The following is a 72,089-nucleotide window of genomic DNA, read 5'->3' as shown; positions in this document are numbered from 1 at the left end:
TCACATGGTTAAATATGGCCATTGCTAGTGACACTAAATCTGTACTGAACACTGCAAACAAATTTTCAGTGATTTTCAGGAATAGTTTTGAGTATTTTTCTCTAAGAGACCCGCGGTCACCAGTGTTTCGTTGAAGAGCAGTTGGATTTCACTTGATTTCATACCTCTATTTATCTTCACATCCCTATTATATCGAAGATACGGGCAGAACAGTGCAATGTCGAGAGCATGAATCATGTGTATTGTCCGGAAACACACTTATTTCATTCGCTCATTTCGACAGTCGTAATGCCAACACTTATCTTCCCTCTCAAACTTGTGACTTGTGTTTATGACTGCTCGGTTTCGTCTCGTCTCTATTTTCCCTACATGTCAGTTGTACTTTAGCAACGATACACAGCAAAACGGGTAGGTTTACTAAGAAGCGTTGGCCGATACGGACGATACGGGTTCACTCAATCCAGTGACAGACCAGGGCAACGACGGCATGGTGAACTGTTCCCGCAGCGATCACAAACAGATCGCTCTACTTGTGTATCTGAGAGTTGTTACACTGAGTGTCCTACGTTTTTGTGATTGCATATAAAGTCCCGTTTTACTGTTGAGAAAGTTTTTTCACAGATACGGAAATAACTGTGGCAGCAAAACTATTACATCGTAATTAGATTATTGCACTGTAACGACCACAACACATTGCGGTCCCCTTGTACTAGGATATTCGAAGACTATTCCGCAACAATCTCAGAGTCTGTAACCTTGTGAGGCTGCTCGGCGAGACAGGTGTGAGTAGTCTGTTGGCACCCTTGGAAAGCATTTACAAAGTTGAGAAATACCTGCAGGTGATCAGGGAAGAAAGACTACCAGCCGATCCTAAACATAAACAAATGTAGTGCCTGCAAGTAGGTGATGAGATGTGGTACCGTTTCACTACACGAATGAGTAAAAGGCTTCATGTACGAGATTCTGCCCAGAGTAATTTAACATGGAAACGAATGCGCAAACCCACTCGCAGAGAACGCAGATTTCAGAGTCAAATTTACCAGAATTACAAACTTTTCGCGGTAGGCCTCGCCCGCGTACGCATATCTCACTTATACATATTCGACGTGTGTTTAAAATATTTCACACATATTTGTTCATGTATGTCATTAGAATATTTATCTAATTTTATCCTCCACTTACGAGAAAAATGACTGCAGAGATGATTTTTAAATAAGTCTTTGATATTCTGCCATCTATCGTTAACTGTCGTCCTAAAAGATATTGACAGAATTATTGGATTCCGACAGTGGTTATTATCGCGACGTTGTTGGCACGCTGAAGTACACAAATAAGAAATACATTAAGATTCAAGTCCACAAAATACAGGAAAGCTACACTAATAGGGCGATTACAAATATTTTTATAAGTCACCGTTCTCATACCCACCCTAGGTACAACTGGAGTGCCTTAGTTGCACAGCATTCTTATCCAAAATGAGTCACGTATGCCGCGCGGGATTAGCCGAGCGGTCTCAATACAAAAGAGACTTCGGGGAAAGCGATGCTGAAATGTTAATAATCCAAAAGTAACTCGTGCGTACAAATGAAGGGCCAAGCTCCCAATCTTGGGGGAAAAAATATCATACACATATCAAAAAAAGTTTTGCATCACCTCAGTTCCCAGAACTCCTAAAGATAAAAGTTGACTGTGGACATTGTATCACAGACGTAGTCCCTTTGGCTGTTCAGAAATGTCACTAAACCCGCCCTAAGATATAAACAACCATGCATGAGCAGCACCTATTAGACGGAGGGGTTCCCACAGCCTTTCAGTTCCAGTCGTTCCACCAGGAAGGAGGTACACAGCTCGTAATGTCTGTAGTTCAACTATGTCTAGACGGTCAATAGAGCCATTCGATCGCGTCCGCATTGCTACATTTTGGCAGGACGGGTTCTCAACAAGGCAAGTGTCCAGGCGTCTTGGAGTGAACGAAAGCGATGTGGTTCGGACATGGAGGACAGAGACAGGAACTGTCGATGACATCCCTCTCTCAGACCGCCCAAGGGCTACTACTACTGCAGTGGATGAGCGCTACCTGCGGATTATGGCTCGGAGGAAGCCTGACAGCAACTCCACAGTGATGAATAATGCTTTTCGTGCAGACACAGGACATCATGTTACCACTCAGACTGTGCGCAATAGGCTGCATGGTGCGCAACTTCAGTCCCGGCGTCCATGGCGAGGTCTGTCTATGCAACCACGACACCATGCAGCGTCATACAGAAAGGTCCCACAACATGCCGAATGGACCACTCAGGATTGGAATCACGTTGTCTTCACCGATGAGTGTCGAATATGCCTTCAACCAGAAAATCGTCGGAGACGTGTTTGAAGGGAACCCAGTTAGGCTAAACGCCTTAGACACACTGTGCAACGAGTACAGCAGGGTGGAGGTTCCCAGCTGTTTTGGGGTGGCATTATGTGGGGCCGACGTACGCCGCTGGTGGTAATGGAAGGCGTTACGTGAATGCCATCCTCCCACCGTTAGTGCAAGCATATCGGCAGTATGGACGACAATTCGCGCCCCCAAGGTGCACATCTTGTGAATGACTTCCTTCAGGATGTTTTTCAGACATGAACCCTATCGAACATGCCTGGCATAGATTGAAAAGTGATGTTCATGGACAACGTGACCAACCAACCACTCTGAGGGATCTACGCCCAATCGCCATTGAGGAGTGGAACAATCTGGACCAACAGTGCCTTGATGAACATTTGGATAGTGTGCTACTACGAATACAGGTATGCATCAAAGCAGGAGGAAGTGCTACTGGGTGTTAGTAGTACTTGTATGTAAAGCAATCTGGACCACCAGCTCTGAAGGTCTCGCTGTATGGTGGTACAACATTGACTGTGTGGTTTTCATGAGCAATGAAAAGGTCGTAAATGATGTTCATGTTAATCTTTATTCCAATTTTCGGTACAGTTTCCGGAACTCTCGGCGACGAGCTGATGCAAAACTTTTTTTATGTGTATATAATCCTATGGAGTTTTGGTCATACATAAAGTGAGTAAATTAGTAAAATTCTCTACAATATTTCGTGTATTCGTCTGATATTCTAGTTGAAGACAAAAGACACAAAGGAAAATTAATTAACTTCACGTTAAATGAGAGATATCTAAGTCATAAACCTCGCATTGAAAAAAAAGTGCTCAGAGTGAACAAGACGTAGTCCCTGACAAAGGTTCAGTTATATTTCAGAATGAATACGCTACGTAATTGTCTCCTTTCCTAGCTCATATCTGTAGAGAATCTCTTGTGCATCGAGTAGTCTCCTATGGATGCGAAAGAACAGAGTAACTCATATTTACGAAAAAGGGTATAAAGTCGGATAAACAAAATTACAGTGCAATATCGTTACGTCCTTCCCAGAACAAACTGTACCATTCCGGAGGATAGCAAGTTTCTCTCATACAGTTAACACGGATTGAGAATAATCCACTTGCGTGAAGCACAGCACGGTTTATTGATATACTGTCTCTCTCTCTCTCTCTGTGTGTCTCTCTCTCTCTCTCACGCACATACATACACACACACACACACACACACACACACACACACACACACACACACACACACACAAACACACACACACACACATACACACACACAATGCACACAGCATTTGTTGCAGGTGACCTGGTACTATATGTCTTTTCTGAAATTGTTGCGTTGTATCAAAGGGGATAATTACGTACGTGATCGTTTTCTAAAGTTTGTTGGTTTCGTATGAGTCTAGGAAGGGATAGAACCTTGTCGTGTTACCCTGTTACTGTTCTGTTAATTTTTTATAACTTGATTCAAGTGGAGGCAAGATTTTGATTGGTGAAGTGAATAATTACCATTAACAAAATCTGGTTAGCATCTGGCTATAAAAATGTTTAATTAACCGCTTGATTAATACTGTGAGCATTGTGACGGTGATGTTCTCCCTTATACGTTCGAGTAGTACCTTTTCACTTACGATTCATGATTTTATTATTGAGTTGATATACTGCGTGTCTCATGCACTATTTTTTATGAATCCCACGACGAATTTTGTTAATAAAAATAACATCTCCTTTGTTTTACTTTATGTAAATTAAGGTATGTAATATTGATGTATAGAAGTCGTGTGACGTAATAGCTTACAAATTAAATAAATATGGTCAAGAAGGCAGGCGCTTGATTGTCGGTGTGGGAAGCAGAGTGATGGATTGTGTCGCGGAAGCTCGACTTCAGCAGTAGATGGACTGTAAAATGTCGGGAATACTGCTAAAGAACATTTGTTAGGAGAGATGGTTGAAATGAAGCTTTTCTTTGACCTAAACAAGAACAGAATACCAGACGAAGACGGAAGAAAGAAGCACCAACTACAGTCGAGACGGCGTTAAGGGGATACCTGACACCTATCAATGCTGCAACCAGCAACTGTGAAATGCAAAAGGCTGCAGACGAAGAAATGTGTCTAATAATATAACAATATGTACAGATGTGTGACATCACTGAAGGTTTTCTATACAGACGTTTACAAAAAGGGTTATTGTGGCTATTTGAGGTAGGCACGCGAAGCTGCCACACCCAGACCACTGCTATTGTCAAGGTCCTTTTTATGCCAAGTCGACTTTGTTATTTATCGACGGAGAAGATTATCAAGAAATAAGATATCAAAACATTGGTGTAACAGAAGAGACAACAGAGACAGAAGTTAATAGTTATTTATTCGACAGATTAGAATAGAACCGTAGATGGAGCTTGGTTGGCGAGTGACCTTGTTTATAGAAGTCACTGTTGGTACATTGCGTACTTGGAGCAACGGCTGCTCAAATATTTTACAAAGAAATTCGTCAAACAGGCGTGAAAATTGAGAAGTGGTTTTACGTTATTACATTTAACTGTATTTTCGCTACCACTTGCGGCAATTCAGTATGGCATCTTCATGTCCCAAATTATCGATATTGGTATACTAGGACCGTCTGTTTCCGGATGTCGTGAATTCTCAAGTACCTTTCTTCGAAGACTTCACTGAAACTCAGTCTGTTAATAGTAAGTCACTGTTATGACTAGCATCATGCCAGGAGAGACGTATTTGCACTATGGAGTTAGATCATAATCAATATTGTGTGGGCATAGCCCGCGTTAATTTGAAGTGTAAGTTCTGTGTAAATTAACACTATATCAGATTAATTAATCATTGTGTGGGTGCCCATTGTGTCTACAATACCGAATTTAAAGCAATTTTCGTCACTGGACACTGTAACAAAGCAGTATTTTGAGTTATATGAATTTTTAACAAATTTAGTTTTAGAGATGACACATTGTCATTTTCTCAGCACATGGCTGCAGTGAAGCCATGTGCTGCACCAAAGATCCAGCGGTCATTCACCACTTAAACAGTCAAGATCATCTCAGGTAGGAAGATCATATTCACATCTCTGGAGCTGTCGCATTGAAAATAATAACAAAAGTAAATGTGCGCATGAAATAATACTTCAGTGAAGTTAAGTATTTACTAGAAGTAAGTATTTACTATTTACTATTACTGTTTACCATTTACTATTTAAGTATTTACTAGAACAGTGCTGAGTACTCATAAATTACGTAATATAAATGGAAATCTCTTAAATTTCTAAACTATAGCAGTGAACTCGTGTTATTAGCCATGGAACCAAACGGTGCTTGTAGCCACAACACCATTTCCAATCGCTGATCGCTGCAGTCAACTACCCATGTTGACACAACATCCACAGCGGCAGTGAAACACTTCCAAGCTTCAGCCTACTTCCATAAAGTCATGACCGATATTTCGGGTACTGACCAACCTTCGATTTACAACCGCAAGACACAAGAATGCTGCGTTGCCACTACATCTATATTGTCAGCCTCCCGACAGCAGTATTTACTTCCTGCGGGTCCATCTAGTCATCGTCCGACTCCTCTATGTTGTGACGTTGCCTTGAGGGAAACGACGGACCTATGACGTAGTTGCCACTACTGTCACCAGATCTCCAACTTACCCCTGTTCCTTAACCATCCAGCAGCCTTTTGGCAGCCCTGTACCGTCACCACTTCACTGTATCAACAGCAGATGCGACAGCTGGGCCTATTGTGGGCTCGATCACACAAGACATCGACGGGAATCTGTCGCAGCATCAGTGAGCGCTCGGTATGCGTCACCTCTCACAAGAACGATGCTACAAGAACAATGTTTCAGGAGATTCCGTACTCGGCGAAGTCGGAGAGAGCCACGCCATGACCAAGAAGACTGTAGGTAATAAAGGGTATTTATATCCATGGGCTGCCTCCATCTGCTGCAACCAAAATCATCCTGGATAGAGGATCACTCATCCCCTCCATACCAGCCTGGCACCGCATCGCATTTGAAAATAATAAATATCGTAGTAGAAGAAGAGAGGGTACACAGGAAACAGCGAAAGAAGAAGAGGGCTGCAGGAAGATGCAAATCGAAATTGTGCTGAAGAATCTAACAACATGGAGATGCGGTCTGGGCCTTCTATTGCTTTCGCCCTTCGCTGACAATCTTTGTCTGGCTTACATTGGATGTACGCTGATGGCGCCATCGGTGGGGACAACAGCTGTGACGCAGGAAGATTTTAAGGGGTGAGGGTGTGATGTGCGGAGCGAGTCGGCCGGGGGCGCGAGAGGTCTGGACTTCTGGATGGTACACGAGAGAATTAATCGGCTCCTGTGAGGGCGCCAAGCCTAGTTTTGACTGTCGGTTATCGCCTGCCCTACGAAGAGTTCTCTTGACTCTGCAAGAGATTTTGGAAAACTCACCAGCGACTCACCAGTTCGACGCTAGTGAATGCGGTCCGGTCTCTTGCAGACTCAAGAAGTGGAAGGACGGTGGTCGTCCTGTCCAAGTTAAGTTTTTTCTGTGTATCTCCTTACCTCTCGCTCTTTCCTCCCCCCGCCTCTCGTCCCCCTCCCCACACCAGCAGGGTTTACGCAACCATAACTAACAATTAATAGCAGATGTTTAAATACCACTCCTTAAAATCTGATGTAAATGTCGATTAACTATTGCTGCCAATTCAGTTACAGTTAACTGTGTTTATATCTCTGTACTTTTGTGTATTGAATCTCAGCGGATTCGTAATTCATAGCAGCTGTCTGTAAGTCATTTGCTCAAAATATGGTCAGTGAATTTTTACTAAGTGTAGCTGTTTAACCAGTGACTGTTAATTGTTTGTAAAATTCTGTGTTTTGCTGTCTACTGAATGACAGTGGGTTCATAATTAATTGCACACGTTTAAAAATCATTTGCTTAAAATCTGATCAGTGAAGTGCAGCTACCTATTCAATGACTGTTAATTATTTATAAAATTTTGTGCCTTTGTTGTCTACTGAAGATTTATAATTAATGGCAGATATTTAAAGGCCATTTAATTAAAAAACTGATTAACCAGTTTCGCTAAATGTAATTGGTTGTTTTCAAATTCTATTCTTTTTGTGTACACTTAATAGGTGGTGGCTCATAATTAGTGGCAGCTGTTCAGAAGTTTAAAGGAATCTTTTTTTTAAATCTTCGTTGATTGTTTTTAATACTTTTTTGTTTTTAATAAAAGCAAGTTATGTATTAAAAGTGTTTAACGCTGATGCGGTTATGAGGGGGCACCAGTCCTTCCATTAGGCCGACCCGATTCCATATCTTATTACCTGAATTCCTAGTAGTCAACTGATAACCCAAAGCGTGGCTATTTTCCTTTTTCTGGAAAAAACCCAGCGTTGGGGAAGTGGCCATCATTTCCCTTCTTGCAACATCGTTCCCAGTAACTACCTTACTCGTGTTAACAACAAACTGCATTATTTGAATTACGTCTTGATTTACGTATTGTTTCCCAGATAGCAACTATCAGAATGGAAGCCAGGCTATGCCCAGGGGATAGGGTACCTGAAGAAAGACCACCTTTCGTAAAAGTTACGAATTCGGCAGCAGTCGGACGAGGGTGCAATGCTTGAATTGGCTGCTTGTAGGCACGCGCCGTGGGAAAAGAATTGGACCTTAGCCTCGGCTCCATTGGTGCTGTCCCGAGTGATGGTTCGGTGACGTTGGCAGGACTGCCAGAAAACGTGAACTTCCTATGGGAGGGTCAGCCTATGCAAAACATGCCCTCTTTGATAGCTTAATTAATTAATTTTTTATGGAGCTACAGGTAGAGTTGAGTCTTTTCACTTTAGGTAACTACTGTAATTCAAAAGGTCGGTGCAGGTGATAATCCGCGCCGCCACGAAAGTGGGCCGGACATCGAAGTTCCAGTAAGTGTGGTATCCTCTGATGCTTTCACTTGGTCGTCGGGACCCATTTTGCGTCTGCTATAACGAACAGGTTGAACAGGTCTGGATATCATGCTGATGCTTTGTGCATTTCTCATGCCATTGTTCTTCAGATTTTTTATCCGTTAACCTGCGGTGTCTTAAGCAAGATTTTCTCTGAAATTATGTGAAGTGAAAGATCCCTTCGTGATTTGAGACAGCACATTATTCAACTAACGTTGTCACCCCGGATCAGGCATGAGTAGGAGACGTGGGACCTTTCCTAAATATATTGATGATATCTACACTGCTATGCTGTCTCGTGGGTTGCAAGTAATTGAAACTGATGTGATTAAGACCATACTAGAGGGCATGAAACACGAGTACCAGTTACGTATGGCTCTTCCTAGGAAACCTACAAACTTCCTGGAACTAAATACCTTTGTTGCAGAGATGGAAGAGTTAAGATTTGCTGACGAGCAATGGGAGGGGGGTGCCGCCTAGTTAACCCATCTGGGGGAAACAAGCAGGAGGCTGCGAGCTATGTCCTGGAAGAGGTTAAACCTAAGGCCTGTTTCAAGTGTGGTGGTAGTGGACATTTTTTTATCATCTCCGCGAAGCAGGACACGCGTTAGAACGTCTCACACCATTGGATGCCGGCGGGAAGAGGTACCCGTCTTCCTGTTAAGAATTGTTCCCACATTACAGCTGTGCGAACTTGATGCTTCTTTATGTGTGGATCGAGTTTAATAATGTGTCTGTATGTGCTAACTTTGATTCTGTGTGTTCTGTTTTAGTACTTGATTATAACTGGTACCTCGAATTTGGGAATTTATGTGCAATGCCTCTACTGTGTCCCCAAGCCAGAGACGTCGTATGGTTAATGGGCAACAGTTACCTCTGGTAGGGGAGCTTTTGGCTAGTTATACTGTATTTTTCATGGCCTGTGAACTTTGTGGGGGAGGGGGGCTGAGAAGTCACTTAAGGACTTATAGGATAAAAGGTTTTAACAGCGCTCATTGTATGGCAAGCAGAAGAAAGAAGTATGTCTGGATTCCCTATTATGGCTTCATTACGGAGAAAGTGGGAAAGTGGCTGAGAGATTTAAATATTATTCCTGGTTTATTTATTCTTAAAATAATGACCAGCGTTTCATTAGCCACGAATATAGGGAACATAAGACATATAGCAGAACAGGCATTTATTGTACTACGTATCCGCAATGTAACTCCCGCTACGATGGATAAACTAGCAATGTCTATGCAATTAGAGTTAAATAATAATAAAATAGGGGATATTGCGGAGAATATTTCTATACTTCACGTCTATCAAAGTACTAAACTTTGAACAGTTTGGATGAGATCCAGCCAACCGTTGTGGACGAGCGGCTCTAGGCGCTTCAGTCTGGAACCGCGCGACCGTGGCGGTGACAGGTTCGCTTGCTGCCTCGCGCATGAATGTGTGTGATGCCCTTCGGTTGGTTAAGTTTAAGTAGTTCTAATTTCTAGGGGACTGTTGACCTCACAAGTTAAGTCCCACAGTGCTCAGAGCCATTTGAACCATTTGGATGAGATCAAGATTTCCAAACCTTGCTCGTAAATAATTTGACCTCAGACATAAAAAATCACCTGAATGACGTAGTAGCATACCTTCAATAGCCAGTTTAGGAAGTAGCTTACTGTCTTTTCTGCTCCTATTTCTTAAAACGTTTTAAAATTCATTTACTCTTACAAATGTTGTACCTTTCAACGTCACTGACTCACAACGTTTCATTTGTTGCGTCAGGACTGTTTTAAATGTTTTACCTTATAATTTCACTGGTTCATAACTCGTCATTTATTATGTTTGATTTTTCTGTTATTGGATTCAGGTTTTGGCAATTATGTTTCAACTGTTTTATCTTTTGATTTCACTGGTTCACAATCTATCATTTTTTGTGTTTGCTCTGCTGTTAGATGCAGATTTTCGCAGTTTTACATATTTCGATCTTGGGCTTATACTATTATTTATGCTTGCATTCCATGTCATGTGTATGTCGCTTTGTTGCACTCACTCTGTTATTACTCGAAACCCTTTTTCTCATTTGTTTGTTAAGGCGAACATCTCTAGTACTTGATTGTCGCTATTTTCGATTATAACCTTTATTTCTTCTGCATTCTTTCGGCATTCGCACATGCTTGTGCCTTAGTTCCTCTCCATGTGGTGTTACGCGCCCGCTTCACCGTGTTTGTCACAATTACGGCCAGCAGCGTTACTCCATAGTCCGCTTGCTATGGCCGCACGGCTAACACAGGCGCGTACAGTATGTATTGAGCTCGTATGCAGATACTTTCTTGTGCTTGCCGTATCAGGCTGCTACCTGATCTGCGTCAGTGCAACATAGCTCCGTTACTTATTTATTGTGTGGCTTCCACCTAATCTTTTATGGTGGATTTATCTTTACAGACTGCATTCTCTGTGGCAGTTTTCGGACCAGAGGCATTTTCGTAGGCAGTGATTGAAATCTGAAGTTCATTGTAGCCACAATTTTTGATATTATTTGACGATCCACCTACGGTAGATGTTTGCTGATAGTTGTTTGTGCACTGACATGACGTGCTACTATAGTTAGGTAGGCTATTTAGCAATCATTTTATCTTCTTTCTCAATTATACACGTTAATATTTAATTTTTTAAATCTCTTAATTTTCTAATGGAGTGGGTTACGACTGTTGTTTTACTTCAGATTTCAGATCCACCTGAAGATGGACTGAGACGCCGATACCTTGGTAGTCTATAGCGACTTCTGTCAGGCAAGACTTCGGTCAGTAAAGTATTTTACAACTGTGGGGGATTTGTTTGTCATGCACTTGTTGCAGAATAGTTTTGGATGTCCCTCAGATAAAAATTTGTAGTCTAAAACTACACTACTCAAATATAAAACGAAGTAAAATGAATCTCATGGAACTTAACTTATAGTTGTCCATGAAACACCGCATCTAAACATTGCTCTCTTTAATAACGTGAATAAAAGGTTCCACAATAATAATTATTAGTTGGTTGTGAACCGACTTTTGGCTTCTTAGGCAACCGTCAGATAACTTAATGTAGAATTGATAGTCCACACAACTTCTGCGAGAATTCATTGTTGTACAAAGAATACTGTACAGATTTACGTGACATTTTATGGCTATATCAATAAAAAACAGAAGAATCGCAGAATACCTAAAGATACACTGAACAAATAAATCTTACATTACAGTATATTCAAATATTGAACTAGCTGAGTGTATAAAACAGAAATGTCCTAGAAGTGAATAATGGCGTATGTCATTTGGCCGAACTGGTGAATCTGATGAACAGACCGAATAAAGGGAAGGAATCAAAGACGACTAGGAAATTTGGAACTGTTATAATAAGTTTATTAGCTAATGGTGAGAGGAATAATAACTGGTTGCTAATTCCTTAAGAGTGAGTAATGAAAATGTGTTTGAACATTAAGGACCCTGTCGGAATTCTTTGATAAGTGTTTCTTAATGGCCAGAATTACACGTAATGCTAGTTTTCTCCTTTTAGTTCCTTTACGGAGAACATCACATTTCAAATCATATGAATGACATTCACTCAGAGCATGTTTATCAAACGTGGAATCTTTCTTTCTCAGTCTCTAACTCCTTTCATTCTGATTCCGTCTAGTGGTTATTGACCTACATATAATTTGCCACACAGATTGTAGGATATTCTATAAATTCCACTCTGTTCTAAAGGCAGAATTTTAGCTTTACTGTTGAACAGAAGGTGGACAACTCCATTCCTGGTGTAAAACGCTGGAGTATATTTCCTGGACTTAAGTTTCCTGCCGGTAACCTGTGAAGGCCCACCTATAAATAGCGTCGGGGCCAATTTGCTGTCATTGCGCTTCAGTGCTTTCTGAGGTGGATAAAGGAGAGCTGTCATCCTGTCTCTGCTTTTTGCGGAGTATATTGTCAATCAGTGAATGAAGATAACCATTCCTGTGTGCTATTTCTTTATTATTTCCAGTTCATTCTCAAAATCTGGTTTGATCTCTGATACAGATAGCAGACGGCACACCATTGAGTGGAAGGCTACATGTTTATGTGTTACGTGATGCTGGGAACTGGCTGTCCATTGTGGTTTCTATTCCATATATCATAAATAGATGCTGACCGTTACAGATGTCAATAGAAAGGTCTAAAAAATTGATGAAGTCTCCTACCAGTTCTATTGTAAACTTTATTGTGGTGTGAATTCAAAAGTTAAAAAAATTTATTGAACTCTAATAGTGGCTGTCCACAAGCACAGTACATCATCCACATACCTAGTCCAATACTGTTCTATAGAATCTACAGGCTCTTTATCTAAAAACGTTTGCTCAAAGTTATCCATAAACATTTCAGCTTATAAAGGACGCAGTGGGGACCCCATTGGTGACCCATCTGACTGACTGTATACAGACTGTTGGAATTGGAAACAATTCTGCTTTAACCATGATTCAGTTACCATCCTGATATCTATTGTCTCCACTGGATTTGTTCTAGTTTTATGTAACCATTTCGTTAAAATATCCAGGTGAATTGGGTATTTCACATTTTGGATAAAATTTAATTTTTGTTTTCATTAGTAAATCTAACTCTCTTGCTACTTTATGACAAGGTCCTGAAACTGAAGACACTACAGTTCTCATTGGAACACCTTCTGTGTGAAGCTTAGGTAACCCATATAACCTGAGCGCTATTGGAATCATTCTTGTGTGGTATTTGACATCACTCTCAGTAAATATGGATTTACAGGTTTTAATTAGGTTCTTCACTCCCATAGCATATTTCATCGAGGGATGGTTAGGTAAATCAAGGAACTCTACAGGGTTGATGAATGGAAACACTTTTTCAATATATAAGTAGAACTAAACTGTTCCCTTTGCCACCGTTCATAGCAATCACATCTTGAGAAGAATTTTTTTTCTTTAATGTGCACAACATAGTTTGCTCCCTATAACTAGCGTTGAACGTGTCTGCACTTGCTGTTTTTAGTTGCGGGCTACAAAATACTTCGTAGGCACATCGTTTGACAAAGAGTATTCAAGATCCACTTCCAATATGTCTAGCTGTTTTTCGGAAATATTTGATTTCGGACCATGTTTAATTCCCATATCTAAAATATGGAACTTCAGAATACCGGCGATGATGCCCGCACAGTTGAGTACCCCACAAACAATACATCATCATCATCTTCAGAACATAAATTTAGATTTGATAGGTTAATGACACGTTCTGCGAACTGTGATTATTTGGGCTCGTTTCAGTTGAGATAACTGTTCTATTTTAGCTTTCTGGTCGAGATACATCGGGTTTGTTATGGCAAGCGACTTTTCGGGGACTGGTATATCAAATTCACAAGGGTGTGGGAGTGACGTAATAGTCATGTGAACAACTTCCAAATGTAAACACACATTATCACGCACCACATACCACTTTTTCATCTCTTCATTCGCCCACGTCCTCTCGGCAACACGGGGAGCTTTCTAGGCTACTGTGTGGTACTTCTTGATTTCAGCATCGCATGTTTCTGAGTTACGTTTATTTTTAGGCACTCGCGATTGAATCAGATGTGTGCCTTTGGACTTCGGTTTCACTAACCTGTCGTATATTACGGCTAATTGAGCTAAGTTAGCACAGTCGGCTCTTGGAGTAATGTAGACGCATTAATAGCTTGAATACAACGTTTTCTCTCTTTAGGCATTACATCATGTTTGTGTTTTGTATTAGTCGGACGTTGTGGCCGAGCGGTTCTAGCCGCTTCCGTGGGAACCGCGCTGCAGCTACGGTCGCAGGTCGGGCGTGGATGTGTGTGATGTCCTTAGGTTAGTTAGGTTTAAGTAGTTCTAAGTTCCAGGGGACTGATGACCTCAGATGTTAAGTCCCATAGTGCTTGGAGGCATTTGATTTTTTTGTTTTGTATTGGTTGTGTAGTAAAAAAAAATGTCACATATCTTAGTACTGCATTCTTTGGACAGCGTTCTTTGTACAGCGTTCTTTGTACAGTATCTTTTGTAAAGCTAGAATTCTCCCAGAATTTGTGTGAAGTATCTTTCAAAATTAAGTTATCTGACGATGGCCTAAGAAGCTGAAAGTATTCAAATCATTAATATGTCTATGTTTGTCGAAAAGCCTACGGAATATTCCATAGTTAAAGGTTCACTTTCAAAACGCTGTAGGAAGAGATACGCTGCTCAGAATGACGTCAAATTTGAACAGCAAGTTATTGACGTGGGGGAAATGTCATGGAACAATAAATATTAACGACTATTCTATCAGTAGTTGAGGCTGTAAGCGCCTTACATGGCTTCAGATACAAATAGTAGAGGAACAGCAGTACAACGGCTACGATGCAAGTTGCACATTACACCATCCGAACTGTTCAATGTGCATGACTGCACGAGTTCTGCAGTCAACACTTATGAGACTCATAATTACGTAAACTCATCCTACACGAGGAGGTAAGGCCATCCGATATAGCAAGGTCGTAAAACATCGGATGGGAAAAATTTATTTTTAATCAACTTCGTGGCAAAAACCGCATAAAAAGCAAAGAAACTTCGGTTTCCAACTGTCCTGGGGCCAAAAAACGCATAAAAGTAACTATGACATCGATTTTTAATTTCCCTTTGGATAAGAACTGCTTAAAAAGCACAATGACAGTGGTTTGTAATTGTGATTAGACTGGCACAAGACAAGTTCATTATGTTGTCTATCGTTCTCAGCCACAAGCTGAAATCGAGGAACAGCTTGTTACACATCAGATCGGATTGCCCCGGAGTCACGTTCAGGATGTGCTGCCCAATGTTTGCCTCATATTTCAGTAGTCACACGGATTAAGATCAGGTGATCTTTTCGATCAGGATGTAGGGAAATGACTGCTGAAACTTCTACCACTTCCGAAATTCCTCTTCAGCTGCCATTTCACTGGCTGTTCAATGTGCAGAGGAGCCCCATAATGCATAAAAATTATCCTACCCACACATTCACGTTGTAGAAGGGTTGGAATGATGTTGGTCACAAAAAAGACTCTCATAGCTATTACCAGTATCGGTAGAGGTAAAAGGACTCGTTGGAGTCATCTTCTCCAACAAATACGGCCCTACGGTAAACGATAACGTTAACCAGCACCGCACAGTGACTTTTGCAGAATGAAGTGATTCCCGGTTGATATGATGATTTTTCCGTTGGTTATACTCAGAAAATCTGCTTATTGATATGTTCCTGGAGATGGAAATGGACTTGGTCTGACTACAGAAAGTTTCAGGACCATCCACTGTCTACTTTCACGCGAGCAAGGAATGCCGAAATGAACGTTTGTCTTTCTGACTGGTCAGTGGGAAGCTACTGCTGAACATGTGTGGTTCTGTACGGATGTCATACGTTCAGACAATTCCCCGTGCAATGAATGTTTACACACCACTTCTTGATCACTTCTTGGCCACTTCTTCGACAGACGTCGCGTCAACTGCTTTCCTTCATCTGTCACAATGCCCTTCAAAACAACATATGTGTTTTTTTAATGTTGTAATGATTGTCAGGCATCGGATCGATGCCATTTTTCACAGCCTTGCGTGTCAGGAAGTTCTGCGGGGCTATTGGCTCGCGTTCACCTTTCTCGTATAACAGCCTTACCAGCAGCGCGCTCTCATTCATGGAGACAGTGGTGTTGGGCATCTCGGACGCAAACAGGAACAATGTGTGCCGTGCGTCCGTTGGTTTGCATGCTCTGACGCTTACAGTGCCATCTCATGGCCAAATTTTGATTGAACTCTTCTTGATTCCACGACGTTTACCCACAAGCCAATGATATTCTGTTCAAATTTCAAATCGTTCTGAGCACTGGTTTTCTACACCCTTTTCAAACTGGAGTTTTACTTGTGAGTCCCTTGTACTTCAACAAAAATTCTACTCCTTACACATTCTTTTATTTTGTATTAACTGCTCCAGTAGGATTTTCTGTAGAGTTTGACGCCGTGAGGACAACAAATAAAAAGTCTAAGTATATTGCGTCGTGATTATATTATATTTCGTGCATACCGGTGCTAAACCGCAGCCCTCAGAGAGTTGCCTCCCTTTGTCACATTCCTAGTCACTCTTTGTTTGGCAGTGTTTTGCGAGCCATAGCCAGACCCAGAGGCTAGGCCAGGCATCAATTAAGCACTTTATCTCAACCGGTCTTGGCGCCGCATACTTGTAAAGTTACTCGGAGACGGTCTGGGATCCGGCCTACGGTGGCTCCGCGAAACTGCTGGAAACCGGGCGTCCGTAAGGAGTTACCGCAGGAATCTCATCGCATGTTCAGGCCTATAGGGCAACTGGTCGATATTACCATCAGGGCGCTGTTGCATTTACTGTCTCAGTTTACATCTACACTCCACACGCCACTTTAAGGAGTGTCGTGTAGGATACCTCTGGAAGTACTATCATTTCATATATTCTCTTTTCCACTCCAGAAGGGTCTGCGAGAACTCTCATTCCTCTCATATTGTGGGTTTGGTCAGTAAGCGAGACATTTATGTGAGGGAGTAATAATAAAATTAAACCAAGCTCCACCAGAACAGGGCATGATGGCCTAACTGTACCGACCGGCTCCACAGGCGCCAATGGATGCGGATGTGGAAGGGCATGTGGCCAGCACTCTGCTCTCACGACCGTATGTCAGTTTACGAGACTGGAGCCGCTACTTCTCAATCAAGTAGCTCCTCAGTTTGCCTCACAAGCGCCGAGTGCACCCCGCTTGCCAATAGTGCTCGTCAGACCGGATTATGACCCATCCAAGTGCTAGCCCAGCCCGACGGTGCTTAACTTCATTGATGTAAAGAGCCGGTGTTACCATTACGGCAAGGCCATTGGGGGTGTAACACCATGACTCTAATGCTGTACGGATTTATTTTGCCTTTTGCTTTGGTTTAATGTTATTACACTGAGTATCTGTAAATGTGATTGAACACATAACACAAAATTGTGTACTCCTTTCTTTTTAAAAACTTTGATGTCACGGTTTCATTCTATGCAATGTAGTATATCTGCCATTTAAATTCCTTGTCCTGTTTGGAGCGAACAAAACTTACTATATATAATTGTAATTTATGTGTGAATAATTTTTTGTAGAAATACTAATATGTGGAAATGTTCTGTTTTATTTAAAATGTTTGTTTGCTGTTATGTAAACTGCTGATCCTCCCTTAGGGTTCTTAGTTAGTTTGTATGTAAAAGGTGTTGTGGTTCCCCTCGGGAACGGAACTGTGCAGCGCGCGCAAATTGTGGTTGGCCTAGGTAGAAAAGGTGGAACAAGAGTCAGTCGGGGACGAGCTACGAGTCGGGGACGAGCTACCAAAATGTGCACTGCCATGTAAAAGATGCATATTGTGCTGGTTCCGAGAGAGGCTTTTTCTGCTACTTTCCAATGCCTCGGATGGATGGATAAATAGCTGGAACCATTCTGGAATTTGTATCTGTCATCGCCACCAAGAAATCACAGAGTCCAGCAATTCTACCTGCAAATCCACCTATCAACATGCAGTTGCCACCACATTGCGCAATCACTGTAACGGAATGCTATAATAATGTACAGTGAAGGATCAGCTCATCGGATGTTTTAGTGTGCACAAATATAAGGTAACTTATAACTGAATTTATGTATCTACCTTGATTTTTTCCTTATCATAACACCTCTCAGCTTCCTCTCCGTTTAAACTAAAGTGTCTACTGTTTGAACTAGAGTGTCCCTACTGAAATAACATTAAAGACCAGTTGCTAATTAATGCCTCTTGAACATAGTAAAAACAAAGTTAAAGTTAATGTGGCAAGAGAGTGAATTAAAGTTAATGGTGCTTGCTGAAAATAATTTTCCTAGTAAAACTGCTTATTAATGTGTTGTTGCCAACTTCAAATTAAGAGTTCGTAATACTGAGGCTTATAAAGTTTTGCTTAGTAAATGATCACTTTACTGCCTGTTGTAAATCGCAGAAGGTGAGTCAGTATCTTACATATATGTTAATTTTGTCTCTCAGTGTAGTAAAAGTGGAAAACTGCAGTGTGAAACGTTATACACTCATGTTTGCTAAGTGTTTGTCTTTCTTGTGTATTGGAAGTGCATATTAATAATATAACTGGATCCACCGTTTGCCTATTGTGTTAATGCTAGGAAACAAGTAATGGGAAGGCCACTAATTATGAAAAACATTATTTCTTTATTCAAATGATAGTGAGAAGCAACCTGTTAGTGGATTCCAATTAACTTTCATTTTAAATAGTAAAGTATCTAACTGAGAGTGACTTAACCTATATCCAATTAATGATTCTGCAGTGAATTGTAATAATAACGTTATAAAGAACATTCAGTTTGTGTAAGCCCTGAAAGTAATAGTGTGTTTCGGTACCTGTTATAATTTTGCAAATAGTTGTGCTGCTCTTACTGTTAGTTTCAATCTTACCGTAAACATATGTATGTGTCAGAGTTCACTGCACTCGCGGGTGACAAAGTACAGGTTGTGTTTATCCATTACAGTTATCAATAACTATTTTATTGAACGCGAATGTTAATCATTCTCTTGCCTAGTTAGGCTGGCGACAGTTTTCTTTATCAGTTAAACAGTGCAGATAGGCAAAAATTTTGTTTGTTGCTGTTCAAATATTTACGTTATTCTGACTTTCATTTTCGATAAGCCATCTCCGTTAGGTACAACACGGTCAACATAACAAAATTCCTCTCAGAGGGTAACACTGCTCTGTTGCTTTATACCATAATTGCTTTAACCAGTTTTATTTCACGACCAGCTTCCAACTTTAAGGTTATGGTATAGCAGTAGCGGACGGTAGTGTTATAGGGGGAGTAATAATGGAATGTTATAATTAAAGTCCAGGTACTCCCAGAGGTCCAGAGTTTAGGCTGTAATTATCGAATGGCAGCAAAACTTTGTGGGAATGTTAATGCGTTAATATGGAACCGATATATACCGGAAAACAAATTATTTCCAATTTTGACCACCAGGTACAAATCTTCCATTGTGAAAGAGGCATAGAAATGTTTCTGTACGTAGTGGATTAGGAACGGGGCGTTGGCAGTAAAGGTGAAACAAGTGAGGAAAGGATAATGTTGATTTTATTGTTAAACGCCGGAGACGTCAACAAGATGCTGCATCCGTGGGAGACTGTGTGGTTTGGATTCACTAGCACCTTTATTCTCCGTCCGTCCTTTATTAAAGAGACATCACCCAGTGTTTTCCAGCAACAAATTGGTTAGAGCTCCTTATGAACATGTTTCTTGTACTGCTCTCTCAGGAATGGATATATTGTAATGAATGTCAGCTTTCTTATTCTAAATATAAGCAGTGACTCTTAGACACAGAGAGTTTGTTACCAAAACATTTTAAGATTTCATGTGCGTTGCTCATAACCAGCTGCAGTTCCAACACTTGGTAATTACGTTAACAGATGTTAATACCAAGTACACACACATGCAGTGAGCTACTTTCCTCGCTACGGTCGCAGGTTTGAATCCTGCCACGGGCATGGATGTGTGTGATGTCCTGAGGTTTAAGTAGTTCTTAGAGCCATTTAAACCATTTACTTTCTTACTCAACCGTATGTTCACTCGGACTACTCAGCCGAATTAGATTTGCGACTGTTTTTCCCTTTAAGTAATTAACGAAATTTCGGAGCCTTATTTTAAATTGTAAGACATTTCCAGGGTCAAATGTGGACTCTGACCACAATTTAGTGGTTGTGAACTGTAGATTAAAAGTGAAGAAATTGCAAAAAGGTAGGAATTTGGATAATCTGAAAGATCCAAAAATCGTAGAGAGTTTCGGGGCATCGTTTGGGAACGATTGAAAGGAACAGGGGAAAGGAAAAAAGCAGAAGAAGAATGGGTAGCATTGAGAAATGAAATATTGAAGGCAGTTAGGGGTCAAGTGGGTAAAAAGACGAGGGCTAGGAAATCCTTGGGTAACAAAAGCGATGTTGCATTTAATTGATGAAAGGAGAAAGTACAAACACGCAATAAATCAAGCAGGCGAAAGGAATAGAAACGTCTAAATATGGGATTGAGAGAAAGTGTAAAATCTTTAAATAGCAACGTCTAGAGGACAAATGTAAGGACTTAAAAGCATGAAAGAGAACCACCTGTATGAGTATGAAAGCTCAGACACAAAATCAGTCCTAAGCAAATAAGGAAAAGCAGAAAGTGCGAGCAGTATATAGAAGGTCTTTACAAGGGAGATGTAATAAAATAGCATGGAAATATAATGCATGAAGAATTTGACAGAGCACTGAATGACACAAGTTGAAACAAGGCTTCGGCGGTAGACGATATTCCGATGTCCTTGGGAGAGCTAGCCATGACAAAACTGTTCCATCATGTGTGCAAGATGTATGAGACAGGCGAAGTACTCCCAGACTTCAAGAAGAATATCATAAGTTCAATTCCAAAGAGAGCAGATGCTGACATGTGTGAGAATCACCGAACTGTAAGTTTAGAAAGCCACTGTTCCAAATCATTGACAAACTCTGTACAGAAGACTGGAATAACTGGTAGAAGCCGACCTCTGGGAAGATTAGTTTGGATTCCGGAGAAATGTAGGCTCACGTGAGGCAATACTGACTCTACAACTTCTCATAGAACAGAGGTTCAGGAAAGGCAAAACTACGTTTATACCATTTGTAGACTTAGAGAAAGATTTCGATAATGATGACTGGAATACAAGTACTAAAGGAGACAGGTGTAAAATACAGGAAGCGAAAAGCTATTTACAGTTGAAACAGATATCAGATGACAGTTATAAGAGTCTGGGGCCATGAAAGGGGAACGGTGGTTGGAAACAGAGTGAGACAGGGTGGTAGCCTATCCCCGGTGTTATTGAGACTGTATATTGAGCAAGCAGTAAAAGAAAAAAAAACAATGTGGAAGGAATTAAAGTTCAGGGATAAGAAATAAAAACTTTCAGGTTTGCTAACGACGTTTTAATTCTATCAGAGACAGTTGAGAAGTTGAAAGAACAGTTGAAGAGAATGGATAGTGTCTTGAAAGGAGGATAAAAGATGTATACCAACAAAAGCAAAACGAGGATAATGGAGGGTAGTCAAATGAAATCCTGAGGAATTTGGATAAGGAAATGAGTAGTAGATAAGATTTGCTATTTCGGCAGCAAAATAATTAATGATATTCGAAGTAGAGAGGATATAAAATGTAGACTGACCATGGCAAGAAAAGCGTATCTCAAGAAGAGAAATTTGTTAACATCGAGCATAGATTTAACCATCACGAAGTATTTTCTGAAAATATTTGTATGGAGCGTAGCGTTGTATGGAAATGGAACAAGGACGATAAACAGCTGAGACTAGAAGAGAATAGAATCTTTTGAAACGTGGTGCTTGAGAAGAATATGATGATTAGATGTGTAGATCACATACTTAATGAAATGGTACTGAATAGAATTTGGGAAAAAAAGAAATTTGTGGCACAATCTGACTAGAAGAAGGGATCGGTTAGTAGGACACACTGTGAGACATGAAGGGATCGCCAATTAAGTAATGGAGGGAAGCGTGGGGGATCATAGAGTTAGACCAAGAGATGAATACAGTATGTAGGTTAAGAAGGGTGTAGGTTGCAGTAGTAACTGGGGACGAAGAGGCTTGCACACGACAGAGAGTAGCATGGAGAGCTGGACCAAACCACTCTTCGAACTGAAGACCACGGCAACAACAGCTTACCGTTTATCTTGAAACTACCGTATCCTTGGTGTGGTTCCCGCTAGTACAACTACTACTCCACATCGAAAGTAATCGTTTGGTTAACGAAAAATAGTGCTCTATCTTTACCGTTGACACACATTCACAGTCAACTAAAATTCTTCCCCTAGGAGTAACATTATGGGCGAATGCTGTTTGGCAGTCGCAGGTAGTACTATTGTTCGGTTTATTTCGAAAGCTTTAAGAGCCTTTCACACAAAATATTCGGAGGCATTACTTTCCAGCACTCACAAGCACATTTCGTTGTGACTCTTCCAATGTATCTCAAACTGGTATCCGCATTTTCTAGATTTGGTTACTAATGGTGGCACAAATTAATTCCCTCAGGACGGTTACTCATAGGTGTTTGCAAGTTGTTATTATTTACAATGTTTTTCACCGATAGCCTAATCGAACCTTAATGGATGTAATCATATATTTACGCGCAATTTGTTACATTTTTTACGTTCTGGCCAAAGTGCCAGTATCTGTCCAATCAATTATCATCTGCTTGTATTCCTACATTTAGCTACAGCGTTCTGGCGTTACAATCTTCCTATAGACTACAGGATTGTCTGCAAAGTGCCTCATATAGTTCCCGACGTTATCCACTTATATATAGGCTGGTCGGAAACAGAGTCAAGAGTTTGCGAGGATGTACCAGGGTACGTTGTACTGAGAAAAAATTTTTCAGAAAAATAATTCGATACGTTGCTCCATTTACGAGCTAATTAGCATTGATGTTAGCTAATTAGATTGTTGTGTGCGTAAATTCAAGTGGCCCGCCAGAGACGGTGTCGCCAAACATGTTCTTCGTTTGGTTTCCCAAAACCGAACAAGAGAGAGATATAAAAGTAGGACACGAGACGCTAGTACGAATCGAACCTGAGCCAATGACTGAGCAGTCTCGTGTGCTATCATCTACGCTGTGAGAACAACTGACACTAATTGTATCTGGCAGGTGGCTTGAATTTAAGCGTGCAAAGGCCTGATTGGCTAAGTTCAATGCAATTAACTTGGAAACAGCGAAACGTTTCGAATTTTTTCATAACAATTATTTCTCAGCAAAATCTATCCTGCAACACCCTTGCAGACATTTCAGACTGATTTTGACAACCCTGTATATTGTATACAGTAATGACCTTATAACAGTTCCTTAGCATAGGCCTGCTCCACAAATTACCCTTATATTAGTTGATTTACTCACGTTGCGAATAACATATTGAATTATTTCTGCTAGAAATCTAGAATTCAGTCCCAAACCTACTCTAACATTGAGCTCATATGCTTATTAAACGTCAGTGCTGCACTGTATTGAATGCCTTCCAGAAGGAAAGGAAATAGTATCAACATTGGTACCTTTATGTAAGGTACTCTGGGTATGTAGGTTGAACAGAGCCAATTTTGTTGCCAAACATAATTGTTTACAGAATCTCCGTTACCTTTTATATAGGAAATTTCTGTTGTCCACAAACGTCACGAAACGTCAGCATAGAATATTTCTAAATTTCTACAACGCAGAATCGTCTGCGATATAGGACACACACTATGCTTTTTTCCAACTGAATACCTTTCATGATTTATTAGATTGGGTCAGGAACAATATCATCCTCTTCTCAGACACTCCTGTTGTCCATAGCAACTCTAGAGGCGTTTTGGCGTAATTCCACATAGTACGATGAATGGCAGCTCCCTTTATATAAGGCTACATCCATGAAAATGCCTATTTGATTTTAAGACTTATGCTGAATACACAACTGACGTGGTGCCTTACATTACTACTACGACAGGTGTCTTAGGAGCAAAAGGCACTGTCTCCAATAGAATAATACTGTCCCTAACAGCCTGAGGCCGTGGCACGATGCATGTTTCGACAAGCTGTTCGCCGGGAAACCGTTTCTGTGCCAGAACACTGACGTGTAGCATCAAACGTCTTTCATCTGACCAGGTGACAGTTTCCCTGATCCCACTGACCAGTCTCAATGAGTGCATACCACCTGCAATTGTAAATGACGATGTCATTTGGTCAACGTGGGAACACATAGGTCTCGTGTGCTGCTGAACACCATTTTAAACAATGGGCACTGAACTGTGTACTCGTTTCACGGGGGCCAGCGATCGATTCCCGGCTTGGTTGGGGATTTTCTCTGCCCATGGACTGGTGTTTCTGTTATCTTCATCTTTTCATCAACATCATCATTCTTGACACTGGACAGAGTAAAAGAAAAAAGTGTACTGTGTAAAAACAGACTTTGTACGGGTGCTGATGACCGCATAGTTGAGTTCCCCACAAACCAAACATCATTATCATCCGCAACACTTGTGCATGCACCAGCATCGCACTCAACCGTCAGATCTGACACATACCGCAACCGATCCTGTATTAGAGGGCAGGTAAGCATTCAACATCAACATTCGGTGATGAGGCGTCAACTACACGTGATTTCGCCGTCCTTCAACCACTTCCTATACTCCGACCAATTTTGCGGCTTCCAAGATTTTCGTTGCCACAATAGTCTCCCATTTGTCATATCTGTTTATGGCAGTGGAATTAATCTTTTTGCCGCCCGTACTGTCGGTAGAATAATTACGCAATCATCTTTGCTCTGATTGATACTTCCCTTGGCGCATCACGTGCCTTCCACGAAATCAGGCAGCATTCGATCTCGCGCTGGGCAAGGGTCATAGTGATTTAGCTCATCAGTGCACTGATAAATTACAGGCAAAACATATGTTGAATTTCACTGCCCGATGAATGCTATCCTCATTGCATATTTCACTCATTGCATATTTCTGTTAAATGAATGCTAAACGAAGAGGGAAATCAACATCTGGTCTTCAAAGTGTGACTTTTGTTTCCTTCCGATACCGGAGACACTACTGCCGAAACAGTAACGTGATAATCCATACAGCACACCTTAGTAGGCAGGCTGCCATAAAATTCTTCGTTTTCAATTCAAATGTCCAAAAACTCCTTCGAACATCATCTGTTATGACCCAAAAAGAAGTTACAAACTTCTCATCTCAGGTGAACAAAGAAAGGAGGAAATGCAACGTAATTAATAGCTCATAGATTTATTTATGTACTTCTGTGAGAAACAAATTGTAAGACAGAAAAAAGGAAGAAAGAGGCACAATGAATTAATTTTTCGATTGTATCCGTAATCGGTAGATGTGATGTACGAGCAGAGACACACAAATGAGTGAAGTGTTAGAAAAATTGGATGATTTGTTCACGACAAGGAACTACACGAACTGAGCATCAGTGAGGCGGTGGTCCACGTCTGGAAGTTATGCGAGTAGTTACTCGGCTGGGCATTGATTGAAGGAGTTGCTGGATGTCCTCCTGAGGGACACCGTGCCAACTTCTGTCCAACTGTCGTGTTAGATTTCCAAAATCGTACACTACTGGCCATTAAAATTGCTACACCACGAAGATGACGCGTACAGACGCGAAATTTAACCTACACGAAGAAGATGCTCTGATATGCAAATGATTAGCTTTTCGGAGCATTCACACAAGGTTGGCGCCGGTGACGACACCTAAAACGTGCTGACATGAGGAAAGTTTGCAGCCGATTTCTCATACACAAACAGCAGTTGACCGGCGTTGCCTGGTGAAACGTTGCTGTGACGCCTCGTGTAAGGAGGAGAAAAGCCTATCATCACGTTTCCGACTTTGATAAAGGTCAGATTGTAGCCTGTCGCGATTTCGGTTTATCGTATCGCGACATTGCTGCTGGGGTTGGTTTAGATCCAATGACTGTTAGCAGGATATGGAATCGGTGGGTTCAGGAGGGTAACATGGAACGCGGTTCTGGATCCCTACCGCCTCGTATCACTAGCAGTCGAGATGACAGGCATCTTATCCGCATGGCTGGAACGGATCGTGCAGGTACGTATCGATCCCTGAGTCAACAGATGGGGATGATTGCAAGACAACAACCGTCTGTACGAACAGTTCGACGATGTTTGCAGCAGCATGGACAATCAGCTCGGAGACCATGGCTGCGGTTGTCGTTGATGCTGCATCACAGACAGGAGAGCATGGGATGGTGTACTCAACGACGAATCTGGGTGCAAGAATGCCAAACGTCATTTATTCGTATAAATCCAGGTTCTGATTACAGCATCGTGATGGTCGCATCCGTGTTTGGCGACATCACGGTGAACGCATATTGGATTCGTCATCGCCATACTGGCGCATCACCCGGCGTGATGGTATTGGGCGCCATTGGTTACATGTCTCGGTCAGCTCTTGTTCGCATTGACGGCACTTTGAACAGTGGACGTTACGCTTCAGATGTGTTACGACCCGTGGCTCTACCCTTCATTAGATCCCTGCGAAATTCTATATTTCAGCAGGATAATGCACGACCACATGTTCCAGATCCTGTACGGCCCTTTCTGGATACAGCAAATGTTCGACTGCTGCCCTGGACAGCACATTCTCCAGATTCTCGAATTGATAACGTCTAGTGGCTCGTCACAATACGCCAGTCATTACTCCTGATGAACTGCGGTATGGTGTGGAAGCAGCATGGCTAGCTGTATCTGTACACGCGATCCAAGCTCTGTTTGACTCAATGTCCAAGCACATCAAGGCCGTTATTACGGCCAGAGGTGATTGTTATGGGTACTGATTTCTCACGATCTATGCACCCAAATTGCGTGAAAATGTAATCACATATTAGTTCTAGTATAATATATTTGTTCAATGAATACTCGTTTATCATCTGCACTTCTTCTTATTGTATCAATATTAATGGCCAGTAGGGTAGTTTTTCTCCCGAGGACCAACCGTAGAGCTCAAAACATTCTCAATTGGTAACTGACACGGCGACCTTTCTGACCAAGGAAGTGTTTGGCAGGCAGGAAGTCAACCTATAGAAATTTTCTTGCTCCAATGTAAGCCCAGGATGGCTTGTTATGAAGAGCTACAAAACTGGGTGTAGAATATCGTCGACGTTGTGCTGTAAGAGTACCAAGTGTGACATCCAAAGGGGTCCTACTATGAAATTAGATGACACTACAGACCAGCAGCACTCATGGTTGTCGGGCCTTATAGCAGGCGACAGTTACGTTGGTATCCTGCCGCTGTCCGGGGAGTCTGTAGACACATCTTCGCTTGTTATTGAAGTTCATTTCGAAACGAGACTCATCCCTGAAAACTTCTCCAGTCAATATGATTCCAAGGCCGAAGACGTGTCTTAAGAAACCCCAGAGAGCGGTGGGATACAACCTGACCGTCGCTCGCCGTACGGCCCAAAATCAGGAGGGATGGTCTGGGATGCCATTTCATTCCACAGCAGGACCCATTTGGTTGTCAAACGTGGCACCCTTACAGCACAATGGCACGTCAACAATGTACTACGCCCCGTTTTCGTGCCCTTCATGGCAAGTTATCCTGAGTTTTCAGTTCAGGAAGAAAATGCCCGCCCGCTTGCCAAACCCTTCTTCGGCCAGGAAGGTCGCCGGATCTCTCCCCAATTTAGAACGTTTGGAGCGAGATTTTGACGAACTAACGCAGCAGTTAAGAACAAATTTTGGCATGATATCTCTCAGGAGGACGTCTAACAACTCTGATAATCAACGCCAATCCGAATAACTACCTGCATAATGGTCTGAGGTGGAGAAACGCGTTGTTGACTTGCTCAGTTTGTCAGGCTCTTTCTGACAAATAAACCATCCCATTTTACTGAAATTTCATTCATTTGCTTGTCTGTACATTTACATCGCATCTGCCGATTTCCATCCTTCGTGGTGCATTTTTTTTTTTTGTCTTAGAGTATATAACGCACTTTATCAATGGATTCTTATTATTTACGAGCATAGCCGTACCCCACTCGCATTTTCTCGGTATTAATGTCACACCTTAGCTCCGAGACAGAGATAAAAGAAGTTTTGACTGTGGAACAAACGTTACTTCGTTTCACATATTTTGCAGTGAAAGCAAACGCTGCTCAAGACTTTATCACTGCCACAGGTGATGTATACAGAAGACGGTAATATAGAAGAAAATTAACGTATACTCGACAAACGACATGAAACCGTTGTCCGCCCTTCAGATGTTGTTTGTCCTACAGTGCCTTCATGGGCTGTCTGCCTCATCTACGGTGTAATATTCTCAATTGTCTGCTCCATGAAGTGTCTGTACAAGTTGAAGGGCTTCAGTTTCGAGCGTCTCTCCCCTCCCTCCACCCCCGCCGCCACCTCCCACATCTCTCACGTGAGTGGACCATGCGCACCCCAAACACTTCTGCAGGCCGTCAGTGACACTGACCACAGAATGGCGCGGCTACCAGCCAACGGATGCCAGCACACGCGCTGCCCACATACCGCCCGCAACTCTCTCCCACAAACGCTGTCCACAACAAGAGTGGCTTCTACAAATTCAGACACGCATGCACACACACAAAATACGCTACCACACCCGGATGCGTGGGTTACAAATTTTATTCGGGTAAATTTTGTGACAAGATTGTCACTGAAACAGTGGTCCCGACCAACGCTTTTTTCGAGATGTTGCCCTCGCTTATTAGCCAAAAGCTAGAACTCGTAATCTCCTCCTGAATATTCTCTATTTCTGATCCCTCTTATCTTATTCCTAGCTTACTGCAATATTTCACTGAAAGGATGGAACATCTTGAACGGTTTGCCTGCCGTTGTGAATGGATAGCAAAAATAAAGAAGAAAATTAAAAATTCCGCGTTCTAGATATTTTTACTACTGTCTTTTCCTTGTAGTAAATTATGTCACAGTTACATGTCTATATTCATTCACTTTCATTTTTTTTTTTAATTTTGTACCACACCCTATGTAACTGTATTTAAAATACTGTGAAGTACGCAGGAACTATACGTATTATATCCAAGCAATTAATATTAACAAAGTCTTTTTTTTTCGTCTCTTTACCTCGTCTATGTTGGGATACTCGTAACTGTCTCTTCCATGAAGTGTCAGTACAAGGAGACGGACCTATGTTTGAAGCGATGAGAATTCCACAATTTCCACAACATGTGCTTCACAGGAAATTGCTGGTGTTTGTACTTAGGTGTAACAGAAATATATGCTAGTGATGCAGCATCCAAGTGCTCGTTGATTCTCTCCTTTTGAGATTATTCGTCAGCCGTCTACCATAACGTCCAGACCACTCGAAGTGTTCAGCTGTGCGTGGACCTTCCTGACACGGCCACCGGATGTTTGTTTTAATGTGACATTAACATCGAATGATCAGAGAAAGAGTCACGTACTAACCATGATCTACCTACAGCATACGACCACGGCGTCAGTTGATGCGGACCTCCAATAAAAGTATCTCGACGCCACAATCATCCTACTTTTCACACCAGTTTCTGATGAAATATTTATCTCAGTTGATGTTATTCACCTTTAGACAGAAGTACTTGCGGCATTGGCGCGCAACCAATCTTTTCGGTTATAGCAACAACTACAAAAATGGCTCTGAGCACTATGGTACTTAACATCTATGGTCATCAGTCCCCTAGAACTTAGAACTACTTAAACCTAACTAACCAAAGGACATCACACAGCACCCAGGCAGCACGAGGCTGAGAAAATCCGGGAATCGAACCCGGGAACCCGGGCGTGGGAAGCGAGAACGCTACCGCACGACCTCGTTTATAGCAGTTTAAGAAACATTAAACTTGCATGCTTCCTATTTCGTCTGGTAGTGACTTCCGTTCATGATACTCAGCGAAAATGACCTCTGTTCATATGTAATCCGAAAAGACATGTTTAGCGAGAGATCTTTGCAAACCTGTGTCACTATGGAAATGGCCTTCATTAATCCATGCTAAAAGTATCCTCCACATTGAGTTATCAGCGTTAGCAGTTTCCTGTTCTAATCGTGTTCAGAGTGATGACAAAAATTCTGTCTACATGCCCGTATACGCACCAAAATCTCTCTTATCTTTTTCTCATGACTGGTATCTCCTGTAGTCGGTATTCGAGCAACTGCGTTCATCTCGTAAAAACATAACTACTTATAACTTGGTGATAGACTGTACGTAAAAGTCACTAATCCTGATCGTTGATAAATAATGTTGCGTATCTTAAAGTGATACATCACTCAAAAATGTGAAATTTTACCCTCAGAACTGATCCTAGCACATGCGCGTTCTACGTACGAATATTATTTGAATAATTCTGTAATTTGTCTTTAATTTTTCGATCATTTCAAATCAGTCCTTGATTAAAGGTCGCTCAAAAAGAATTTTTGTGTTAATTAACTTTACCGTTTTGAGAACACACAGTGAATGCCATTGTATCACCTAAAGTAACATCAGATGCGGAATGTTTTGCATTACAGCATCTGCACCGTAAATTCATCAAACCTCAATTGTAACTCTAATTGGAATTACGTTCACTGCACGCTTTAATATAACTTTCAAACCAACAACAGATTTGTCCAAATTATTCCAATTGCTTTGTCTACTCAGAAATTGTCTCTCTAGCTCTGTGTCTTTGAGTTCGACGTATTAGTACTCTTCTTCGAGGCATAGCTTAAACAAACGTAGCTTCCATATAATAAGGGAAATCGAAGCAATTCAAAATGAAGAAACTGAAAATTAGAAACCGCAAAAGAAACACAAATTTAACTCAGTTTATTCTCAGACAGAAGTAAGCGCATTAACTACACCAGTAAACAATGTTATTTAGTTTTTGCGTTGCACATTAATGCTTTCTTGCTACGATGTTCGTTTTCTGTTGCTGACAACACAACGACGTAGGATTCGTTCATATGGCTCTGAGCACTATGGGACTCAGCTTCTGAGGTCATCAGTCCCCTGGAACTTAGAACTACTTAAACCTAACTAACCTAAGGACATCACAAACATCCATGCCCCAGGAAGGATTCGAACCTGCGACCGTAGCGGTCTCGCGGATCCAGACTGTAGCACCTAGAACCACTCGGCCACTTCGGCCGGCCAACGACATAGGAGTTGTGGCCTTCTAGCTGCACGGTACCCGTTTGTTCCTGCAGATCAACCATTTGCAACATTTAAATCTCAGCGTCCCTAGAATGTTATTTCAAGAAACGTTGTTACTTTCTTGTGTTATTTCTACCATAGCACCTCATTGGTACTCATGGCAAAAGTTGGTAGCAGTGTGAGAGACAGAGGAAAACTGTTCTCATGTGTGTATGTCTGCTTCTTTTAACCTCTCTTCAAGACTACGAAAACACTCGATTTTTTTGTGTACATCTATGGCAAAGCGCCTTTCGAATTATTTAAGTTTCGTCGCCTCCCTGTATAGTTAATATTGAAACTGGTACTCCAATTTTCGATGTTCTTGTATTAATATTCGTGAGGTATACGACAGTGGATGCATAACTGACCCACGAACCTCCACGAACACTGGATCCCTAAATTTACGCAACATGCTTTCGTGAGAACAATGCCACCTTTCAACCAAGGATTCCCAATTATCTCCCACGATAATTCCCGTTACACTTCGTTATGGCCTATATCGCCCCGTTATATTTCTAGTAACGCATCTGTGAATTCTTACGATTTCCACAGCCATGAATACTTCGTGAGGCCTGCATAGGGACAGCCAAAATTAGTCGTATTAGCGTCTTCTTCGCGATTTGCTTTACAAATACACTCCAGGAAAAGGAAAAAAGAACACATTAACACCGGTGTGTCAGACCCACCATACTTGCTCAGGACACTGCGAGATGGCTGTACAAGCAATGATCACACGCACGGCACAGCGGACACACCAGGAACCGAGGTGTTGGCCGTCCAATGGCGCTAGCTGCGCAGCATTTGTGCACCGCCGCCGTCAGTGTCAGCCAGTTTGCCGTGGCATACGGAGCTCCATCGCAGTCTTTAACACTGGTAGCATGCCGCGACAGCGTGGACGTGAACCGTATGTGCAGCTGACGGACTTTGAGCGAGGGCGTATAGTGGGCATGCGGGATGCCGGGTGGACGTACCGCCGAATTGCTCAACACGTGGGGCGTGAGGTCTCCACAGTACATCGATGTTGTCGCCAGTGGTCGGAGGAAGGTGCACGTGCCCGTCGACCTGGGACCGGACTGCAGCGACGCACGGATGCACGCCAAGACCGTAGGATCCTATGCAGTGCCGTAGGGGACCGCACCGCCACTTCCCAGCAAATTAGGGACACTGTTGCTCCTGGGGTATCGGCGAGGACCATTCGCAACCGTCTCCACGAAGCTGGGCTACGGTCCCGCACACCGTTAGGCCGTCTTCCGCTCACGCCCCAACATCGTGCAGCCCGCCTCCAGTGGTGTCGCGACAGGCGTGAATGGAGGGACGAATGGAGACGTGTCGTCTTCAGCGATGAGAGTCGCTTCTGCCTTGGTGCCAATGATGGTCGTATGCGTGTTTGGCGCCGTGCAGGTGAGCGCCACAATGAGGACTGCATACGACCGAGGCACACAGGGCCAATACCCGGCATCATGGTGTGGGGAGCGATCTCCTACACTGGCCGTACGCCTCTGGTGATCGTCGAGGGGACACTGAATAGTGCACGGTACATCCAAACCGTCATCGAACCCATCGTTCTACCATTCCTAGACCGGCAAGGGAGCTTGCTGTTCCAACAGGACAATGCACGTCCGCATGTATCCCGTGCCACCCAACGTGCTCTAGAAGGTGTAAGTCAACTACCCTGGCCAGCAAGATCTCCGGATCTGTCCCCCATTGAGCATGTTTGGGACTGGATGAAGTGTCGTCTCACGCGGTCTGCACGTCCAGCACGAACGCTGGTCCAACTGAGGCGCCAGGTGGAAATGGCATGGCAAGCCGTTCCACAGGACTACATCCAGCATCTCTACGATCGTCTCCATGGGAGAATAGCAGCCTGCATTGCTGCGAAAGGTGGATATACACTGTACTAGTGCCGACGTTGAGCATGCTCTGTTGCCTGTGTCTATGTGCCTGTGGTTCTGTCAGTGTGATCATGTGATGTATCTGACCCCAGGAATGTGTCAATAAAGTTTCCCCTTCCTGGGACAAAGAATTCACGGTGTTCTTATTTCAATTTCCAGGAGTGTATTTGCTAACACATTATATTATCCATTCTACTTCCGCGCACAATCTTCACACGATCATCAAACTCGTTACCGCTTCCTAGCATTACGTTTAAGAATTTAATCTGTGTCACATGCTCAATGTATGCACCGCTAATCCTGCAGTCAGAGACTACCGGATTCGCTCTGTTTGTGAATTACATTACGTTTCGTTTATTCGTTTTGAAAGAGTGCTGCCATTCGAGGTACCGAGCTGAAATGTGGTGCAAATTTTTTATGTATTTGCTTGTAACACTCCAACAATTATACTATCCCATAGACAAAATAGATGCTACCTTATACTGTAACTCACTTATAAATTAGTTTGTATTACACAGGGTGTTTCAAAAGAATATACGTATTTCGAACGCATATATTTATTAAACTGTGAGATGTCCAGCTATGGAACTTGTAAAGGCAAGAACATTCAAAACAATGGTGAGGCGAATTATGACGTACACAGCTATCGCAAGACCAGGAAAAACAGAAACAGAAATACTTTTGCAGACCACAGAAATGAAAATTCTGCGAAGGATTACAGGGAAGACAATTCAAGACAGAGAGAGAAGTGAAAACATTAGAAAAGGATGTCAATTGGACTCTATTAAAGAACGAATACATAAGAGAAAACATAAATGGAACGAATGCATAGACAGGATGAATGAATGGAAAACTACGAAAATCGTAAGAAATAAATTACCAGGTGGTATAAGAAATATTGACCGTTGAAAAAAAAGCTGGAGTAACAACCTCAGGATAGACTGAAGGGTACTGAAGGAAACAGGCTTCATCCTAGGAAAAAAGGAAGAAGGTGATGATGAGTTCTATTCCTTTAAATTGTCTGAATGACTCACAGCCTGGCATCTTTTTATGTTTTACGTTGTCTTTATAGGTGGTATCTCTTAAGCATTTCGTTATCGTTGCTGTTTCCAGTGATTTATGCATGGTCGTATATCGGCGTAGTAATGTATCACTCCACCTTCTTCATCAAATTATTGTATTATTGCCTTGTGGCTTATGTAGTCTAGTTCTGACTTCTCTGACCACCCCCATATCAAAAAAGGAATTTAATATATGAATTTATTGTTAATAAATGATGTGGCGTCTGATTCATTGTATGTGTCAACGTCTTTGTACGAGAAATTATACCGTGCCAACTGTTGACAATTACGTCATTGCCCTTGTAACCTTGAATTACAAATCGAATTACGTATGTGGCGAAGGGGGGGGGGGGAGAGAAAGAGAGAGAGGGGGGGGGATCTTTACTGCGTTGCCCTCTGAGTGTGTGAGTAAACAAGAGATTTGTTACGTGACAAGTTTGTGAGGAAACAGGAGAGTAAAGTATTTTTCCAAGTACCAACAACCAGTATGACTTCATCACGAGGAAGTGTCGCCAGCCACCAGCTGGGAACCATTAACATTTCAACACTGTTACTGGTGCAGTTATACAACCACCTCGACACTCTTGAGAGACAATGCGAGCAACTCAGCAGACAATGGTTAGAACGCGAACTGCCGTCGTTACTCCCGTCACATTCCATAAGAGACAGTAGTTTGGGAGAAACAACGTCTGCCGGAAGTCCCACAAAGTAATAAAGAGCTTGTAACATATGCGTTAAACAAATGTAGCGAAACCTAAGACTTCTGATGACTCGGGAAGAGAAGAATCAATTCGGTCATTATGAATGAGGTCGTAGAGCAGAGTTCCTCCTCGGCAACAAAAACACATGTCTCCACTAGGTTTTGGCACTCGATCAGTAGCATCGATGGCAATCACGCCATTTGCACTGATTCTCTGGGAATGGAACGCAGACATCTTGCGTGTGACGTCGTTCTAGTGTAGATCCTACGAGACGATCAGCCGTCTGCAGCCATGGCTAATGTAGTCCAACATCCAGTACTGTTGTCAGCACATCAGCCAGCCTGATGGGTAGTCCGAGGATCTACCAACGCCACTCTGGTCCAGAACAAAGCAGTCCAGTGTCGCGCGTGTCTGAAGGCCTATCGAACCGGTGGGCCAGGTTCAGCTTTTAGTACGACTACACAGCATCCGACACTGTGATTCATCTGAGCGGACGACGTGCGCTGTGATGTGGGAGGGAAACAGCGCGTGAATGGAAACACACACGTCGTAGTCACCGCCTCTCTAAGCCGTACTACCGATGGAGGGTGCCACCTTGCTAGCGGGCTGCAGACCCTCTGATCAGGGTGCCATCGACTCCTACTCCTAGCAGATACAGCGCCCTAGACAGCCTTGAGTCCGCTATTCGATCCAGTGGATTCATTTCCGGATAACCTAGCCGCTAGTCGACGCAGAAGAAGTAGTAACGGCCTGTACTTTCAGTAATATATGGAGTAATTTAGGATATTGTTTTATTGCGTTTAACGACGCCGAACAGATATTGGGTCTTTATCTTGACAATTTAGTAGGGGTTTCCAGCCCGGCAGATGGTGGTCTCTACAGAGTATACTTTTTGGAGCTGGAGCTGCACAGCTTACATGTGTTAGGTAAACTTCACGCTTAAATAGAGCAGAAGTGCTGATAAATCATTCTTTAATTTCAAACGGATTTCTTCTTGAGATAATCTACAACCCACTTAAAGTGATTACAAGAGACTAAATAGCAGCAATAGTACAGAGGCGTCAAATATAGCAAAAGCGACATTGCCTTCAATAGTAAACAACTTTACGCAGACTTTAGTGAAATGTACTGAGCCACTCGTCTGGAACAACTCTACATAATCATTACAAACGGACTTATTCACAACTCCTGACCAAAATCACGTTTCTGTCCAAGTAATACCTCTCTCGTAACCACTACATTTGGAGAATAGTGCACCAGTTGCTACCATCTCTTAATACACTTGTGTTACTTTGATGTACCGATGCTACCTTTTAGAAACACACTTTGTAGTTTATTTTACATAAGGGCTTGCTGGTTGTAGACTGTATGACTCTATGAGTATGTAGCATGCCTCCACGCGAACAATATACAAGGAGTGACAAGTGTCAGTACATTTTACTGTTGCGTTTGTAATACAGTATAATATTGAGGGCGGTGATACATGAAGGTGTTACACTATTTGACACTGCAGCATTAATATTTCGTATGCAAATAACTTTAAAATACCATAAAATGTACTAAAGGCCCAAATCAGTCACAAATAATGAATTACTGGCGACCTGATCAGTATTCGCACCGGTTGGACTGTGTACAGCCAGACGACTTGATTGGCACAGTAGTAACGAATTATATATCCAAAACTCCCTTCCAAATCAGTCTAGTAGTGAAACCCTTATTCAGGAAAGCGTAGTAGAGTACTTTAGTTTCATATATGGGTAAATTCAGCAGCTACTCATCATGGCTGAAATATTACCTTCTTCGTGTAAAGAAGAGTATTTTTCATAGACTGGAGATGAGTGTATGATACTAAAACTGATATAATACTGACAAGAAGGATTCCTTGTCAAAACCTTGGGTTACGGTGTGTGTGGAGGTCATGAGAAAAGTATTACAGAGACAAAAACGTTATTTTCTTTCGATTTTGCATTTATCGAAAAGCAAATAACTGGAAAACACTTAAAAACCCATTGCGCTTTTGCTGCTAATTGTAACACCTTCTATCGATTCTCAGTTCCACTTCCAGCAGCTCTGGGTGATTCTTGGCATCTGCAGTAACAGCACAGAGCTACTGCAGCGGAGCACCCCACCCTGGCTCCGTGGTACAGGATGGGCGTGTTGGCAGCCCTGCGCCATCTGTCTCCATTACGCGGCGGCCGGGACTTCCCCGCTCCCTGGGCTGCGCAGTTCGCTGTTCAGGGCGCCGCACAGCCTACAGGGCCGCCGCGTCAGCTGCTCTGCCCAGGCGTACCACAACACCGCATTAGACCGGCCCTGCTCCCGGTCTGACAACTTCTGTCGTGGTCACCTGCTTACCCCGTGTACTCCCTCGTATCATGTGTCTAGATTATACGAAACTGCTTCAAGCCTTATAGGAGGCGTGTTATCCTCATTAATTCTCAGCATTATCTGCTGCTTATGCACACGCCAGTAAGGGAAGCGATCGTCGATATTTACTTATGTTTAAGCTTTTTAAAAAGTATCAGTTAACTGAAAAGCTTTCTGAGTGTGATGGATGCACATTCAGTGCGCGAAGGTCGTGGAAGCAATTCATCTGCATACTGTTGAAGTTCATGTAGAAAACACTACGTGTAACAGAACGATAAGCAAATGTGGTAGGACTTTGGAGGGTAGCCAAAGTAACGTTGCTGACGAATTGCGAAGTTGTCGATCATCTGACATGACATTCAAGAAGACTTTCTATGAAATTCTTACAGTTACCAGAAGTTTTGTTCACTGTGTATTTCGATAATATTAAGTGAAGCATATACAAGTAATCAAGTTTTTATACAGTCTTTCGGAATTTCCTGGGAGATGAACATCATGTGCCATGTCAGGAGCCGAATCCAGAGTCATGCATTTCGTGGACGATGTCTTACCAACTGAGCTATCCAAGCACGACCCAAGAACCGCCCTCACACATTCACTCCCTCCTGGACCCCTTTTCCTATCTTCCAAACATGAAGTTAGTTCTCCTGCATACCTCACGTTACTAGTACTTTCTGTTCCATGTAACTGAAAAGTTAATATTCCGTGCAAAATATACCACTGGTGGTGACACTCTTTAGTAGCTCAAGCGACACTTATTTGTCTGACGATCGTACTGTAATCGTGAGAAATAAAGAGTGCTGGTACCTGTACCATTACAGATGACAAAGTACATATATTTCAAAATACATCTCTAACCTATGGCTTTTCGTATGAGTTCGTGTTCCTGCTAGTTTTTCTTACATCATACTTTAATTTGCCTTATATGAACTAGCTCATTTGTACATTTCAGAGGCGTCTGCAGATAACATCCATATAATTCTCAGTCAACGGTTATCAACATATAAATTTGGATACTGTGTAACTGCCATTGACTAAGATCATCACAGTCTAAGCTTATGATTGAGTGCTTTGCATCACATGTTAAGAATTAAACTTTTAATTTACATTAACTACGTGAACTGAATATTCAAGCAGAGGGATGCGTTTAAACGCTAGAGGTTTACAATAATATTGGTCAACGTTCCTACGAATCGATCTTTATGTTGGTCTGTTCGTTCGAAATTATATCAGGATGTATCTTCATATAAGTGAAAACTTACATTTCTTCTAAAATATGTAGCAAGCTGCCTTTTTTCAGCAGCGTGTGTGTTTCACGAACATCGGGTTATGTCATTGCCTGTATGTTTTGGTTTTTTAGGTGTGCATTAAAGATGATAGCTTCATACTAGTGAGTTTCAGATATTTTCTGAATCATGTTTCTAAATTTCTTCGTGCCTACTTTACATCTCTCACAGTTTCACTAACAAATACACGAAACCATAAATTTACGACATTGTTGTAGGGAATGAAGAACATAATGTGTTGTGTATTCTGAAGTTTATTGTGGCATTTGTGTTAGGCAGTGTTAATTTGGTTTTATCTGAAGTTTTTCTTGAATGTGATATGACAGTGATCTGGGCTGTATCGTTGTCGTGTGCTCTTGATATAGTAAGACTGTCTCTTATTTTCATTGGCATCTACCTTTTTAGTATAAACAATGTCAACTAACGTAGGACCATACTCATTGCTCTTCGTTACTTTTCTCGTTGTAACTCTCTGGTAGGGACGTTAAAGTAGGACTCCTTGATGCTAAAGTCCCACTTTGATCTTTGTTCCCAAGCCTTGTTATATTTCGTTCACATTCTTTGGAACTAAACTAAATTTCAACAAAAAAATAATCGTTTTTGAAATCAGGTCGAAAGTCAGGCAAGGATATGAATTCTAGTTTCTGCTTTTCAATAATACACAACAGAAAGTGATACGCAAGTTGCGAAAAGTTGTTAATAAAATGGTTCAAATAGCGCTGAGCACTATGGGACTCAACATCTGAGGTCATCAGTCCCCTAGAACTTAGAACTACTTAAACCTAACTAACCTAATCAGCGGCGACGACCGAAAATGTGTACCGGACCGGGATTCGAAGGCAGGTGCGGTAACCACTGCGCCACGCGGGACACAGCGCTATCGCAACTGAACGGACTACATCGGTACGTTTCTCGGCCGATCCACACTCCCGTCGAGCGCCACCTGTTCACAGTACATTATACTCCTTTTCGCTGCTTAGAGATCCCCGCACGAGGTCGGACGTATTTGTCAAATGGTTCAAATGGCTCTGAGCACTATCGGACTTAACATCTGAGGTCATAAGTCCCCTAGAACTTATAAGTGCTTAAACCTAAGGACATCACACACATCCATGTCCGAGGCAGAATTCGAACCTGCGACTGTAGCAGTCACGCGGTTCCGGACTGATGTGCCTAGAACCGCACGGCCACCACGGCCAGCAGATGTTAAAAATTGATTGAGGCTTGGTGATAGGAAAATGAATTTGTTGAATGACCAGCCTTTGAGACGACGTAACGTTTTCTAATCCAAAGGACACAGCTCTAGCACAAGTGAATGAATTAATGACACCATCATTCAAGGCAGGATTCCGTATCTCCTTCCAGAAAACAAAATTTATTTCAAATATCAACTCATTACCCACACCACTAGACGTAGAAGAAAGGAAATTTTAAGTATCTAAGGAAGTAAGTAGAATCAAATGCCTCTAAGAAAAACTGTGTGTAAGCTTACCATGTTAGTTTGGGTCCAACCGAAGATATATAAACATAATTCTCTGGTCCAACACAGGGCACGTGTTTGAAATTAGTTAAAACTGTTTACTGCACAATTAACTTCATTTAATCAGTTGTATTTGTCGCTAGAGGTGAGAGTGGTGCTCGTGTCTAGTAGTGTAGTGCCAAAGCGTGGCTTCTTTAGCAGCACACTGCCGATCACTGTTACCCTCATCTTTGGCTTCAAAAAATGATTTTTACTCCTATGAGTAGCTGATTTCACGTGGTCTTTAATATCACTCGTACCTTTATGTGTAACAGAAAAATTCGCCTGTAAACACGTTCATTGTTACTGTCACTACACAGTTTAAATATTTTGTATTGCTACTGCAGGTTAACGTTAAACACAAAATTTCGCCCGTTGCTAACCGATGAGACAAGAAACGAAGAGCTATAAACTAATCACAAAACGAGAAGACGAATTACTTCACACCCTAAAACAACATAAACACACGCTCAATTCGTAGGAGGAGACCTATTTTCTTTGGCGTTATCCACCGTATCAGACCTACAGGCATGAGTAATCGGTTCATCCATCCACTGTTTTCTCAATCAGATCCAAAGAGGCAAGTTTCACCAGTGTTGACCTCTAAACAGAGAGCATTACCCTGTTGGATCTCCATAAACGCATTCCAATCATGAAGGAACTCCAACCTAGGTTTGCATGGGACGTCAAAACAAAAAGCTAACAAAACGTAGACTGACTTGAGAAAGAACAGCATATGAAGTGAATACGAGCGAAAAAAAAGGAAAAATGCAGTTTAAATAGCGTGCCCTAAAATTAACGACACAAAAAGGCGAACTCTTGGATTACAGAGTGATGAGTGATGTTGATGTGACACAAGTTAAGCATAGAATTCTACGGTGTCCTTCTATTTTGGCCTCGTATTCCTCTGAGCAACTGTTCTCATTCCAGTCCAAAGTTTCTCCACCTCGGCAGATCTTGAAGGTCTCTTTTTCTTTTTACAGGTACGGCGTTATCGGAAGGGCCCGATGTTCTCTGGTTTCCGAAGTTAGCGGCACCACGTCCCAGCGTAATGGCCGCACGTGGTCCTAAGTCAGCGTTACGGTGGTCACTCGGCAGAAATTATTCCGAAGACCGAGTATTAAGCTGGGGAGTCAGCCGTTAAGTTGGAGGGCCTCTCTTATTATAAAATGTTCTGGACCGCCAGACTGTCTTGGAATGGTTTGGTGCAAAGAATGTAACTGGCCGCAGTATCGGAAAACTCTGATAGAGAAAATGAGTAACGTTTTCTGGAGTGCTACTCCTTCTCAGCAGCAAAAAAATTCTGTCGGGAGCAACACTCATACTCGTTTCGCAATAGGACTATTTTTACAGTGCAGTTACAACAGGTGGCCCGTAAGTAACTTGCTCCGCTTTAACCCTGAAGACAGCTAAATGAATGAAAGACGTATTGGATAGACGTGTACGATCTAGGCTGATAATTAGCTCATTTTACCGACCTCCCGACTCAGCAGCATTAGTGGCAGAACAACTGAGAGACAATCTGGAATACATTTCACATAAATTTTCTCAGCATGTTATAGTCTTAGGTGGAGATTTCAATTTACCAGATATAGACTGGGACACTCAGATGTTTAGGACGGGTGGTAGGGACAGAGCATCGAGTGAAATTATACCAGTGCACTATCCGAAAATTACCTCGAGCAATTGAACAGAGAACCGACTCGTGGAGATAACATCTTGGACCTACTGATAACAAACAGACCCGCACTTTTCGACCCTGTAAGCGCAGAACAGGGAATCAGTGATCATAATGCCGTTGCAGCATCCCTGAATATGGAAGTAAATAGGAATATAAAAAACAGGGAGGAAGATTTATCTGTTTAGCAAGAGTAATATAAGGCAGATTTCAGACTACGTAACAGATCAAAACGAAAATCTCTATTTCGACACTGACAATGTTGAGTGTTTATGGAAAAAGTTCAAGGCAATCGTAAAATGCGTTTTAGACAGATACGTGCCGAGTAAAACTTTGAGGGACGGGAAAAACCCACCGTGGTTCAACAACAAAGTTAGGAAACTACTGCGAAAGCAAACAGAGCCTCATTGCAGGTTTAAACGCAGCCAAAACCTCTCAGACAAACAGAAGCTAAACGATGTCAAAGTTAGCGTAAGGAAGGCTATGCGTAAAGCGTTCAGAGAATTAGAAAGTAAAATTCTATGTGCCGACTTGACAGAAAATCCTAGGAAGTTCTGGTCTTAAGTTAAATCAGTAAGTGGCTCGAAACAGCATATCCAGACACTCCGGGATGATGATGTCATTGAAACAGAGGATGACACGCGTAAGACTGAAATACTAAACACCTTTTTCCAAAGCTGTTTCACAGAGGAAGACCGCACTGCAGTTCCTTCTCTGAATCCTTGCTCAAACGAAAAAATGGCTGACATCGAAATAAGTGTCCAAGGAATAGAGAACAAGTGCAGTCACTCAACAGAGGAAAGTTCACTGGACCTGACGGGGTACCCATTCGATTCTACACAGAGTACGCGAAAGAGCTTGCCCCCCTTCTAACAGCCGTGTACCGCAAGTCTCTAGAGGAGCGGAAGTTTCCAAATGATTGGGAAAGAGCATAGGTAGTCCCAGTCTTCAAGAAGGGTCGTCGAGCAGAAGCGCAAAACTATAGACCTATACCTCTGACGTCAATCTGTTGTAGAATTTTAGAACATGTTTATTGCTCGCGTATCATGTCGTTTCTGGAAACCCAGAATCAACTCTGTAGGAATCAACATGGATTCCGGAAACAGCGATCGTGCGAGACCCAACTCGCTTTATTTGTTCATAAGACCCAGAAAATATTAGATACATGCTCCCAGGTAGATGCCATTTTCCTTGACTTCTAGAAGGCGTTCGATACAGTTCCGCACTGTCGCCTGATAATCAATGTAAGAGCCTAGGGAATATCAGACCAGCTGTGTGGCTGGATTGAAGAGTTTTTAGCAAACAGAACACAGCATGTTGTTCTCAATGGAGAGACGTATACAGACGTTAAGGTAACCTCTGGCGTGCCGCAGGGGAGTGTTATGGGTCCATTGCTTTCCACAACATATATAAATGACCTAGTACATAGTGTCGGAAGTTCGATGCGGCTTTTCGCGGATGATGCTGTAGTACACAGAGAAGTTGCAGCATTATAAAATTGCAGAGAAATGCAGGAAGATCTGCAGCGGATAGGCACTTGGTGCAGGGAGTGGCAACTGACCCTTAACATAGACAAATGTAATGTATTGCGAATACATAGAAAGAAGAATCCTTTATTGTATGATTAGATGATAGCGGAACAAACACTGGTAGCAGTTACTTCTGTAAAATATCTGGGAGTATGCGTGCGGGACGACTTGAAGTGGAATGATCATATAAAATTAATTGTTGGTAAGGCGGGTACCAGGTTGAGATTCATTGGGAGAGTCCTTAGAAAATGTAGTCCATCAACAAAGGAGATGGCTTACAAAACACTTGTTCGACCTATACTCGAGTATTGCTCATCAGTGTGGGATCCGTACCAGGTCGGGATGACGGAGGAGATAGAGAAGATCCAAAGAAGAGCGGCGCGTTTCGTCACAGTGTTGTTTGGTAAGCATGGAAGCGTTACGGAGATGTGTAGCAAACACAAGTGGCAGACTCTGCAAGAAAGGCGCTCTGCATCGCGGTGTAGCTTGCATTCCACGCTTCGAGAGAGTACGTTTCTGGATGAGGTCTCGAATACATTGCTTCCCCCTACTTATACCTCCCGAGGAGATCACGAATGTAAAATTAGAGAGATTCGAGCGCGCACGGAGGCTTTCAGACAGTCGTGCTTCCCGCGAACCATACGCGGCTGGAACGGGAAAGGGAGGTAATGACAGTGGCACGTAAAGTGCCCTCCGAGACACACCCTTGGGTGGCTTGGGGAGTATAAATGTAGATGTGGATGCAGATGTACTGTTTCAGCAACTGATGTGGAAATCTATTTTACATGTTTCATATATGCTGCGTCACTCATTTGTTTATTGTAACACTGCTTGTCTAAAAGCTCCACGCCATCCACTTCAGGTGCAGAATTATGTGGGTACATTGCTGGTTTTATTGCAGAGCACAGACGTCTATTTACTGTAGCAGACCAAGTGCATGAGTATTAAACTTTCTGGCAGTGGAAAAGATATTTTTAAGGAGCATCACTGCTAACTGCACAACCTCAAATTTTTCAGAATTTTTCTGTACTGTATGCAAAGAAGAATGGAAAAGCTGCTGCTTACAGCTGCTTGTTATATCTCCTCTTCAGTGATCACTCTTACTTTAAGCACAGATGTTATAGAAATAAGACATTAAGCTGTATTATCACTGAGTACAAAGATAACTGACAGGTGCAACTGATGAAACACAATTCAGTCGATACGTATATATAGGACATAGTCGGCGTACGAGCGATGGGACACAGCATCTCCCAAGTAGCGATGAAGTGGATATTCTACCGAACGACAATTTCGCTAGTGTATCGTAAATATCAGGAATCCTGTAAAATATTAAATCTCCGACGTCGCAGCGGCCGGGAAAAGATCCTGCAAGAACGGGACCAACGACGACTGAAGAGAATCGTTCAACGTGACAAAAGTGCAACCCTTCCGCAAACTGCTGCAGATTTCAATGCTGGGCAATAAGCAAGTGTCAGAGTGCGAACCACTCAACGAAACATCATCGATACGGGCTTTCGGAGCCGAAAGCCCACTCGTGTACTCTTGATGACTGGACGACACGAAGCTTTACGCCTCGTCTTGGCCCGTCAACACCGACAATGGACTGTTGATGACTGGGAACATGTTGCCTGGTCGGGCGAGTCTTCTTTCAAATGGTACGGGTATGAAGAGGACATCTTGAATCCACGGACCCTGCATGTCAGCAGGGGACTGTTCAAGGTGGCGGAGGCTCTGTAATGGTGTGAGAGCATGCAGTTGCACTGATATGGGACCCTGATACGTCTAGATGCGACTCTGACAGGTGACATGCACGGAAGCATCCTGTCTGATTACCTGCATCCCTTCATGCCTATTGTGTATTCCGACGGACTTGGGCAATTCCAGCAAAATAATGGGACACCTCACACGTGCAGAAATGCTACGGAGTGGCTCCAAGAACACACTTCTGAGTTTAAACACTTCCACTGGCATATCTGGGATGCCTTGCAACGTGCTGTTCAGAAGAGATCTCCTCCCCTTCGTATTCTTACCGATTTATGGACAACCTTTCAGTATTCATTGGTGTCAAATCCCTCCAGCACTACTTCAGACGTTAATCGAGTCTATGCTACGTCGTGTTTTGGCACTTGTGCGTGCTCGCGGAGGACTTACACGATATTACTCAGGCGTTAAAGTTCCTTTGGTTCTACAGTGTCTGTTTTTACACTGGGTGCATAATATAAAATCACAAAAGGAAAATGATTTCTTTTAATTTGTTTATGCTTGCTCGAATATCTTGGAACTGGTAATGAAAAGTGACTGTATGTTCACAAATTCTCATCATTCTAATTATTTCTCTGCAATGTAAGATTATCAACGTCTACATGGAAAGACCATTGCTCATCCAGCTTTGACACATGAATGTGTACATAGGAAAATCATGCTTGCAAAGCAAATATTGTGATAATGAGAAGATCAGCATATACAGCCATCATCCAGCAGGTCCGTGAGAGGCTGGAAGAGGCGAATGCAGCCAGTTTGGACGGGAGGGGCAATTGCTATCGATTTCACTCATTCTAGTTCGGGCATTCCTTCTCGAAAGGCCCAACCGTCTAATCACAGCTTAGCCTCCCAGGATATTGGTGCGTGATGGCGATTCAAAAGAAAGTGCGGAAGATTTTGTTGTCCGTCCCTTAATGCAAGTTTTTTAAGATTGTGACCGGTTTTGTTTGCTCCCGAATCAACTTCAGATCAAAATTTGTCGTGAACAAGAGTAATCCATGCAATCCACGAGCAAATTTATGTGCTAAGTACAGAGTAAACTTGTTGAAGTATTGCACAGGTTGCTATTGTGGATGTCAAACTGGAAACTGAGCCTTGGGCAACCGAACTCGTCAAAATTTTAAAAATACATCCAGTGTAGTGTCAAAGTATGTGTCTTGAGTTTGAAAGACGGTTCTCGTAGCAGTGTTTAGGAAAGATTTTCATCACTTATTAAATAGCAGAAAGCTAAGTATACTATAGCTGAGAAGTGCATATAAATGTGTATCAGAGATACACATCCATATCCGATTGAAGCTTCCGCATTTGATTTAAGGAGTGTGGAGAAATTTGTTATCAGTCTGCAACATTCTGTCTGACATTGAAACAGTGTCACGCGACACTGGAACGCCGGCTGATGAAATATGTGCAAATGTGATGCTCGGCAGCAATGTGGCCTTGGTGTAAGGGCACATCGGAGTTTCCTAACGCAACAATTTTTCAGAAATTACTACAAAGTTTCCTTAGCACATACATCCTAGTAGACCATATGTTACACAACGCAATTTCTTTTACGGTAAATGACACATGTTTTGGAGCACGCCGGATACATGAGGTACTGTTAATGTAGTTCACTTTGTAGCTCTTTGTGGACCGACTGGAGTGAAGTACACGTATCGAGAATTGAAAAGATTAACCAATAAGTGGAGCGTTTTTCACCGTGGTCTTGACATTCACCCTGAGTTTGCGAATGCCGTAATCAAAAGATGTGTTTCGTTACACAACTTCGTCAGGATATGGGATGAGCTCGAGTTTAAAGACACACTATTGTGTACTTAAGGAAGTGTAACACTTCGTGGAATTAGGGGAACCGATGTACGGGAAAATTTAGCGGCATATTTCACTTCAACTCATGGCTATCTTCTGTGGTAGATTAACTGCATATAGATACAGGAACCTGAATTACCTTCTATACAAAATACGATGGAACTAACAGTCTTAAAATTATTTAAATTGTTGTCATTATATACTTAAATTACTTGTCAAACGTATTTGTTAACATTCATTTAGTGAACTTGTGTGCAGGACCAATATAGTTGTTACTGCTCTACTATTTTAAGAACTATGGATATATAATAGTACATAGGCTTACCTATTTCATTTCTTTCTTCTCCTTCTCTGTTTTTTCATCGATATGCGGCGGCTGTTACACATACATTTGTCCGTGCATCTTGTTTCTTATGACGATTTTTATAATCAGTGCTGCGAATACCATGTAAACATTTGTGCCTTTCGGCTTTCATTATAAGCAATTCACTGCGAAGAAATTAATGTGATTGTGGTGCTAGCCACTCTTGCTATGGTGAATGTTGAACAACTTTCAACAGTCGTGACTACCGGTAATCTCTAGCCAATATACCGTGTGTAGCCGCTATCATTAGCATCTTTTGACGCAAGAAAGTAGATAAAGGGCCATCCGTCTGCGGTACGACCTTGAGAACACGCTTGTCCTTCGACAATGTGCATTAATTCCCGTACTGTGTAGTCATGTCATACACCGCAAACTGGGTCGATTTTTCTTGCTTTATTCATCGCACAAAAAATGCGTCAGAAAACGACCGTGTAGCTTAGTGTACAGTACGTATGTGGCCTCATCCACAGGTAAACAACTGTTATTTGTCTAAAGCTACGTAATTCACCGTGACTGCACAATTCTGAATACTCTTTTGATAACAACTCACTTCTCCGAGAAGAAAATATCTGGGAAATTTATAAGCAATTATGTTATTGAACCCTTCTTTTAATTTAGAAGTTTCTGATAAAATTTTATTGGACTCAGATCTTTACTTTCTTAGGTGGAAAAGTTCACGTCAATGCTGAGAAATTAATAAAGCAAAGTATGGAAATAAAGCGGCAGTGTGATGATTCATTCCCGGATCGGCCGTCAGGACAAATGCTCGTAGTTACTTCATTTTTGTCTGAATGTTTCAAGTGGTTCCAAATCATCGTTGTTGTTTACTAAAACCTTTTTTTCCTTATGGACCACTGCACTAATACAGTCGGACTCTCGAAGGGTTGTAAATCCAGTAACGGCAAATCTACATTTACAACTGATGCAAAACAGTTACGTGATTCAAAGTTCTACTCTCTTTCAAAATAGTCAGCAGCATTGTGGATAACTCGTAGTCAGATATGTCTAGCTTGTATGATATATTTAACAGCGACTGTTGATAATTTTAATGGAGTGGTCCTTTGCCCAACGCATTTCGGTAATAGTTCTGAGGCAAGTAACGCTTAGTGCTTCTTCATCGTAAGTCAGAGTCGCGAAAGTCTATGTCAGGCAATATGGTCCATCGTACAGCACTTCTCACTCCCATCGATCGAATAAATCATTCAAAGACTCAGACTGCCCTATATGTGCTCAAGCAGATTGATGGGATGGGGGGACGGGGCGGGGGAGTTTAGCAAAAAGTGGTTTAATTCCCAAACACAGTGTCACGTTGCGAATTTGTTTTTAGTTTCTCACAAGAAAAACAACATAATTAGATTCATATTTCTCTATGAAGGTTGGATTCAGCACACTTTAACCAAAAACTCTAACTTCTTAATGATTATATGTAACTACAGGAAAGTCTCTATTAACTGCATTAATTGGGGATCTGAAAACTGCGGATGAACCGCAATTAAAATTCAGAGTAGTGCATTAGGGTTGGTCAAAAACAAAAGTTAATTACAACCTCATAATTAAAATCACTCAACTAATATTGATGATAAATTCTACTTCAATCATCATACTATGTGTGAAAATACAGTGCAATAAATTTTCTGATTACATTACACTACTTTGAAACAAAATGGTTTTGAATGGATTTCTTTCTCAGTGCGGTAATACATTTTTTACATAGCACACTGCGAATTTTTCGCATCACGAACTTGTCAGGAGGTAGTTTCTTCTTGCTGTTACAGCTTGTCCAGTAACCCTTCGGCCCATAGGAATGATAATGAATGACTGATTACTGTTTCTGGAGTTCGAGGAATGTTATCTTCGTCCCCGTCATTCACCTCCTAGGATTTTGCTCGTACTCACTGAACACTAGCACTGTCACTCAACATCTCATGACCTATGTGTGTTGGACATCAAACCATTCAGAAATACTCAGTCAACAGTTACAAACTCAGCATCAGTTTTCGAAACAGCAGCTAACGTCGCTAACGAGCAGTCGTTTTCGTAACTTTAGGGTTAATGTTTTTGACTATGATTATTATTCAAACCTCAACCTGGCTGTAGACACTTTATAAATTGTGTCCAGCACAGTTCATTGTTTCCATAATATTTGAAGATTGATGCCGTCATCAATAAGTTTTTGCAGCAGCTAAAATCGCGGGAATGGTACACTGATGCATTAGCTGGATTAAGGCTGTCACATAACGGGGTACATGCTTTACAAATATCATCCTGTCACCTGATTTCATAAAAGTTTCGTTCGGAGGGGATTATGCATGTCCAGTAACAATACAGACCTTGCAGGTAAACCCTTCAATTGTTGAACCTTGTTAGTAATATTTTGTGGTCAATCCAGGCCTCTTTCCGGTGATAATAACCGACCGGTGAATTGTGCATTTCTTTTTAGTGTGTGTGTATGAAATCTTATGGGACTTAACTGCTAAGGTCATCAGTCCCTAAGCTTACCCACTACTTAATCTAAATTATCCTAAGGACAAACACACACACCCATGCCCGAGGGAGGACTCGAACCTCCGCCGTGAGCAGCCCACAGTCCATGAGTGCAGCGCCCAAGACCGCTCGGCTAATCCCGCGCGGCCTTCTTTTAGTTTACCGGTTACATCTACCTTACCTTTAGATTATCTCACATTATTTGCACAACACAATGATACCTCCCTTGTTTAGTTTGTAGCCAAGAGCACTACGATCTATCTCCAAAACTAAAGATATTGTTCGTAATTACTTCCAAAAGGAACCGGTTTCGTCCGCATTGTATATATGCATCAGCTCTAAATTTTCTCGTACAATAAACTCTTGGAAACCATTACAAAATTCAGAAGCAGTCTTATTATGTCTACTTAACTTTGTTTCTTCGAGTGCAATCTCCGGTATACTGTGGTACTGTTTAAATCTTGTTCACCAGTTGGAAAATGCATTAAAATATCCTTCAATCCGAAAAGTTTTCAAGATAAAATGAGCTGTTTGGCACATATTGGACCAGATACTTTTTTTCAGCCATTCGAAAATGACTTTATCCAGTTCAGTAGGTGTCGACATTTTCACAGCCTTTCAGTTTGGCAAACTTCTCAGTGAGTCAGAACTGCCATCAACCTAAATTTATCACTTTCTGCTTTCGGACTATCTCGGACATTAGATTTACCCACATTGTAAATCAATGGAAGCTTTCTTGTGCCAGTATTGTATACTTCCAATCCGTGTATTATTTCCAGTTTCTGCTGTATCGTTGACACAAGACGTTTTCGGTTAACAGACATTATTTGGCACTGATAGAAACCAACGACAATCTTGCACAACAGTTGCAGTCCGTCTCTTGCTGTGCTGAGGCAATACATTGTTTACTACTCTAGTGTTGTAACGTGGGATTATCGCCCACCCGCGAAGACTTCCGTTTTAAAGCAAAGTCTTCAATAGCAAGAAAAAGTGAGAATAAAACAGATAATTCATTCGTGGATAATTGATAGTTTACTGTATTGTAATCACGGGGATACAATAGAGCAAAGAGGATTGTAAAGATAGAGAGTGGGACACCTCCATAACAAGAACTGTGAAACTTGATGTGCTCGGGTGAGTGCTCTTTCGCAGAGGTGTTATTCAGCAACTCTATACGTGTTTGGAAGGAGGTTTGGACCGAGAGATGGGCCCGTAAACGGCTGGCTGCGCACGTGTCGGTTTGCGAGATGTGGTTTAACACCATGCTAATTTAATTGCAAGCGTGACACTCGTGGGTTGCTGTGGGCAGGGAGAAAAACTATGACAAAATTTTAATACCGCTGCATGATATTAATAGGTAGTCGTTAACTTTGATTATGGATCAGTTCCAGACCATTGTCACTGCTTTCCAACGCCTCCACATGTTTGCGACTTTCGATGATGTCATTATTAAGAGACTGTAAGGTTAACAATTAGAGCGATCAGTAATTTAAGTTGTAAGTGCAAGTGCCCTTTTCTTGGTATTCTTGAGTCTTTGTCCCGCATCGCCGGCAAGGTCTGCATGATTATGAAAGGGAGTGGCATGATTAATTTAAGGACTGTCCCTTCGCCCTTCCTGTTAGCAACCTGTTACCTGTGGGACACAATACGTGCCTCCCAACTGTCTGCTTCTAGTATGTTAGCAATGGGATAGTGAGCGATGGTCTTCTAAATGTTTGCGAATCGTGTAACATAGGTGGGACTTAAGTACCAGTAGTCCAATATTCACCTAATGGATTGTGGGAAACCGCCTAAAATCCACATCCAACCTGGCCAGCATACCGAATCTCGTAGTTAATCCTCGCCCAGCACAATGCCCCGTCTCAGAAGCGGTTGTTTGACACGTACTGCTATCCGGTCGGACTCAATCACAGTGAGTCTCCTGAGAAACAATGATTTTCCTATAATATTTAGAATATGTTTGGTAGGCTACATTATTAACCTATAACATTTCTAAATAGGACAGCAAATCTAAATCAACTAACAATCACTTTACGTAGTATTATATCTTCAGCATAGTATTCTTTCATTTGTAAGTAGGCTAATTATTTAGTTTAACTTGAACCTTGCCGATCAGCAAATATTGAAAAAAATTGTTATTGGATTATGGTATGCACATTACGTGGTGTAAAATATTTCAGCATTGTTTCAAAGTTAGTTTCAGTTGTTTGAAAGTTTTATGTTTCTGGTCCCATTAAGTCACCTAAAAATAAAATTTCTCAACGAATGTGTTAGTGTGCTCCAACGTATACGTGTTGTAGTGTTCAAGGACATTATTTCTTATAGTAACTACAGTGCGTTTTATCGTACTAAGAATGTTCTTTCAAACTTATTAAGCAGCGCAATTCAAGCATTCTTGAAGTCAGTAAACGCAGAGAATATTTACGTCAGCAGGTATAATACAAAACTATGTAACTGAATTGTAAACATTACGTACACCACTGCTGTAACAAATTCGTTTTGCAATAAAGTCTGTTTACTTGGACTGGCTATCATATTAATACAGTGTCATCCAAGCTCATTTCAAGCAACTGAATTATTCAGTCAGTTTAAATGTTTATTCTGTCAAGGATCAGTACCATCTTTAATCTTGTGATTCACTAATGATTACGTATAAAGTATTCTCTTAATTGGGTGAGTTCTCACTGGGAAACTCGGTAGTGATACGTATGTGTTTACTCATTTCGATTTAGAATATTGACAAAATACTTTTAACAAATGGAAACGAAAGATGGCTGATGGGAAGGTGAGACTCAGGAGAAACTCACGAAGATGTCGCCTGCAACGAGGAACTGTAGTGACGACAGGTAGAGGAAGAAGAAAGCTTGCAGCGCTCTGGGTGCAATTACAAATAGACAAAGCTATCAGCCTTTACAGCACCGTAAAGTATTAAATTAAATGTACGGAGAATATTCGAAAAATTAGTACGTTTCAAAGTGGTATAAAAAGGGAAACTTCCTTTTATTAGTTAGTGTGTTCTAAAACGATTAATTGAGCTCGCTGCGAAAGAAACTCTAAGCCATCAGCAGCATCGCATACCGGGAAACTGAGTACCGGGATAACCGAGTAGGATACAATGGCGATAGCAAAGAAAGGATAAAAAAAACACAATGAGGCAGCTTCCACAGCCAGCAGGTGTTTTCAGAAGAGATAATTCATACTGTATTGCAACTGAGTCAGCGATTCCTGTGTGTTCAAACTGGACTGACGACCTTATTTTGCTCCGAACTAGTGCAATATTTGAATTTTGTTTGTTTGTATGCTGCAATTTAATAAAAGTACAAGGTACAGAGGCTGTGTCTTTAAAAGGACAGTACATGGACATCTTCGTAACACCTTTATATATTAGTGTGCGCAGCTCGTGGTCTTGCGGTAGCGTTCTCGCTTCCTGCGCACGGGGTCCCTTGTTCGATTCCCAGCGGGGCCAGGGATTTTCTCTGCCTCGTGATGACTTGGTGTTGTGTGTCATTCATCATCATTTCATCCCCATCGACACGCAAGTCGCCGAAGTGGCGTCAACTTGAAAGACTTGCACCAGGCGAACGGTCTACCCGACGGGAGGCCCTAGCCAAACGGCATTTCCATTTATACATTAGTAAGTGAGTGTAAAGTAATGCATGTTTACAACATTTCAGTTTATAATACAGAGTTTAAAATGAAAAATTAAAACTAACATTTACAGCTAGGGCAGTTGTTTATACCGTGTAAGTTTAACATTCAGTTAAATCGTTTGTAGCAATAGTGGAATTTGATAATACACAGAGGCGAAAACTATAGAGCCCTGCCCATGTGACGTACTTTATGCTGGTAAAAATAGTTTTTCTAGCGAGCTTTTAGTCACGCCCTTCAAATGGTGGTTCATTGGGGCTGAATGATGCCGACATTATATTAACGCTTGGGATAAAGGCTGTACCTGGAAGACATAGGCTACCGTAGTTTCTCCAGTGAAAATATAGATGTAGGTGCAATCTAATTTGCCCTCGTTTAATGTGCACATACGATGAGACGAGAAATCTCGAATATTAGTACGTACTTACGGTTCGCTGAGAGTATGTTTTTAGCTGGAGAAGAGGTCTGGGACACACAAGAGTACAGAGTATTCAACACTTTACTTGTCGTAAGATATATATATAAACAGAGAATTTTTTTTATTTTTGATGAACTGGAATAAATGTTATTGAAAGTATGATACACAAAAATCGCCGCACGAACTAGAAGAAGCGCGTCAGGGGTTATTTAAAAATTCCAGGACATTCTTCCGCTATCTCTCAAAGTGATACAGCGGACCCCTGCCAGTCCCGCAACCAGTCTTGCAGTACAGCTTGTTGGGTTGCCGTGTTGCAGGAGCTCGTCCATCAGGCGGCTGTCACGGACTGAACGCTACACTCTCGTCCTTTCTCGTCTCTAGGTACGAAACTCGTTAAAACTTCGCCGGCTACCCCGACACCCCACTCCAACGAGAGCTGGCCCGCCCATCTGGCTGCCTGGAATTTCTTCGTCCCTTTAATGAATGGCAAATTAGGTGCCACTTTCTTTAGTGCTTGGCTAACCTCCACGCCTTGCGCCTCTCTATATTTTCCGTGTGCCAGAGATAACTTGTACTAGCCCGTTTACTCGTGCCAGTCGAGGCTCGGTCCCTAAGAGATTATCGGAGTTTCTGTTTTTAAGGCCAAAACTTGGAGTTGCAAAAGTACACGACCAAAGAGCGACTAATCTCTGCCTTCTTCATCTCCACTTTTGCACATTTATTCACCCCAATGCATACTTGATTGTGTTCAGCTTAATAGTTGGCCATTAAGTAATTGTCCTTCAGTTTTTTCATTGTTCTAAAATTCACGTTTTTCCAATCACTAAAAAATTTCTCATTACCTATGATTTTTTTATTCCAACACCTGTCCATCTCATAGAAATTGAATGTCTTATCATATTTTATCATTATTTCCTAATAAAGCTGCTACACCACTGTCGATTTATCTTCCAAATCCTCTCAGCGTTTCTACGTGTTGCATTAGTGCATATTTTACCATCCTACGTAGACAGATCGTTAAGATCTGTTTATTTTGGAACAGACGTATTTATTCTTACGCTGCGCATGTCGCTACCGCGTTACACATCAAGTGGTTATCACTACTTTAACACTCGTAGCTCTGATGTACAAGCATTTCCCAATGTTATTTCATTATTTCTCCTCTCCTTCTCAGCAATCCCACGCTCTCATTTTCTAGAGATCTTTTTCCTTCACGATTTGAGCTGGGTATCCAAGTTTTAATGACTTTATAAATGAAATAATGGAGATCTGACTCTTATTTCTCTTTGTTAAAAGTTAAACGCCCTCAGCTACATTAACGTCGTTCCATCACTACAAATTACATCCTAATTTATTTCAGTAAAACTTCATCACTACGAGTAACTTTCGCATTCACAAGTTTATTTCATTCGTTATTGTTGTGATTATTTTTATTTCCGTCTTAGACCCTCGTCTAACATGTGCAAATATCTTCATGTCGGCGTAACTCTGCACTCTGTATCCATTTGAATATTCTCGTTGTAGCCCACATCTGCTTCAAAGCTCTTCAGTTCACAATTAAGTGCCTGGCAAAGCATCCATAGACCCAGTCTCACACTACTTCCCTCCCGTTCCACTCTCTAATAGCGCGCTTGAGACACGAATACTGAAGGTTTTCAGTAGCAGCTTTCATTTCCTTTATGTTTTTATAATGTTCATTTCTCCCTATGCAGGAGTGTGTCAAAAAAGTATGTTTTTATATTCATTCGGAGGAGAACATTGACGACTGAAATTTCGTGAACCGATTTCGCCTCATAGAACACCGCCTTTGTTTTAACGATTGCGTTGCCAAATCGCTTTTCATATCCGTGACACTCGCTGCCCGTCTTTGCAATAACACAAAATGAGTTATCCATCTTTGTGCTTTTTCGAGTCCTCCGTCAATCCTATCTGGTAAGAATTCCATACTGTGCAGAAATACTCCAGCTAAGGACGGACAAGCAGACTATAGACAGTCTCTTCAGTAGACATATTGCATCTTCTGAGCGCCCTGCGAATAAAAGGCAGTCTTTAGTTTGCTTTCCCAAACATTTCCTATGTGATTGTTCCAGTTTAAGTTGTTCGTAATTGAAATTCGCAGGTATTTCACTGACTTGAGAGTAATTAGGTTTGTATGATTTATCGTGTTACCAAAATTTAAGTTTCATTTTAGTACATATGTAGATGACCTCACTCATTTCAATATTTAGGGCCATTTCTCACTTTTCGTACCGAACACAAATTTTGTGTATATCATATTACTATTGGTTTTGATCTTCCGATGTTCGAGAGTTGAACAGCAGAGTATTATAGCAAAGGAGCTCGATGAACCCTCTGCAAGGCACTTAAGTATGATTTGCAGAGGATCCATGTAAATGTACACGCAGATTGGACGAAATGTGTGCACCATCGATTAACGCTGCCGGGAACATCAGTGGCACATTCGGTTAATGTATCCTAATAAGTCCGCTGACACTAAATTCTGGAATTGGTTGGTAACTTGTTGCAGAGAAATGTCTGTTGCAGATTACATTGTTTTTAATATGCCTGCCTACTTCTTCAGGCTGTCGTTTTGTTGCATCCGGTATACATTTGTACGCTTTTTCAACTCGGCCATATCGGAACGGATTCCTAAAGAACTTTGGATAATTTAGTCTGCCTTCTCTTTTGCTATCTGATCACGTGTTGCTTTAATCTGATCTGACGGTTTTTCTTTTTTTCTCTTTCTTATTAAGCTGTACTTTGATTTAATCTGACTGTTCTTTCGATGTATGATCAGATATTAATTTAATTTGATCGGACTGTCTGTTGTCACGTTCATTCAGCTTCATATCGAGGTCCTGTGACATACGATAAAAATTACTACAAATTAGTCTATAACTGTCCAGATTGTTCTTTTCGAATATTGTTTTGTGTGACAATCATCGTGGCTTCTAAATTTTGGTAATGCAGCCTAAGTGGATGAACTGCTGCGTGTGTTGGAGTGGTCGAGATGGGGGCGGATGTATCTATAGTTCTATCTCCACGACGGCCGAGTATGTAGTTTCTTTGCTTGCTATCTCCCCTATGTTACTTGGGATGCTTTCGGATAAGAATGCAGTTAGGAATAAAGTGATTCTCGCTGATATTTGCAGCAGAAGCACATCACATTACAAAAGAAGAAGCAGAAAGAAAAAAAGCGAAGTCGCAAACTCTCGCTCACATTTTAGCTATGCGCTATGCACAAGCGGCCACCTTAATGCCACGAATCTTGAGCATTCAACAAATACACAGTTACAGATTCTTTAAATTGCATCTCGACAACATTTCTAATGGGTTATGGTTCACCAACGGTAAATCACAAGATTCGTGACATTAATAAGCAAGAAACTGATAAAGAGTGCCTGTACTTGGTTGTTACGATGGCTGCAGTTAGGTGTTTTAATGCATGACAATAATTTGGACATTAAATACATACAAATTATTACTCTTTTAGTTTTCTGTTTCTCCGTGGATTCATTGTTTACACTTTTCTTTCGTTAGGCATCGTATTCATGATAACAAAGAAAATATTTGTAATACATGTTCATACGATATGTACGTTCGCGCATTACCAATTGTATCCTTCCTTACTGGAAGAATAAAATTTGGAAAGCAATGTGTAAAGGCTATGAAAACGTGTCCATTGCATTTAATAATGGTTTTACTAGGTAAAAATAGGTCACAAGTGCGATGACACGATTCAGTTGTCAGCATAACGTACATCAAGTAAAAATGAATTACAGTGAATAACTCCGTCAGCTTCATCTTAACGATAAAATTCCATCGCATTTACCAACGGTAAATCACAAGATTCGTGACATTAATAAGCAAGAAACTGATAAAGAGTGCCTGTACTTGGTTGTTACGATGGCTGCAGTTTGGTGTTTTAATGCATGACAATAATTTGGACATTGAATACATACAAATTATTACTCTTTTAGTTTCCTGTTTCTCCGTGGATTCATTGTTTGTACTTTTCTTTCGTCAGGCATCGTACTCATGATAACAAAGAAAATATTTGTAATACATGTTCATACGATATGTACGTTCGCGCATTACCAATTGTATCCTTCCTTACTGGAAGAATAAAATTTGAAAAGCAATGTGTAAAGGCTATGAAAACGTGTCCATTGCATTTAATAATGGTTTTACTAGGTAAAAATAGGTCACAAGTGCGATGACACGATTCAGTTGTCAGCATAACATACATCAAGTAAAAATGAATTACAGTGAATAACTCCGTCAGCTTCATCTTAACGATAAAATGCCATCGCATTTACCTTATGCTTTTGATATATCACACCCTGATGGCTATTGTAAATCTTCATTGTGTGAAAGAAGTCTTTGCCAAAGTGACTTCGACGTAAAAAAAAAATGCGGTCACAGATCGTATTTAAAAAACGAATATGCAGGTTCGACTTTGAATGAAAGTAATATTTAAACGACACGACGCGATACAGCATTCGGTTGTTCTCCTCTCGAAGAACGATTCCACAGTACTGATCCATACATATGGAACATAAAAGAAAGAACTCAACAGCAAATTAATGTGAACATCTGTAGGATTCTACATATGATATGCTGACATCATTTCAACAAACCTAAGCTAATCATTCAATAAATAGTACAATACGCAGCGATCCCTGGAAATAAACCTCCTATGGTGTCGCCTGTGACAGTAGAAGTGATACAAGAGAAGAGGAAGTCCTATTTTCACAACATTTTGTTTCAAAAAATTGAAAGTTCCACAGATGCTACCTTTTTAACGTCTCGCTTGCAGGTCCATGCACTAGATTTAATATCGACTCTGAGGCTGTTATGTATTAAATGCTTTATTATATATATTTCTTTACACGGTAATTGTTTCATCTTAAGAATGCATCAAAACTTAATTTCTAACGCACTTACTATAAGGTACTCTTCAGAACCAGCACTGGGTCTAGTTAAGAATAACACACTCAGTAAAGCCGGCCGCGGTGGCCGAGCTGTTCTAGGCTCTTCAGTGCGGAACCACGCTGCTGCTACGGTCGCAGGATCGAATCCTGCCTCGGGCATGGATGTGTGTGTTGTCCTTAGGTTAGTTAGGTTTAAGTAGTCTAAGTCTAGGGGACTGGTTAGGTCAGATGTTAAGCCCCACAGTGCTCAGAGCCATTTGAACGATTTGAACACTCAGCAAACGTGGCGAGGATGGTTCTGAGCACTATGGGACTCAACATCTATGATCATCAGTCCCCTAGAAAGTAGAACTACTTTAACCTAACTAACCTAAGGACATCACACAACACCCAGCGATCACGAGGCAGAGAAAATCCCTGACACTGCCGGGAATTGAACCCGGGCGTGGGAAGCGAGAACGTGACGAGGAGATCAGTTCGTCAGCGTACCTGAAATGGCGATATGTATGATCGCAAAAATATTGTCTCATGGGCGCTATGATCCGGCAGTACATTCTTGGACTGTTCAGTAAAATAAAACAAGAACAAACCTTGATGAAAGGGCCAAGACATCGCTCGAGTACAGGTAGGTTTAGTTTCTTCTTCGGTATGACGGCATTTGAAATAGATGCTTGCAGATTATCATTGTGAAACACCAGGTGAACTGAACCACTTGCGGCATTTTGAAATACGACCTACCCAGTAACTCACGACCAACTACCTGCAAACGTGGTCGGAGCAGACTTAAGCCGTCGGCACACGAGTCCAGTTAGCTAACGTTGACGTGGCGCTATACGACTTTTGTGATGTCACTCTCTGCTATTTCTTGTTGAGGAGCCATTTCGACAAGTGAAACCAAAATAAATTCTGCATATTTTGGCAATGTGCCACATAACGTAGAACCAAAAGAAGAAAGCAAGACGCCATACTGTGTCTGTCGTGTTCAGTATAGTTATACGTTACACCCTACGTAGTTTCTAAGCACCAGCACATTCAATGTCTCAAGAACGAATCGTTGTTCATGCGATGTTTTGTAACAAAACATCATATAGGTGGTTAAAGAATTTTCGTATTTAACTAGCGCGTTGTGAGAGCTAGCTGTTTTAGGGCAAAGACCCGCTGTAGATTCATGAAAACGTGTCGTACTTGCTATGAGCTGCTGTAATAATATTTGAGTCACATTTCAGCGATTAAAGCTTTTAGAATATTGTAACTTGAAATATGAGGCCAATAGAATCTGAGTTTCAGAATAGCGTAGTTGGCTGAGGTACAACGACCCTGAACTGAGGAGGGATCAGAAGAGGGATGGCATCCCGCTAGCTCTAATTTTATTTTTCGCCTTCATGTTTTCTAAATGAGTGTGAGAATTTCCCATAAAATTACTAGAAATAATTTCGGTAATATTTGACGTTATGTAAGCACAAGTGCGCTATCTGTCACTAGCGAGTTTGTTCATTTCGGTGAAATTTTATCAGCTGATGTCGTTCTGAGTTGACGCACATCTTTCATTTTTGTCTTGTTATACGTTCGCGGATACTGAAGATTTTATTTATATATGCCACATACAGAACTACATGAGTAACTTATGGTCAAGAAAGGAAATGTGTATTTTAATAGAGCTGCCGTAGGAATTCTTCGCGCGTCTATTGTCGTCCACAAACTGTATGGTTTGCGAGCCAAATAAAATCGAAAACTGCCGCTGGAGAGCGCTGAGAGTGCAGAGTCACGTTAATCAGCTTGTGGCACGTTTCGAGGGCGCTGTCTCTCGTGACGCGGGATAACCCGCGTACATGCACGTCAACATTAGTTGTCTCGTCCTGTGTGCTGACGTCTTAACTCTCGCTCTACTCTGATGACGGAAGTTATGACTGCTTCCTTTAGGGATGCTATGAGCTTTGCAATCAGATCGAAGCTCTCGTTTTTCGAGGTATTGGTACAGAGGTAGCTATAAGTGCGACAGGCCAACGAACAATCATCTATTCACGACAAACGTGATGGAGAAAGACTGTGGAATATTAAGCCACTTTTCGGCGTCTCACTTGAACATAGTTTCGAGACTGAAACAAGCTCATCGTGACGAAACAATAGACTAGTAAAGAACAAAGCCGCCTAGGTAGAATAACAAATGATTTTACCCATTGTGCTACAGGAATCACGTGTGTGTCCGACACTCATAATGAGCGTCGCACCGAGCAGTCCGCCTTCATTCAGGGATACCCTCGCCACAAAGTAAAGGGAGAGGAGTGAGTGCTGTAAGACTTCGGCCTCCTTCCTTCTGCCTGCTGGAAGCTCTTGCCGGTCCTCGGCATCTCTGCCGAGGGTTGGCTCATTCGCGGCACGTCTCAGGCATCTGCCCATCCATATTCATGCAGTCTCCGGTTTACTCTGCGAGCACTTCAGAAGTGGGAGGCCGACGCATTACCAGTAGATCAGGAACCTCTCAAAGGCAGGGGGCAGTGATACCTGAAATTACTGAGAAATTCTCAACCCACGTATACCAGCATCCGGATCCTCTTTTTCCCCGAAAATGCAGTCAGCTGTAACTGCGTTAAGGTTCGCTTTTGACAGAGTGAACCGGGAGAAGATTGTACTGAAGGAATAAAATATTGGCCATGGAGAGACAGATGGCTTATAAACTCAATGTATCTGATGAGACACGAGAGAAATGTGTTTGTAGCCTCTCTCTGACTTTATTTAAATTATACATTTAGCACTCTGTGAAGAATACGAACGAGAAATCTAAAAAGGGAATTAAAATTCAGGGAGAAGAAATTAAAACATTGAGATTGGTCCCTGACGCCTAAAGTGTTGGAAGACTATTTGAAAGGTGGTTACAGTACAACTATCATAAAAAATTAAACAAATGTACTGGAATGCAGTCGGATAAGATCGGGCTATTCTGGGGAATTAGATTAGTAAATTGGACACTAGAAACGAGATTCGTTATTTGGGCAGCAAAACGAATACTGAAGAAGAAATACAGACTTAAAATAGCAAGACAATAATTCATTGAAAAGAGAAATTCATAAATGTTAGTGTCTAGGAAGACCTTTCTTAATATACGTGTCGTAGTGCAGCCTTCTACGGAAGTGAAACACAAGCAACAAACAGTTCACACAAGAAGAGAACAGGAACTTTTGAAATATTTTCCTAGAGAAGACTGTTGGAGATCATATAAGAAGAATGGATAGAAAATGAAAAAAATGAAGAAACAAGAGCAATATAGCGAAGTTGAGTGAAAGGATAGATAAGTTCATAGTACACGTCCCGAGGCCTGTATGGAAGTATGTGTAGGGTCCTCGGGAGGGCAACGGTTAATGATTAGACAGGGAGTTGTACGCTTGACAACAGGTTGTAATGGGTGCAGGCAGCAGTGATTATGCTCAGATCAAGAGGCTTTCACAGATAGACTAGCGTGGATAACGGCACAAAACTAAAATAGAACACAGTATAATAACGTACTCTTTACGGGACATCCACGACTGTTACTAAAAATATTCATGATGAATAAATCCGCTCCAGTTATACTTGAGCAATCCTTTACTTGGATACAATCGTACACGGGGTCTGGGTTTCAGGATGTAAATCCCATCTTCAGGCGGAAAAAAGGTCGTAACAGTCATTTAAAAATTCCAGCAAATTTCTCCAATAGCATACGTGATTCCGTGCGGATGAGGCATGAAAATGTTCTCTCACTCAACCAGTAAAGCATCGCATAAACGGGATGTAACCAACATGAATGTGACAACAAATAAACGCAAATTCCCAGCCTAACGTAACCTGAGAACCAGCATCAAACGACTAGACATGTGGCATCGGCGTAAAGAAATTAAAATTAAGGCATATAAGCCATAGAACGCCAATTTGTTAACCTCCCTCAAACGTAGCTCACCATACAACTGCCCAGCCAGCCGCAAGTTGTGGAAGCCGGGTAGGACTCATCAACATACTGCCTGCCACGCTAACCGATATGAGACTGTTGTGTACACATATACGTCAGAGAGTGACCACCGCCGAAACTAATACCGATGGCAGGAGGGCCCACCGAAGAAACGCACTCCTGGAAATGGAAAAAAGAACACATTGACACCGGTGTGTCAGACCCACCATACTGGCTCCGGACACTGCGAGAGGGCTGTACAAGCAATGATCACACGCACGGCACAGCGGACACACCAGGAACCGCGGTGTTGGCCGTCGAATGGCGGTAGCTGTGCAGCATTTGTGCACCGCCGCAGTCAGTGTCAACCAGTTTGCCGTGGCATACGGAGCTCCATCGCAGTCTTTAACACTGGTAGCATGCCGCGACAGGGTGGACGTTAACCGTATGTGCAGTTGACGGACTTTGAGCGAGGGCGTATAGTGGGCATGCGGGGGGCCGGGTGGACGTACCGCCGAATTGGGGCGTGAGGTCTCCACAGTACATCGATGTTGTCGCCAGTGGTTGGCGGAAGGTGCACGTGCCCGTCGACCTGGGACCGGACCGCAGCGACGCACGGATGCACGCCACGACCGTAGGATCCTACGCAGTGCCGTAGGGGACCGCACCACCACTTCCCAGCAAATTAGGGACACTGTTGCTCCTGGAGTATCGGCGAGTGGTGTCGCGACAGGCGTGAATGGAGGGACGAATGGAGACGTGTCGTCTTCAGCGAAGAGAGTCGCTTCTGCCTTGGTGCCAATGATGGTCGTATGCGTGTTTGGCGCCGTGCAGGTGAGCGCCACAATCTGGACTGCATACGACCAAGGCACACAGGGCCCACACCCGGCATCATGGTGTGGGGAGCGATCTCCCACACTGGCCGTACACCTCTGGTGATCGTCGAGGGGACACTGAATAGTGCACGGTACATCCACACCGTCATCGAACCCATCGTTCTACCGTTCCTAGACCGGCAAGGGAACTTGCTGTTTCAACAGGACAATGCACGTCCGCATGTATCCCGTGCCACCCAACGTGCTCTAGAAGGTGTAAGTCAACTACCCTGGCCAGCAAGATCTCCGGATCTGTCCCCCATTGAGCATGTTTGGGACTCGATGAAGCGTCATCTCACGCGGTCTGCACGTCCAGCACGAACGCTGTTCCAACTGAGGCGCCAGGTGGAAATTGCATGGCAAGCCGTTCCACAGGACTACATCCAGCATCTCTACGATCGTCTCCATGGGAGAATAGCAGCCTGCATTGCTGCAAAAGGTGGATATACACTGTACTAGTGCCTACATTGTGCATGCTCTGTTGCCTGTGTCTATGTGCCTGTGGTTCTGTCAGTGTGATCATGTGATGTATCTGACCCCAGGAATGTGTCAATAAAGTTTCCCCTTCCTGGGACATTGAATTCAAGGTATTCTTATTTCAATTTCCAGGAGTGTAATAGATAACAACACGGCCTTTCATACGCACTCGCTGCTAATAGCGCTAACACCACCTAGTTGTGCGTGGCGTTAGCTAAGGTAGGTCCAGTTAAGAGCAACAATAAAAGAAAGACACCAATGTGTAATGCAACTATCAAGATATAAAAGTAATAAGAAGTTATAATGAAACCGAAAAAAACAAAATTTAAAATTCATAGTTCAAAATATTAAATTAATAAAACCTTAGAACAGAATATAAAAATAATAAAACCGTAGGACAAAATATAAAAGGAGCCAAACCCACATATTACAGATAAAACATTCAAGCAGAAGATATGTTAACATACAGTACGTCTTACTAAGAATGCACGGCTATTGACGCAAATAATGCAACACCAAATACAGTGTAACCTACATAATCGTAGCGTAGGGCGCATAGAATTAGAGAAACGTCTAAGACAATCTTCTTGGCCGAGAAGTTCTAGGCGCTTCAGTCTGGAATCGCGCGACCGCTACGGTCGCAGGTTCGAATCATGCCTCGGGCATGGATGTGTGTGATGCCCTTAGGTTAGTTAGGTTTAAGTAGTTCTAAGTTCTAAGGGACTGATGACCTCAGATGTTAAGTCCCATAGTTGTCAGAGCCATCTGAACCATTTGCATAATCTTCTTGTCATCTGTCTACATCTCTCACCATTTGCTTAGAACATATCACAAACGGCTGCCGGAGAATGAAATGAAAAGGAGACTAACGGTAGCAAAGAGAGCATTCCTGTACAGAAGAAGTCTGCTAATAGTAAGTACAGGCCTTACCTTCAGGAAGAAGTTTCTGAGAATGCACCTCTTAAGTGCAGTATTGAATATAAGTGAATCATAGAAGCACGAACGAGAGGTTCATAGCAGAATCACTGGAAAACATGATGTAGATTAAAGAATAGGACGTCTGTTGGGATCTCGGGTATTAACGTCCACGGTGCTAAGACTTGTAGACAACAAAAACTGTAGGGGAAGACAGAAAACGGGAATACATGATTAAATGGCCCAGAAGAAGTAATTACGGTGGTCCACAACACTGAACGTCGATTACTAATTTAAAATGTGTGAAAAGTCGGTGACTATAGACTGTTGTGTCTGAGATACTCCGACGATATGATTCTTTCAGCCAGGCTTGGTAAAAAGCCTTAAACGGCACATAAGATCGAAGCCACTGGAAATGAATTTGCGATGGAAATAAACGTAATAATCGATGTTTCAGGAGCTGAATGGGTAAAAATACGATTGAATGGACGGAATTTCGAGTATCTGAAGATTCTGAGTAGCTGTGAACTATAACCGGGAGCAAGTGTAAGAGATGCAGGCACATTATTTAAAGAACAGATGTGGTGCCACCGCCAGACACCACACTTGCTAGGTGGTAGGCTTAAAAATCGGCCGCGGTCCGGTGGTATACGTCGGACCCGCGTGTCGCCACTATCAGTGATTGCCGACCGAGCGCCGCCACGCGGCAGGTCTAGAGAGACTTCCTAGTACTCGCCCCAGTGGTACAGCCGACTTTGCTAGCGATGGTTCACTGCCTACTTACGTTCTCAATCGCCGAGAAGATAGTTTGGCATTGCCTTAAGCTACGTCATTTACTACGACCTAGCAAGGCGCCATTATCAGTTACTATTGATATTGTGAACTATGTACCGTCAAGAGCGACGTTCATCATTAATGGATTAAAGTTAAGTATTCCACCAGCTACGTCCGTTGTTTCTAAATTCTAATTTCCTTGTCCTGTTCCAGACCTCATGCCAGCCTGCGTGAGCTAAATCGCGTGCCTTTTGGCCTCCTCTAGTAACACGGTGTTGGCTCTCCTGCCAACCACAACAACAGAAATGGCTAAAGTGACATTGAATGAGAAATGGATGAATCTTACAGCCGTGTGTGAATATGAAAATGGGATGAAGGGATATATTTGGGAACCATTCTGTGTGCAATATGATACAATACGGTATCGGAATTGGCACCCCGAAGACGGAAGACGAGATGTTAGAGACTTCTGAATTATATGGCGGAGAGTGGAGAAATGCTAAACAGATAGACAGGGGCAATGATCCTCAGGAGAGTGGAAAGTGAAATGCTATTACCGTGTGTGAATGAATGTAGAAAAGGAAACTGAATTGTGGGTATACAAAGAGAGAATATAGATTTAAAAAAAAATGTGTGTGAAATGTTATGGGACTAAACTGCTCAGATCATCAGTCCATAAGCTTACACACTACTTAACCTAAATTATCCTAAGGACAAACACACACACCCATGCCCGAGGGAGGACTCGAGCTTCCGCCGGGACCAGCCGCATTGTCCATGACTGCAGCGCCTTATACCGCTCGGCACAAATTTTACGATCCCCTTTAGATGAATATGTGTAGGGGGAAAAAAGAAAGAACGGTAGACGACTATGATCCTGCACGGTCTACTATACGCTTGTAACAACGGAAACCTAGACAAGGGAACTGTCGGCAGGAACATGTCGAGACAACAAGCATTTCTCGCAAACAGAAAGATGTTTTCCAGTGAGGAGCTATATTTTATTGTGAGACTACAGTAAAAGAAAGCTGTTTTATTTGGCACTAGGCCCTATAATTGATCTATGTTGTTACAAAAAAATGCTCTGAACACTATAGGACGTAACATCTGAGGTCATCAGTCCCGTAAAACGTAGAACTACTTAAACTTAACTAACCTAAGGACATCACACACATCCATGCTCGAGGCAGGATCCGAACTTGGCACCGTAGCGCTCGCACGGTTCCCGAATTAAGCGCCTAGAACCGCTCGGTCACACCGCCCGGCTATATTGTTAGAAATTGGTTGTAGAATGCAAGCTGCAATTATTTATTTGGAATATATTTTTTTGTAATTGCAGTAGTCTAATTTCATCTCTTCGATGTTTTCGAAACAACTTGGTTACTAACTTTTAAACCGACTCGTCCGTCACTGCTTGCAACAGTATCGTAAGTGCAGATAAAAATTGCAAATTGCGCTTGTTTTTCTCATTATTTTCTTCTTTCTTCGATTTACTCTTATTTCAGATTCTGAAATCATTAGACTGCTCATTCCATTGAGCAGGCCCTGTAATTCTTTTTCACTTTCACTCAAGATAGCAATGCCATCAGCAAATCGTACCATTAACATCTTTTCATCTTGAATTTTAATTCCACTCTTGCACTTTTCTTATATTTCCAACATGGCTTCTTTGATGTATAGGTTGAACAGTTGGGGTGGAAGACCGCATCAGTTTCTTACATCCTTTTTAATCTGAGTGCTTCGTAGTTAAATACAGGTAAATGATATAGATTATTAATACACTTAAATACCGTGGAATATTAACAGTTCGTTTCATCGAAATTTATAGGTCTCTGATTTTACCTAACTTCTTATTTGTTTGCTTAGAATTTTTCATTTTCCACTAATGAATTTCGGTTAGTTCCCATTTCTCCTCAGCTACCTTTGGCCAGGTAAATAATGTACGTCACCTACGTGTTCAGTTTTCCATACATTGTTCCACAATTCACCTTCTTACATGTCAAAATGAATCACTTACGCCATCGTACAAACTAATTTCAATAAAGGGTGTAAAATACCTAGAAAAACTGTTAACAAAATGTGATTAAACTTATCCCAAGTATTATTTTATCCATCGCAAACAGCATCAATAAAACATGAAAAAAGTCGCGAATTTACGTTCAAATCCACAACATGATCATTAAAGATATTTACATCTAATTAATACCGGCCTCTCAAAGATTATACCATGCGCTATGCTCTTCATGCAGATTACGATTACAACCAGGGGAACAGTCAACGAAGACCAAAACAGGTCGATTAAGGGGAAACATCGTGTATTCGCAAATTTTAACACAGTGCTAGGAGGGAGTGTCCTGGACAACATATTAAAGGCCTGACGGGTGGGCTCTGAGCCTGGGGAGTGGGAGGGGATGGGTGGCAGTGCATTCACAGGTCACTTTTTTGTGTTTTTCTCGAATAACTCAAAAACCGCGGCTCCCAGTAAAAATGTTTCCCAGTGCCAAATAATATATCGTACAAAAATATGTCTTGTTCATTTTATCGGCTCCCAGTAAAAACGTGTCCCAGTGCTAAATAATATATCGCAGAAACATATATCTTGTTCATATTTTTCTCTAGAGTTAACAACTTCCGCGTTGCAGAGGGTGGAAAAATCGCAGATTAGCAAAAATATTGATTTAATGTCATAAAATGTTAATCTTGAAATGAAGAGAGTTAACAGCAACAGATATTAAGTGTGTCTATCAATTCGAAGCGCAGCAGAACAGTATTGAGGGATAAATTCTGCTTTGCGGATGTTAACAGGGCGAAAGGGGGGGGGGGGGGGGCATTGTGTGCAGTAGAAGTGCGAGGGAAGGTAGATCGCCGGATTGTGTTCATGCACTTCCCTCCTTCAAAGAACTTCACAAACAGAAGAGCGAATACGTGATACTCCACTCTGTGACTTAGTCAAAAGAAGCAACTACAGGTGTTCCACAAAGTTATACCGATCCCCCACAGCACACCTCATGAATCAGCGGCGAAGCAATGCACAAACGTGCGCTAAAACTGCATGGAATGCCAAAATGAGTTACTAATAACACTAACGCAAGTAATGCACAGTGACACTGCCTGCGTAAATCCTTGCACACTGTTCTACACTTCAAGAAAGGAAATCGATTCTTTGTCATCTTGCACATCAGCTGTAGCGCTCTTTCGGGAATGTGACTTTCTCCACCACGAGCGCTGCACGATATTCAGCTTATAACCATACTATATCTCCCCAGAATTTCCTACCCATTTCTCTTATGTGATTAGACAAAATAACTTCATTGGGCTCGTGTTTTCATAATGGAATTGTTTTCAGTTTATTAACTGAGGAGTTATTTACAGTTGTTAAATCAGTTTTTATGTAAAATACGTTCCTGTAAACAGTGGCAAAGAACTGTTTAATTTGTAAGTGTGACGTTGTTTTTGACCTATAAAGTGTCGGAGGGAAAGCGATTGGATTGGTAAATGTGACTCTTGCCGCTGACAGGAGGACGGAGGGAGCAGGGTATTGGGGGTGAGGAAAGAAATAGGGTATCCGGCAGCCACACTCTACCACTAACGTTGTCAAATCCAGATTCACATGCTGACCCTGTGAAGACACGGGATAAGGCCAATAAAAAAAGAAGAAATGAAAAGAATCGGACAATAAGTGCCTGGGGGCTTGAACTCTCATACAAGGTACATCTACATCTACATGACTACTCTGCAATTCACATTTAAGTGCTTGGCAGAGGGTTCATCGAACCACAATCATACTATCTCTCTACAATTCCACTCCCGAACAGCGAGCGGGAAAAACGAACACCTAAACCTTTCTGTTCGAGCTCTGATTTCTCTTATTTTATTTTGATGATCATTCCTACCTATGTAGGTTGGGCTCAACAAAATATTTTCGCATTCGGAAGAGAAAGTTGGTGATTGAAATTTCGTAAAAAGGTCTCGCCGCGACGAAAAACGTCTATGCTGTAATGACTTCCATCCCAACTCGTGTATCATATCTGCCACACTCTCTCCCCTATAACGCGATAATACAAAACGAGCTGCCCTTTTTTGCACCCTTTCGATGTCCTCCGTCAATCCCACCTGGTAAGGATCCCACACCGCGCAGCAATATTCTAACAGAGGACGAACGAGTGTAGTGTAAGCTGTCTCTTTAGTGGACTTGTTGCATCTTCTAAGTGTCCTGCCAATGAAACGCAACCTTTAGCTCGCCTTCCCGACAATATTATCTATGTGGTCCTTCCAACTGAAGTTGTTCGTAATTTTAACACCCAGGTACTTAGTTGAATTGACAGCCTTGAGAATTGTACTATTTATCGAGTAATCGAATTCCAACGGATTTCTTTTGGAACTAATGTGGATCATCTCACACTTTTCGTTATTTAGCGTCAGCGTTTAGGGTCAGAAGCTGTGACTGTCTAGTGCCCACCCCATGTACCTGTTCTTACTTTAACACTGCTTGTGAACCGCGGATTTACTTTCAAAACCTTTTCTTGAGAATTTACTTTATTTACTAGCGATTCATCAAGAACATACTCTGTGAGCGTGGAAGTAGTTGCCAATGGGTAACTGATGACACAAATTAAAACTTATTTGTTCAATAAATGGAAATTTTATTCCTAACAGCCCTTTTTTTAAAACAGATTTAAAAATTATAATCAGAAATATCAAGTAACAATTTATTCAGAAGCAGTTTTTTTTTTTGGGGGGGGGGGGGGGGGGACAGTAAGAGCTTTCGGGCTGAGAGAACCTTGCCGCTCCCTTTTAACACTGCCATAGTCACGACCGCTCACAACAACCTCTGTAAGACTACCCTGATGCAAATCTGCCCGGGATCCCGGGTTCGATTCCTGGTGAGGTCAGGGATTTTCTCTGCCTCGTGATGACTGGGTGTTATGTGCTGTCCTTAGGTTAGTTAGGTTTAAGTAGTTCGAAGTTCTACGGGACTGATGATCATAGATGTTAAGTCCCATAGTGCTCAGAGCCATTTCAACCATATTTTGCAACACACCAGATTACTTTAAACTAATAATTTTAACAACTCACGCAAACACATAAACTATGCACCCTGTAAGAGGGATGGAAATGATGCAAAACACTCACATTAAAAACTATTTGCCACCGTAAGTGCTACTTGCTTTTAAAATAACTCTTACGGTGGAAGGGTGGCAACTTTATATGCTGAAATGACCATTTAAATAAAATCCATGAAATACAGTTTTACATAGAATATACAAATATGCTCTACATTACACACACACCGCCTCTCACGATTATAGGCAAAATAAAAACATATATCAGGAACTCGACCTGTACACCTTAAGCAATAAATTCGTTAACACCTAATCCGACAAACATGACACAGGCAGCTATAACGTACGGTAGACCGACAGACAGAAAGACAGACAGACAGACTCTAACTGCTTAAGAAATGCGGACGGGAGACAGACGAGCAAGCTACGAGAGACTGACCAATAAGCAAGGAGAATTTAACAAGTAAATGAAACAACATATCACGAATCACATAATTTCTAATAAACTGCGATGTCTGGCGAAGACCTGGCGCAGCACCCCCAAAACGCTCTCCTGAACCGTTCACTGCCAGCCGCTTCAACTGACGCATGAAAGCGCGCCGTTCTCCCGTCTCACGGCGTCGCAGCTCCGCCAGCGAGACCGATGTCGTTGGTTGACTCCAGCAGCTCTCGTGTGGCCGCGAAGCCACTTCCCTTTCTATACGACGTGGCCCACTGAACTCAACGTGGGGACCTCACATGCGTCGACGCTCAAGGGAGACAAGTCATCTTGTGTTTCAGTGCGCGACCGACCAACCGATCGATCCAACCGCCAATGACCCTGCCGAAGCAATTCGAGCAGACTAGCGGCCCAACTCCAAACCACAGTCAGACACACTGCCGCACAGTGACCCTGCTGACCAACTGACCAGACTCTGCTTACTGACAGACTGACCCTTCCGAGCTCACAGCGCCCCTTAAATGCACGTGAACAGGCTATCTCCTCCCTTTCCCACCAGACACCAAAGCTGTGTTTGCCACAGCGACTCCACCGCCAGAAACGGAAGGCGACTGCTTTACACTACGCGCTGCGGCGTGCTCTTCAAAACAGCAAATTTTACCACGGCTCAGCTTGATTATTTCTACATTTCAAACGGATAAGAATATGAACATCGTTCACACATAGCAGTTCATAGTGAACGAAGGTCATAACTAGAGTCACGGCAAATCGCACGAGTGTTTCATCCGAAACAGTCCCACTTTGTCTCTTTTGCAACAATATCATTTTCACTATGGTCAGTGTCATTCTAGACATTTTCCCATGAAAAAAATGGAAAATTACCTCGAACGTAGCATGTGACAATCATTATTTCTTATTATTCATACGCAACCGTTAATTTCAACCACTTAAGACATTTTCAATAAGAGCTCCAGGTCTATGATACTCGCCACATTACTACGCAACAACCAACTCCTAAGCTAGTATTTCCCGATTATCGACATTCACAGACGAATATGAATACAGTAGCAACTGAACACGTCACCGACTACAATTTGAAAATATGCCATCAACTT

Source organism: Schistocerca gregaria, chromosome 4 (assembly GCF_023897955.1).
Source record: "Schistocerca gregaria isolate iqSchGreg1 chromosome 4, iqSchGreg1.2, whole genome shotgun sequence".
NCBI classification, from domain to species: Eukaryota; Metazoa; Arthropoda; class Insecta; order Orthoptera; family Acrididae; genus Schistocerca; species Schistocerca gregaria.
The sequence above is the reverse complement of the archived record's forward strand: the minus strand, read 5'-3'. Positions refer to the sequence as shown.